General features: G+C 47.2%; 2 protein-coding genes across 2 annotated transcripts in view; both read right to left on the reverse strand.

Annotated features, from left to right (window-relative positions):
- Nucleotides 1-12,667: 12,667 nt before the first annotated feature.
- LOC126540892 (kelch-like protein 10) lies at nucleotides 12,668-48,446 on the reverse strand. Its single transcript, XM_050187715.2, has 8 exons — nucleotides 48,181-48,446; nucleotides 46,098-46,388; nucleotides 44,546-44,827; nucleotides 37,252-37,444; nucleotides 36,737-36,906; nucleotides 36,231-36,339; nucleotides 28,724-29,056; nucleotides 12,668-13,202 (listed from the first exon to the last, which is right to left on the reverse strand). Exons 1-8 carry the CDS (start codon nucleotides 48,351-48,353, stop codon nucleotides 12,924-12,926), a joined length of 1,830 nt encoding a protein of 609 aa, XP_050043672.1. The 5' UTR covers nucleotides 48,354-48,446; the 3' UTR covers nucleotides 12,668-12,923.
- Nucleotides 48,447-62,859: 14,413 nt separating this feature from the next.
- Nucleotides 62,860-69,727, reverse strand: part of LOC126540891 (kelch-like protein 10) — a 30,850-nt gene continuing 23,982 nt past the window's right edge. The window contains exons 7-8 of the mRNA XM_050187714.3: nucleotides 64,790-65,122; nucleotides 62,860-63,436 (exon numbers count right to left, since the gene is read on the reverse strand). Coding sequence (XP_050043671.2) covers nucleotides 63,155-63,436; nucleotides 64,790-65,122 — 615 coding nt within the window. The 3' untranslated portion in view covers nucleotides 62,860-63,154. The remainder of the gene's footprint in view (nucleotides 63,437-64,789; nucleotides 65,123-69,727) is intronic.

The following is a 69,727-nucleotide window of genomic DNA, read 5'->3' on the forward strand; positions in this document are numbered from 1 at the left end:
CATGCTGCGTCGGTCACTGTTGGAGCTCACAAAACCACCACTGGCTGCATTCATCTTGTTTTTGTGACACAAGACACGAAGATCGACACTCACATACACATAAGCATGTTCTAGAGTGTCATCAGCCGGCCATCGTCCCAGTCCCACTTTTACGAGTAATCTTGGAATCCGCATCAGAACAGCGCTTCAGCACAAAACAATCGAACAGCAAATCAACGCCAGAGCAGTGGTGTTGCGCTCTCACGCACAACTTAATTTCATCTGGAGAGTGACTGACGAACTATCCTGACCGAAATTCTGTGAACTTTTGTGTGTGGGCTATTCTTGAAGAGTAGTCCCGCACCAATCAGCCCACCAGTATGGTGTCCCTGAAAGCATCGCTGGAGCGAGAACGGAGAAAACATTCCCTGGGGATACCTCGGCGACCACGATTTAAACGTACCCAGCACGTTTCGAAGTCATGCTCAAGGCCAAGAGCAGAGACTAAATAAAACCTTTTATGTTACATTCCTAATATGCCAGGGTAAATGCCCTACAAAACATCTCCTAATATTGTTTTATTACTAACGAAAATATTAGGCGCAAACCTTGCGACAGCAGTTATTGCGCACCCTGTATAAGCCATAACACGGGTACTTCATATAACCTTTCTGTATATATGTCCACAAATATATCTACTGACACAGTGACCGACCTGACCCCACCCAATAGCGAGGCAGCCATGCTCAATCCCGCACATTAGATAAAGAAAGCATGGCTTTAGAAGGCTAATATCAAATTACCGCAGCATCTTTTTCATCTTGCAAAATTAATCATACATCGCCTGGAAAAACAACAACAGTGTTTTTATAAGCGAAGCTTAAGGAATTCTTTTTTTAACAATACCAAAAGGTTTCGAATAAAGTTTGTAATGAAAAAACATTGCTGGCTCTCCCGTAATCCAGAGTATATGCAAGCATGCAATACCAACCGGCATAGCAGATTGGTTGGAGATGATACTAGCCACAACCTTGAATTGGGGGTAGTGCATGTTGGCAATGGCACACCCCACTACACCACCCCGCACCATGTCATACTGTGCACAGGTTCGTATGGACGCTAGCCAGCTAGAAGGAAAGCGGCTAAAGTCCACAGGACAGGCAGCGAAAGACGCCGGGGATACAGGGCGCACTGCCTAGCTAGAAGAAGTATGAATTGAATTGTGGGGTTTTACATGCAAAAAGAACAAACACGACTTGATTATGGGACACCCCGTAGTGGGGGATTCCGCAATCATTTTGACCACCAGAATATCTTTAAAGGGCCGCCAATTCACGGGACCCGGTCGTTATTGCATATCGCCTCCATCAAAATGCGGCCACCGTGGCCAGGATTTGATCACGCGACCTTGTGCTTAGCAGCGCCGCACCGCAACCGCTCGGCCACCGTGGCGGATGATATTTGGTAGATTGACAAGCCCGAAAAGACGGTGACGTAAACAGAGCAGAACAAAGATATGAAGAGTATATGGAGGACTGCCTCAATGAAAACGATATTAGCAAGATATTTAGCATAGTAACATAACGTGTAATCCTTTCTTCGTAATCGCTCTATGGCGTCGCATTGACAAACATGAAGCATAACTTGCTTGAAGCATATGCGGACGATTCCAATTTAACTGTTTCATAGTAACTAAGATGACAGGGCGCATACGTTCCGTTCGTGACTATAAATCCTGGGTTGAGACTTTTCGTATTTTGACTTTGCTCGTCTCACAACCTTGCACTGTCTTTCTTTTTTTCTAATTGAGATTTTTCACATCAGACGCTGTGAATTTTATGCAGTTGAGTCTAAATGGAGTACTTAATCAATAGCAGTGCAGCTGGTGGATCCTTCCGACACTGGCATTATAAAAATATCAGTTGGTGTTCCACAAGGGGTGTTATAAGCATGCAGAGACAACCATTTTTCGTTGTAAGTCACCGGACGCCTTTGTACCTAAAATTTGCAAACATTAGCTCAAAAGAGGGAAAAAGAAAGAAATGCAAATAATTATTTTCGCTCATGCTGAGACAATGCGCTTGAGATGTTTTACTATCGCGGTTATGCGGACAATCTTTTGTTTTGTTGTATACACAGGGTGTTTGATGCAACTCGAACCAAGGATTTAAAAGAAGGGTTAATCACAACTTCGTGAAACCAACTACATCTAGTTTGCCATCATGTGACACTCCTCAAAATAGTTTCATATTACACTTAATTAGTTAACTGAGATCCGTTATTCAATATTGTTAATATTTACTTTAAGACCATAAGCGCTAAGCGAACGCGGCGAGTAGAAGCGCCTGAAGGAGGTGCCCCGCCGTGTGGCGCCCTCTCTCCAGGAGACACAATGGCTGCTCTTCTTTTGGGGTGGGGGGGGGGGGGACGCTTAGTTGAGAGGAAATTACTACGGAGGATGTACGTACGCTTCGCTACCTCTTCTTCCCATACACCAATACGTGGGCGTATAACGAATGAATTATTAGCCTAGGCTTCGCGTGGCATTCGTGATCTTTCAGATCATTCTTCTCATCCTTGAACAACCGGCACTTCGTCTCCTCGCACGTCCCGTCGTCAATGTATCCTTCGTGACCCAATGCATACCAGTCGAGCTGATTGTCCGTAAAGATGCTTCACAAGAGGGGAGGGAGGGAGGGGCAGGTGAAAAAAAATTATATTTCTAAGACTTGCCATTCTTTTGCGTCGCACCATTATTCCACGTCGCTTTTCACACAGCCCAAGGCGAGATCGCGCACCTAATTCTCATATTTTCTCTGCTTTTTTTTTTTCTTCATGGATTCAAGTACCGTTCACTACTGAAGGGATCCCTAGATCGCAGCTCCGTGTGTATGCCATGTAAAGCGCCGCGCCATCAGACATGTCGGTCATAAATCGCAGTGCCTGCGTCTGTTCCCAAAGCGTAGCAATCATTGCGCGATGACGAAGTGTTCCTTCGATATCACGTTTGGAGAAGCTAGGGGCAGGAACAGGGCAGCTTTCGCTCGGGCGTTTCGTTGGTTTTATTATGATTCTGCAATTGGTGTTGCGTTTTTATTTAGTGCTGCTAGATTAAATCATTTACGCTAAGCAACTACGCTTCTCTGGACTCCGTGCTATAAAGACAGCGAACGTGTGGTAACTTCACAAAACGAGAACTCTGAAATGAGCGGAGAGATTGAATTATAGCGCATATTTAAACTGCATACAACAGCGGATGTGTCCCTGCATGAAGGGGTTGAAGGGAAGCGTACGTTAGGATTCCAAGTCAGTGTTATTGAATGAGCTGAGACTATGCGAGCGTCGGTACGCCCAAACAGGATTACAGAACTACGTGGCCGCTTGTATGATGACGATGATGATGGTGATTAAATCTTGGGTCAATGACGCTTAATTAGGTAGAGGCAGCTTCCGCCACATTATGGTAGTTCGTGAACGCGCGGTGAGGAACAGTTCGTACGATGCAGCGATTCGAATTAGGAGGCGCCGGAAAATTGTCATAACGAATAAAGCAAAGGGTTACGGTAGATCTCATAAACGAAAATCTTTGCAAGTTCAGCTCCGCCACTCTGCCCACTCGTCCACTGCGAGCCCTAAATGTACATCGCACATCGACGTTACGGGTTAGAATATCCATACACCTGCAGAGATTCCTGATCAAAGTTACCAGTTCACACTTGTGGAACGACACATAAGGACGATTATCGTCCTCAGGCGTCTCCATGATGGACACTCAACGAATATGGTTTTCCTTGTCTCTCTATGGAACTTACCTGTATAGCACTTTATTTTCATTATTACTCATTCCTCTCTCCAGAGCCCCAAATTTTCGCAAGTGGGCGTCTCTCGGATCTAACCTTTTCTTGAAACAACCCTTTTCAGTAGACGCTTGATTTCTCGCCAAGTATACTCAACCTCGCTCTTTAAAGATAAAAAAAAACTCACCTACGATTACGATACTCCCTAAGGCGAAATTTTAGTGCAGCTCCATCCATATTTTCATCGCGTGATTTATCGGCTGGCGCGGACAATCTGTCTCATGCGGCACGTTGCAAACGGAGCGAAGTGTGGTGTCACTGCCTCGCTAGTTGGGAGATCGCGAGAGGCAGCGCGCGTAAATGGCGCGTACGCGCAATGCACAACAGCCACCACCAACAAACCTTCGCTCATGCAGCGCGTTCACGACCTACTGGAACTCCAGACCTGCACAGATATCCGGCTTCTATGGGAGCCGCTTGCGCCCAGTTTCGGTCAACCGTTGCCCGTTTGGTGCCACTTTTATAACCTCTTCGTCTGCTACTCTACAGTTGACGGGTGCGGCGTTGTAATTAGTACGGCGGCTGTTGTGTTGTGACGAACTGCTTGCCTAGTTTATGATTTTTGCGAACACATCGACAGTGATGTAACAAGGCTTTGATCAGTCAATTGGCTCCATACGTTGACTGCCCGAACCTGAAAAATGTCGGTGCGTGCACTCCGCTCCTCTCTAAAATAGCGTTAAATAGCCGCTCCCATTGCCTTTTTCAAGCGGTAGCAAGCCGCACAGATCTTGTACACTAAGTCACATTGTTTATAGAGTTCGTAAAGCATACAACAGTTTCATTATACACGTTGTAAAGTTAGCTTCTGCGCTCTTTAGACACTACAAACCACCGTAACGTTCGACGACAGAACAATTACCACTCATTTTAACTCTTAAAAGTTCTCCGTGAATGCGTCGTGAGTTCAAAAAGAGAATTACGCATACAGCTTCACTGCGTACGTATCTTTCGTACCATCGTTATGCTGCCGCTGTGCCACGCAAGAAAGCTAGGTTTGGAGTTTGAAAAGAGTACCGTGACACAAGGCCTGCAGTGCAGCACGTTTTAAAGCACTGAGGTCGCTTTTGTAAGCATTCTACTGATCTCGACATCAAACAACATTAAAAACAAGCTATGCTCAGCTTTCCTTGAAACAGACTCGACCAATTTATTGCACATGTCGAACGCAGAACTTCCTTGTGAATACTTTTACCAGATTCTCTGCATTTCACTACGGCACTCAGCAGTAATTGCTAATGTCGTAGATGACATTAGGCTATCTGTGATCAACTCAAGAAAGCTAGATTATCCTATGCATATTTTAAAACGATTTTTCCAGTCTCTTACTAGAAAAGGGAAATTTATGCCGTCTAGCATTGCAGCTGCCACCTAGGCTCATTGTTTAGCTTCCTTGCAATGCTACTCTTCCTCTAATTTCCCGGTTCAAACGCAAACCATTCGCAATTTTTTTGTTTTCACTTTATATTTGTGAATGTGTTCATTTACCACCAATACACGTGCTTTGTGCCTGCCGAAATGGCAGCACGAGCGCTGAACAGATCGCAGAAGCAGACGACAGCGAACAGGCTATAACTAGCGCCACTCTGCCTGTACGTTCTGTCCCTAGTAGGAAAAGGGGCGAAAAAGGGGCGAACTAGACCAGGCGTGCTGGAGCAGGGAGATCTGTGCAGGTCTGGAGTTAAGTAGGTCGTGAGCGCGTTACGATATGTCTGACACACGCTACTCTGGCGCCATCTTGTAGCGATCGCCACCTCAAAGCCCTTCTTCCGCGGCCATACGATTTTCTTCTCACGCTTTCGCCATAACCTCCTCAGCCTCTTCTCGTCTCGCGCTCTCTTCGCTATCGCCGTCTTTCATCCGCCGCTGCACTCCCCGTTCGCTGTTTCATCCTTCGCGGTGCTCGTTCGCTCCGTTACGAAGTATTCCGAGGGACGCGGAGGCACGCCAACGCTCTACGCAGGGAAAGGCGCCTAAGGAGCAAACTACATGCACGCTTGCAGGTGCACGAAATCTCGCGCTCCGCGCATGCGGAGATTTGGCAGGACAGGATGGATGTATGCGTTGACGTGCGCCCAGATATCTTCTCCAGACAAATGTCGGTGCTCGGGCTGCTTCACAAAAATACGAAACGACAGCCACCAAGGCGAAAATACGGAGCCAAGTGGGCGCGTGCTCGCGCGTCTCTTGCAGGTGCGAACCACCGTTACTCGCGTGGCGCGGCAAGCCCAAGGCGCGTGGGCGCAAGCCTCCGCGCGCTCGTGTAGTTTGGCCTCAAGAGCTGCGTTCTAAAAGAAAAATGCACCACCGTTCGGCGGTGGGATGTGAACATCGGCCCACTACTTCAGCAGCCGGATGGTCTCACTATTAGGCTACATGAACGTATGTATATTTCAATAGTGCAAACACCAACTGGCTCTTTCAGATAGTCGCCACGTGTTGATTATGATGATGATGGTGATGATTGCCATACTACGGCACACACACATCACTGCAGATCGGACAAGATGCATGTCTGCATGGTGATAATGATAATGATGATTTCCATACTGTGGCACATAAAGCGAAGGATCGGCAAAAAAAGTGTGTTCGCGTGTTTATTACGATCACGATTTCCCTACTGCGGTATATAACGACAACGCTCGATTTGCCAAGCCAGAACCAAGCGGTACATATCGTGCCACAAAATATGATCACCGCGTTTTGTTGACGATTATAATTTTCATACTGTGGCACATGCCCCACAACGGGCGACCTGTAAATGAGAGAGAGAAAGAGAGAAATAAACTTGCGTTGCACGGCTGCGTAAGAGCGCGTGTGCACGCCAGTTTCCCTTGCGCGAAAGACGCCGGAACGAAATGGGCCAAATTTATAGCATTTCAATACGCCCTTCACGAAAGCTTCTCTTCACAGAGATTCCACCATGCGCGTTGCATCTTCATACCTTTCTCTTTTTCTTCCTTTCTTTTCTGTGGACGCAGGAGATACGACATCCTCACGAAATTGCATACATGCTTTCTAAATGCAGATCGAACGACCCATGGTTACTCCCTTATTAATGTTTCATTATCATTTTTTGTTCATACGACCCCCGTTGCCGTAGAAGTAAGAAACGCCACGTAAGTGGTCATAACATTCCGCAAGTTTTGTTTAATTGAACTACACGAGTTCACAGGTTTTTTTTATTTAATTATATCTTGATTTTGTAGAAGACGGCGCTGCGATCGCCGTGGAGTGCGGACCTGCTCACAACGGCTTCTTCTTGAAATGTTTTCGCCGCGATTTCCTGTGAATACCAGCCCGAATACCACCAGGACTTTGTAGATACCAAGTTATCAGGTGGCTCATTTATTTTTCCGGGACAGCGACCACTTTTGTGTTACGACCACGCCGTCGCCCCGATAAGACTAAGCGTGCGCGCCAGGTGCTCGGGCTCCTAGGTGCTCGGCCTACCACGCTACGCAGTTTCCGCGCGTGCCCGTGCGAGCTCTGCTACGACGCACAAGCCTCTGGCCACATCAGCGAAGCATGGAATTCCAAGTATGTCGCAAAGATATTTCCCCAGAAGAGTTAACTGCCGAGATGGGCTGGTGTACCACCCGTTCGCGTCGCCCCGACGAGAAATGGGGCGGAAAATTATTCCAAGATGAACCACCTAAGACGGCAAGACTCTCGCGCTCGCTGTAGACCCAGGCAACAAGTTAAGGCTCAGGTTCTCAAGGCCGGGTGCATGCTCCCACTACCAGCAAATGAGATCAAGATCATCGTCAGACCCAAAGGAGCACTCAATATTTCCAAGGTCGGCAGCCCTACAGTGACTGCAGCTATTCTTCAAGCAACGCAACATAGCTCCGAAGACAGTCAAAACGACACAATCTGCTCGAACAACCAGAAAACATCATGGTGATCAGCACGCCCAGCCCGCGAAAAGAATCAAGTCCATCCAAGTCAACGGGGTAACCCACGAGGTCAGCGCGTACGAAGCCTCCCATATAGTACTACCAAAGGAGTCATCAGAGGCATCCCTCTCACCGATAACACCAGACAAGTCGACGCTAACATCATAAATGATCGTAATCCTCTAGCCCTGGCCACCAAACGAATCGGTTCCACCACGACCATCGTCATTGCCTTCGACGGTCCTGATGTACCATACATGGTTCCGTATGGCGCAACACTAATCCCATGCTCCCTGTACCACAAGCAGATCGATATCTGTTACCACTGCGGCCGTCTCGGGCACCCCATGGACATTTCCCTAATTTCCCGTTCCCTAATAACAAGATCTGCCGGGGCTGTGGAGCTCACAATGCCGATCAATATCAGTGTACACCCAACTGCACTTTGTGTGGTGGACCCCACCCCACAGCGGACAACGCTTGTACTGCCAGATACAAAACGTCGTACGTTATACGAAGACGCCTCGGAGAACGCCGAGCAGCACAGCAATCAGCCCTTTAATCAGAAGATTTCTCGTCCATGGAGACCAAGCACCGGTCCCGATCCCGCTCCCTCTCCAGACCAAGGGTGGGCCGTTCCAGATCAAGTTAACCGAAACATAACAAGAAACATACCTCAGAAAAGGTGAGCTTCGCAGAGGCCCTGACGGGCGTCTCGCGAGAGAGTCACGTAAAATACCCCCATTGCCTAAACCCAACACAGATATCGAACACCTTAAGAAGGAAAACGCGCCTATGCGTGATTTAATCCAAAAGCTTAGCCAGGAGGTTCACAGCTTCAAACAACCCAAGACCCAACCCCCACCCAAAACCCCACAACCCGCTAGCAACAGCAAACCCGAAGAGCTCTCAAGACCAGCCCCAAAAAAGCGAGCCCTCCAAGAAGTAGCTCAGGGCCAAGTACGCTCCGAAGTCAAGGACATGCTCGTAACACTCCAAAGCATGGTAGGAACTTTACACAATTCTCTAATCACTCTTATGCACAGAGTCACCGCCATGGAAGCTAATATTGAAACCCTTTTCACACAAACCGCTTCCACCGCTCAAGCCGTAGCCATGGACACAACAGGAACCGTCGCAGCCACCGTGCCACTTGTGGTATCCCCTATCCTTCATCATGGCCCACACTAACACTGACACAACGTTCTGGCAGTGGAACTGCCGAGGCTGCCTCCACAAACAACCCGTTCTCCGTCCACACCTCCGTTCTACTTCATGTCAACCAGGCGTAATCTTACTCCAGGAAACGCACGACACTCCGGTCAACCTTCAAGGATATCAACATTTAACCGCGAACAACGCTCCACGTGGAGTCTCCACACCCGTTCGAAAAAGAATTACCGCAATCGAACGCGATCTCCACGATCGGCGCATTGAACACCTCTTTATTGAGCTCATCCCGCACATAACACGAAAGGAAGGAATCTTTTATTCTCAATATCTACAATACTCCATCTCAACGCCATACCCAATTTCTAACCCTCTTCAAAAAGGCCCTGAACATCGCAGGCAGCAGTCCCCTCACCATCGGAGGCGACTTCAATCTCCCGCACACAGGATGAGATTACAGACACAGCTCTGCTGCAGGTCGTAACTGATGACAAGACTCCCATGATCTCGGGCTTACACTCATTACTTACCCAGCTTTCTCCACTCGCCTCTGCACTTCCACTGAACGAGGCACAACACCAGACCTCCCTTTCACCAAAAACGGAGACAATGCCCATTGGCGCAACACCCAACACGACCTCGGGAGACATCACTCTATCATCAAAATTACTCCCCCACACCTAACAGCGGTTACGTTAAGAACAAGGGACTTTACTTGGACAGACCGGGATGCGTTCCGCAAATGCCGTGTAACAACAACAAAGGACACTCCCATTACCGACATAGAATCGTGGTCATGCGATATACAGTTCTGATACTAAATCGGCCACCCACACTATCACAACAGATGCCCCGACTGAGCACATGGACAGCAGACGCGCCCACCTTATCGAGGCCACAACACCCATCCTCTCTACATGGAAGGGCCAACGGCTCAATAGAAGACTCAGACGCAAGGTCACACTTCTCAACAAGGAAATTGAAGCACACTGCCACGTTCTCAGTTAACAGCAATGGACAGAGCTCTATAACTTTCTAGACGGGCGACTCCACCAACCCGCTCGTGGAAAATCCTCAAACATTTGCTTGATAGCAGCACCATCCGCTCATATCAACAAGATCGCCTCACGAAGCTTTTAATCACAGAAGGCAAGACGCATGACAAGGACTATGTTAAGAATACCTTATTTCAAAAGTACATTCCATCTGGGCCCACTCAACCTCACAGGCCATACACGGGCACCTCCAACCCTGCCCTTGATGAAGATTTCAGCGTGGCAGAGATTCATGCTGCCCTGCACAAGCTGTGCAGTCGTTCGGCTCCAGGCCCAGATGGTGTTACGAATAAAACACAAAGAAATCTAGATGGCCCCTCGGTGAAACAACTCACCGAATACATCAACTGCTGGTGCCAAAGATTCATTCCTCCGACATGGAAAACGGCCAAAGTAATTCTCATCCCCATACCCGGTAAGCCATCTAGCCTTTCCTTGGCTATCTCCGGCCCATCTCGCTAACTTCATGTGTAGGCAAGTTCATGGAGCACACACTCCTAACCCATGTAAACACTCACCTCGAAGACACATCTGGTTACCCCTGCTCGATAATTTGCTTTAGAGAGCATCTTTCCACCCAAGACGCTATGCTCCAACTTCAGCATCAAATCCTAGATGGCAAAGCCCGTGACACGAATGCAATCTCTGCCCTCGACCTCGAGCGCGCCTTCGATAACATCAGGCACTCCACCATCCTCGAACGCATCTCCTTGCTCAATCTTGTAGAACGCACTTAGAACTACGTAAGCGACTTCCTATCCAATCGGAAGGTCTTCCTCTCGGTCGGAGACATTCGATCTGAGGAACTCTCCCTCGGCAGCACGGCCACACTGCAAGGCTCTGTCATTTGCCCATTAATGTTTAATATGGTTATGCTCGGATTAGCACAAGAACTACAAAAACTCGATGGCAGTGAACACACCATATACGCCGACGATATTGCAATCTGGGCTGCAGAGGGCAGTGACAGTCAAATCAAAGGTGCCCTACCAGACGAAATTGGCGTCGTGGAAAATTGACTTCAAGGCACGGGACTCCGCTGTTCTCCTGAAAAGTCGGAGCTTCTACAGCACCCCACACTCCGTGGACGCCCCCCATGGGCTCTACGAATACACGCCAATAGGAGGAAATCGAACTCCACCTGAGGGATGGCAGACCCATACCCGTGGTCCCTAGCATCCGCGTTCTTCGTATGACCATAGAAGTCAATGGTGCCAACTCTACGGCTATATCTAAGATCCTTCGACAGACCGCTATTACATCCAGACTGCTGAAACAAGTGACCAACCAACGAGGGTATATGAAGGAAGAAAGCCTCATTCACCTTGTCCAATCTTTTATCATCTCTCACATTACTTACGTTGCGCCTTTTCTCAACTGGTACAAAGCTGAAAAGACTAAACTGGACATCATCATCAAAGGAGCCTGTAAGCAGGCCTTAGGAGTACCCAACCACGCCAGCACAAACTTCTACAATTAGCTATCCACAACATGCTAGACGAGTTCTCCGAAGCGCAACGTCGATCCCAACTGGAGCGGCTTATCCTCACGGAAACGGGCCGCTACATTCTAACCAAGCTTGATATCACCTACCACCGCCAACATGGAGACGAACACCCAATACCATGCGACATTCAGCAATGGAGACACGCCGACCCTATTCCCAAAAACATGCACCCAGACCACAACAAACAACGCAGGAAGGCACGAGCTACCTCCCTCATCAAAGTTTATGCCAAGACCGCGGTCGTCACCTTCGTTGACGCAGCTGAATAGCAAGATGGACGTCGCTTTGCGGCACTTACCACAGCAAGCGGCTTGCTCTGATGTGCGGCCAGCATCGTTACCCAAAATGCCGAGACGGTCGAGGAAGCAGCCATTGTCCTGGCCACTCTTGACACAGCCTGTCACACCATACTGAGCTATTCTCGCACAGCAATCAACAACTACATCAAGGGTAGTATTTCTCAACCATCACTACGTATCTTACAAAAAGCCCCGCATTCGTCTAAAAATCGTATCACTCTCGTCTGGATCGCAGCACACGCCGACGATGTCCACCCGCACCTCACCAACCTCAACAAGGTTACACACTCCATAGCACGAGGACTAGTCAAGCGTGCCGGAGACGCTGCAGGTGCACCCGCAGGACGCGACCGCCTTACAAGATGCAATGACCTTGTGAAGTCATTTCACCTCAAAAGAGCCACTTTCCCCACCCCTCACCGCGAGTTAAACAGAGCACAGGCAACCACCCTTCGCCTGTTTGACTAATGCATACCCCTCGCTCACACGTTATCACATCATATACCCGACATCTACCCAAGCCACACGTGCAAAATCTGTAAACCTCAATCAGCAACACTCCTCCACATGCATTGGGAGTGCAAACATCAATATCCAGATCTTAATCCCGTGACACTGTCGTCGAGATGGCACGCAGCCCTGCGCAGCTCCCATCTCGACGACCAACACTGGGCTACCCAGCAGGCCTACGAAGCAGCGAAGAGGCACGACCTCGACGTCCCATCGTAGGAGGACTAGGCCCAGCCGACTAAACTGCTGGTACTCAATAATTTTCTCTCTCTCTCTCTCTCTCTCTATTTTGTAGCAGCACTGACAGCAACTCTCAGAATCCACTAGGCGCACAGAGCGTCAAAACACTTTAATTTCATCACCAAGAAATCGCTACGGAAGTTGACGCCTATCTTTCGTCAAATATAATTGGAATAAATCCTTTGCGTACCGTACACCGGTGGAACCTATAAGTGCCATTTTGAATCGGCGTCCAAGTTTTCGGATCCACCGGAGAAGTTGCGTCATCAAATTACTTCACTAAACGCAAAGCGTAATTAACGGGCAAGTGTCGTCGCACCAACGGAACAGAGTCGTGGCTACTACGAGCGGTGCGGCGGGCGTCGGCTCTCAACCGCCGTCCGTCCCTGAACTTTTTTTTTTAGCTTCTACGCGTTCTTGTCGTCATGGTTCACGTGACGCGTTCGGTGCTTGAGGATGTCGAGCATCTTCTGTCGCTTCTCTTCCATTAGTTTGTCGCGGCTCTGGTAGACGTACTCGGGGATGTCTGGCAGGCCGGAAATGCCGCAAGCTGCAAACCCCACGCGGCTCTCGCTCATGTCAGTGGCCTCGTACCACTGGTCCGTGGTCGGGTCGTAGCACTCAGTGAGATTGGTGGCACTCTCGCCGTTGAAGCCGCCGATGGCGAACACCAGGTTGTCGATTATCTAGTGAAAGCCACGCGATAAGCGAAAAAGAAAAAAAATTAAGTTAGCGTTCTCCATAACCACAGGTCGTCAGTTCATCAGCACCTTCTGAAGTGCAACAAAACGATGCAGCAAACAATTCCTTGTACGTTGGCTTAACGTCAGCTCGTTCACATTAGTACTGGCATGGAATCTTCGACTTTGTTTTTATTTATTTATTTATTTATTTGTTTGTTTGTTTGTTTGTTTGTTTGTTTGTTTGTTTGTTTGTTTGTTTGTTTGTTTGTTTGTTTGTTTGTTTGTTTGTTTGTTTGTTTGTTTGTTTGTTTAGATAAAGCTCCAATCCCTCTTGACCCATAAAAAATTACTGGCAAGTGTCAGAGCACCCGATTCCTCTACGCACCAGTTTCGGCTTCCGTAGGTTTACCTTTCAGCTGTCACATCTTTACAACCAGCTTTATACTACACGACGTGAGCAAGCTTCCCAAATATCGACGACAACAAAGTGGCTCTCGAAGACCTGTGTCCTATAGGTCTTTTCCATCCTTCGTAATTGCAACGTGCCATCGTTTTGGGCGCGAGAAGCGTGTGGTGTACTGCTTCTACAGCTTGAAAGATATGTGCCAGCCCTCCGCCACACAACACCGCTGCACAGCGCGTCATTCTTTTTCGTTGGCCAGCCAAATCTACTGCAGAGCGATAGACAATGAACGGAGAGAAAGAGACCACTCCTAACATAAGCAACCAGATCGAACACGGGCTGTTGAATTGCTCCTTTACAAACAATAGGTTGGCCATATTCGCGACCAGGAGGTCTTGCATATGTTACTAGGCCCGCATATTTTCCCTGAAAGAGATCACTAGAAGGAACTCTGGCGCTTCAATCGTTCTGCTATACTAGGGGAATGATAGTAGAGATATTAGTTGATAACGTCTTCCCTTCTGTCTTCAAACGTTCTTCCAACGTCATTTATTACGCTTCATCTTGCAAGTTGAACCGCCATTGTTTTCAGCATGACCCTCGGTGGACAGAACACATCCCATTTGCATCGAAGGTCATCACAAGGTAGAAATCCCGTCATGCAACACAAAAAAAAAAACATTTTCATCATCACTTTTTGCCTCCTGCCTCTCAGTAGCGGAACCGCCTTCCAGCTGATGCTGTCAATATTAATGATGACTTACGGGTATGCTGCGATTTCTGCTTATTTCTTTCATAGATAAACCACTCTACTCAGCAACGTTAATAGACAATCAGGGTAAAAGAAACGTAAATAAATTTCTAAGCACTCATACTTCTTTAAGCACAGCAAGTCAGTCGCTTTTAACCAGCATGCGTAATGAATGCGAAATGCTGCATTGTCTAAAATGTTTTATTTGCTGCATTACATAGCCGTTTCAAGCTAGAAGGACAAAGCTTAGGAAAATTCACACGATGCCCGTCATTCCCGTGCTGGCTGAACCAGCATATATTTACCACTCCTGTAGAAACTAGCACGAATGTTTCCTAGAGCAATCTTTGTAGCGAAGACTATGTCACGTCCCAAACGTTCGCCATGTTAAGCTTACTGGCGGCAAACGCTACGGATCATGTTAGGCGGACGTGGAAAGCAACGGCAAAAGGTACTTGGCGCTTCACGGCAAGTTTTCAAATCTAGTCGCATTTTCATGACACTAGTCTTATGTGAATGAATTGAAAGCTTTAGCCCGATTATAGCCTTTCGGTAACAGCTTCGTTCGAGAAGTATTGCAGTTAGTAACATGGTTCGTACTGTGTGCGGTGTGCTTCTATCTAATCTTTTTCGCTAATGTAAAGAGCCCATAGGAACCCTAGCAAATATGAACGTTATGGCCCAGATTAAGCTCGGCCCATCGTACGTTTACGCTTTTTGTGGATCGCTAGTACTCATTCCAAGAGTGCACACAATAAAACAGCATAAGTACACATCGATGACTGTAGTGCCAGACCTAGTGAAACAATGAGTAAGTTATTGTCGCATCAGTCATCATCCATCATCAGTTTTCATCCTTTCTAAAATAATGTTTTTTTTTTCTGGACTGCAGGAGTTCCAACATCCTTGCAACAGTTCCCAAGAGCATTCGTATCATGTTATGCATTGTTTTTATCCCATAGACGGAAATTTAGCAGCTTTTGGTAAGCTCGAAAGTAACGTTAGCAGAGAGTTTATGCCACTCGTTGAAATTTTACGGTTTGCGGAATAACGAAGCACTAAAATCGTAGAGTTACAGTAGCAGCCCCTTGGATACCGGGTGCTCGTCTGGTTGACCTCCCTGCGTTTCCTGTGCTTGCTCCCTCTCTCTCTTATTCGGTCACAACGCGTTAAATATACCACTCGCGTCAGTTCGTGCTTCATTGTGCGCAGAAGGGTCAAAGTGAGACAGAATCGGGGGAGTTGTAAGCCGCACAGTCAGGGTAGAGAAGGCTTTCTCTTGCATTGGTCCCCAAGAGAAAGGGACATCTTTCTTAAGAAGGTCAGTGAGAAAGTGAAGATGTCGGCAAAGTTTCTCACAAATCGCTGGAAATAAGAGCTTAAGCCCAGAAAACTACGGGCATCGTTTGTTGAACAAGGTACAGGAAGATTTCACACGGCGTGAACTTTCTGTGGATCAGGTTGGATTCCGGCGGCGTTTACGAGAGGGCCAAGCATGTTCATTTCACGGGGACCGAAATGGCACTTGGAGGAGTTTAGCTGAAGGCCAGCCCTGCGAAACACGCAGAGTGTGGTCGTGAGGCGCCGCAGGTGGCTCTCAAAGTTCGGCGAAAGCACAATCACATCATCGAGGCAACCGAGACACGTAGACCACTTCAAGCCGCACAAGAGAGAGTCGATCATGCACTCGAATGTAGCTGGCACATTGCATAATCCAAAGTGCATGACTTTAAATTGGTATAGACCATCCGGTGTGACGAAGGCGGTTTTCTAGCGGTCCATCTCATCGACACTAATCTGCAAATAGGCGGAGCGCAGGTCAAATGATGAAAAGTATTGGGATCCGCGAAGGCAGTCAAAAGCGTCATCAATGCGAGGCAGGGGATAAACGTCCTTCTTTGTTATGCTGTTGAGGTGACGGTAGTCAACGCAGAAGCTCCACGAGTTGTCTGTTTTCTTTATTAAGACAACCGGTGATGCCCACGGGCTACTGGAAAGTTCAATGATGTGCTTGTTCATCATCCTGTCTACCTCTTTCTGTGTGATGGCCCTTTCTGTTACGGAGACACGATATGTTACGGTGTCGCCTTTGAATGGGGCCGGCGTCACCGGTGTTGATGCAATGCGCGACAACAGATGTCTGGCCCAGTGGACGGTCGTCCAAATCAGATATCGCGATAAGTTGACAGGAGGCGACGAAGAGCTGTTGTTTGCTTGGAAGGAAGGTCAGGGGCAATCATCTTACAAACATAGTCCGCAGAAGTCGAGTACGAAGGAGTGGGTGACAAAGGTCCGTGGGTAATAAGGAAGGATTCAGAGGCCAAAGAAGCCTCAAATTCTTCCAGAGGAATGACATGTGCTATGGCGATACCGTGTGGCAGCACATGCAACGAAAATCCAAAATTGAGGATTGGCACACCTGCGCAGTTTTCGCGGATCCGGGTTAAGGTGCTCCGTAGCGCAATATTGCACGACAAAACCACGTCAGTAAGCGGCGACACGACGTACTCGCCATCAGGTACGGGAGGACAGGGCGTCCGGGGGACATTTGTAGCCGCCTTTGGAGGCAGCCTTGCAAACTCAGCAGAGCATAAGTGGTGTGAAGCACAAGTTGTTGCGTCGGCAGGAAGCGGCAGATCCGAATGTACAACACCTGCGGAGCTGTCAATTTTGGCAGAGCGTTTCGCAAGGAAGTCGAGGCCGAGAATTAGGTCGTGCGGACAGTGCTCAAGGACGACAAATAAAACAACAATGTAATGTTCCCCGGTGGTCACATGTACTGTGCAACGTTTCAAGAACAGGTGAAGCACTCCCATAGGCGACTCGCACAGTGCACGGTACGGCGGGCTCAGAACCTTCTTGGTCCTTCGGCGGAGAGCAGCGCTCATAAGTGAAAGCTGCGCTCCTGTGTCATCGATAGCTGTAACAGGAACGCCATCAACTTCAATGTCCAGTAGGTTTCCACGTGTAGGCAGGGTCAACAGAGGATTTGTGGGCTGGGTCGGAGTTGCAGCTTCACCTTCGGGAGCTGAACCGCCTAGTTTCCCGAAGTGAAGCGATCGATTGCAGACGGGGACGAAAAGCGGTGAACGAGAGACGAGCCGGACTTACGACCTTGCGGAGACGGAGAGCGGCTGGGTCTTGGTGGAGCACTGTCGGCGTTGATGTTCCTTGTCGGCGTATAGGGCGAGAAAGTACGATTGTCTGGCACTTGGCGGTAGTGACTCGGAGACCACCACCGAGAAGGCGACGACCAGTGGTGCGGCAATGACGGGCGATGTGTCCAATACCAGAACAATTAAAACAGATGGGTCTATCATCCGCTGCGCGCCAGTCAACTGAGTTGCGACGGAGTGGCGGAAAGCTTTACGTCTGGGAGCGAGTGGCCGGAGAAATTTGGTAGGTGTTTGCATGGTGGACCGAGCAGAGAGATGGAATGCCCGAACTTGCTATTACCTCGCGAACGACTACTTGTATAAGGGAGATAGCGGGCGCGCTTTGCCGACAATCGGAATGAACTGGAGCAGATCCATGGCCTCAAGCTCACGGCGAACGATGCGCGTTATATCTTCCGCTCCTGTCGGCTGAACCGCGGCGGGTCTTCGCAAGATGTCGCGGTGGTATTAGCCAATCCGTAGAAACGTTGAGGGACGCGGCAGCCCTGCGCTTGATCAATGAGCCGGCACCCTTTTATAATTGCATCCTGTTACAATCGCACCGCTGGCACGAGTTGTTGGAATCTCAGTGCTGACGCCCGTTGTTGCAAATGGGTCGCAAGCCCCAAGGGTAGCGTTGGCCTGGCGGCCTGGGGCACAACTGGAAGCATCCGAAGGTCCCGGCAAAGCATGAGTCGACTGGTAACAGAACAACTTGTTTATTCTAACATCGCAAAAGAGCGGCCGGTCAGGTCGACCGAAGTGGAGAGACGGGAGTGCACGTTACTCAACAGAAGAAATCAGAGCCTCTCTCTTGGCGTCCGGGGGCAGCTGCTCTTATACTCTCGGAGTTGAGGGCAAGAGGGAACGCCTCGTCACTGGCGCACGTGACGGCGCCACGGACACGCTGAGAGACACGTTGAGACGAGTGTAGTGACGCATCCGCCAAGCCGGCGCCGGACAGACCTCCTCGCTTCACACTTGGGGAGCTCCTCTCCCCGGCTGCCGCGCTTTGACAAGCGTGGGCACACACACACACACGCACACACGAAGACACGTGGCACTGATACACGCCTGGACGCGCTTGGCGGGGAGGCTTTGCGGCAGCTCCGAACGGGCCAAAATGTCCGCCGCCTTGAACGAAGCCCCGGCGTCCGTTGCATCCGCGCCGGCTATACCGCGCGTCGTAGGCGAAACGTAACAATCCACAGTGGCACAATCCTTACACATCAGGAGATTGAAAGCATCGTCTGCAATATCTTTCAGTTTGTGAGCAATCTTGTCTGCCTCGGTCATGTTGTTATCAGCCTTGCGACAGAGGGGCAGCACATCCTGTATATACACGCCATAGGATTCTGTGGACGTGTGAGTGCGGCACTCAAGTTCTTTTTCTGCTGCCAGCTGACGACCGAGCAGTCTGTACAGGTCTCGCATTTTGTCTTTGCAGACACCCTAGCTAGTTAGGTCAGTTTCATATGTATCGTATCATTGATTTCCAGTTCTTCTAAGATAAAATATCAGGTTTGCTAGCATCATTGTTCGATCCCACCTGTTGCTGTCGCACACTCGCTCGTACATCGTAAGCCAGTCCTCGACGTCGGCATTGTCCGTGCCACAATATTTCCCCGGGTACCGCGGATGAGTGAGGATGACCGTTGCACGGGTTGCTGAGGCGTTGCCGCTTCAGTCGGTTGATTTGCCATTGTCGCGGCTGGTAGATGACGTCCGCTGCGAAGTTCCGTGATTGTACCCCGTACCTCCACCAAAATGTTGCAGGAAGAAAGCAGGTCCACGAGTGTAAAATAATGTATATTTACAACTGGAACATATGGCGTTCAGGCAACGGCCAGTCTTCGTCTTCCTCTAGTTCATGTTACCTTCTTCTTTCCCTTCACCGTAACATCATTCCTGTTAGGCAAACGCGCTCATGTGAACAAGAAAAGATAGAGGACACAATGCACATAACGGTCATTTAGACTTGCACATTTTTACGCCAACAAATGATGATGATATGTGGTGTTTAATGGCGCAAGGGCCAGGTTTGGCCAAAGAGCGCCATACGCCAACAAATAAAACGCATATGTATATGTGATGTTACTTGTGATTTAATGTGATTAAACCCAAGGCAAATGTAATGTAATTCATTGGTAATGGCGTTCGATACATCAAATGACCATACTTTTCTTCGGTCATTTGATGTATCGAACGCCATACTTCTCTCAATGACCATACTTTTCTGCGGGGAATCTTTTAATCCCATTCCCCATCCCTATTCAGAGTAGCATGCCAGCGGTTATATACGCGCCGGCAAAATTCTCTGTTTTTCTAATAAAGAGCCCTCTCTCTCTCTTTTCTGCGGTGCCAGGTACAGAGCAAAAGTTATAATTGCTTGCGAAACATGTTAATGACTGAGTGAAATGTGACAAAACTGTCAAGTGGATGGGGAAACCATTTTATTGCGGCAGTATTCTTACAATAAACTACTTCATATAGTTGTGTTAGCCATCTAAAATTTCACGGTCATGTACGCACAAATGACCGAGCAATATTTATCCATATAAATTCACAATTTCGGAGCCGGGCACGAATCCATTCATTTGTCTACAAGCAAAACGCACACAGTAAAGGATCACGAATAGCACTTGCAATTGCTTATCTGTCGTTTATCAGGTAAAGCCCATAGAATCTTCGTATTTAAACAATAAACGTCCGCTGCCAAGGAGACACAACCTCTCCAATGCTATTTAGTACGTGCTTCGAAGAAGTATTCAAGCTATTAATTTGGGAAGGTTTAAGAGCAAGGATTGACGGCGAATACCTCAGCAACCTTCGGTTTGCCAATGACATCGTTCTATACAGCAACACTGCAGACGAGTTACAGCAAATCATTGAAGACCTTAACCGGGAGAGTGTAAGAGTGGGGTTGAAGATTAATATGGAGAAGACAAATATATTGATGAACAACCGGGCAAGGGAACAAGAGTTCAGGATCGCAAGTCAGCCTCTAGAGTCTGTGAAGGAGTCTGTGAAAATGACTATTACTTACTGCAATATTGTATAAAGTTTGTAAACTGGGATAAGGTGCCTCAGAAAGGCTGGCCAACGTTTCGATATGAGGACCTATCTTCGCCACAGGCGGCCTCGTCATCCTCGGCATGTTAGTTTCAAAGGGTTAGCGCAGTGACGTCACGTGCGGGTGTTATCGCTGGCGGCTGGTTCTAAAGGGAGAGACTTCAGAGGTAACGTCCGACGTCTGCGAGCTTCGTTCGCAAGGCGAGGGGACAAGAGCGGGAGAATGGGAATGCGGGGAGAAAAGAAAAAGAAAGAAAAGCAGAGGGAAAAAAAGGCAGGGCGACACCAAGACAACAAAAAAGGAGAGAGAAAGAACAAGAAAGAGAAAAAAAATTTAGGAAAGATGGGGGCCTCGGAGCGCGCTGGGGAGGCGAGAGGTTTGGAAGCATTCAGGGGTGTCATTGGCGGCATGTTCTTGTGGCATTAGAAGAGCCGGTCAGGCGGTCAGTGCGCGAATAACACAAAAAAAAAACATGAGTTGAAAGAGTGACTTGAGTAGCATAGCAGCAATACGTCGAGTAATTTTGAAGTAGTTGAGATGGTGACGAGTAGTCTGGGGCTCAATGTATGGGGTGACTGAAAGGCAGCGGTATGGTCTTTAAGGGGCATTGCCCCAGTGCCCCAGTCCCTCAACGTAGGTGTCGTTACGGCGGCATACAGAAATGGCTATACCCTGGGTTGCGGCGCCGGAAAAGGCATATTGACTTCGGAATGTGTTGATGAGGGTGTTTCAAAAAATATATAAAAAAAGGGAAAAGAGAGGGGGGGACCGAAACCGGAATAACAAAATAGGAGGGCGCTATAATTATCAGTTGGTATAAATAGATTCATGGTTGTTTTAGTTATCATGTAGTAACAATTAGCATGATTAGGCAAGTCGCCAAATAATTATTACGCAATTTTAAACTGTAGGATCCTAAACACAGCAACCTTGTGTCAGCTGTTGAAATGACTGCGAGCAAGGTGCCATGCGCTAGGCCCACGTGACCTCGTTCGACCTCTGCGGTGCCTCCAAAACTGACAAGCAAGTTAGTTTGTGCAAAATAAAAAGTACTGACTTTGCCTCATGTGCTGCCAGATGCAGCGTTCTACACAGGGCCGGATTAAGAAAAGCGGGGGCCCTGGGCTAATCCGCATGCAGGCCCCCTTTCCCTATACTTACACCCCCCCCCCCCCTGTCGCCTGCTACGCTACTGGAAATATGCCATGTTTCATTTTAATTCCACCAAATTAAAAAGAACGAAGTGCGATCAACGGGATTATTATTGTTGTTATTATTATAAGGAAAACAACAAAACTTGCTTGAAAGGGTTGCTCTTGCAAACACCAACAGATATATTCACTTTCTGGTTATTTTGCATTCTGCTTTCAGCAAAAGCAAGGCTTTAAGGAAAGTTTCGTGCACTCAAGACGAACAAGAACATAGAAAAGACAACACAGCTCAGATGTCGATCCTTCTGAAGCTAAGCTTTGTTTGCATCACTAAGTTTAATTCCGTGAGGAGACGCATGGTTGTATCCAAAACATCCTCTATTAAAATTCAAGCATCACACTGCAGTAATTGTTATACACGTTACTCTATGAATATGCAATAGATATATACAATAGTTAAGGCAATACAAACACCATAAAAATGCACTAGAATACAGACGAAAATTACCGACTGTAATTGCAAAACCTTATTTGAAAATATTTTCGTTAAAGGTAAGACAATCAAGGACGACCCGAAATAAACGTGGCACTATCAAAAACAACAAAAATACAGTTATTTATAAGCACGCTAAATATGACAAGAACAAACAAGAGACAAACAACGAAGATTTGCATATCTTGAATTACACTGCCCAGAGTTTCATTGGCAACATGGAGGCTGGGAGGAAATACAACGAACTTTTTGGGGCTATTCATGTAGAGCGCAAACAGTCCTCTTTTAAAATGGCATCTTTCGCGCCTTCGCTTTGGCGAAATCAGATATAGTCTGTTCGGAGGATAGATCGCGGAGGAGGTCACTTTTAATGGACATGATAGCAAGCGAGTTCCCCTTGTCGTCAAGGAGGCTCGAATTAAGGTGATTTTTTATCAGCTACAACTTGGAAAACGATCGTTCGGTCTCACAGTTTGCCACGGGTATGCTTAAGTACATTCGCAAAACAATAGAAAGGTTCGGAAACACATCAATAAGCTTTCTTTCGTACAGCAACTTCATTATTCCCAGGGGCTCGTGTCCTGGCACGCAGAGTTGTGTAGAAAGTTCGCAAACTGAACGATTTCAGCGGGAAATGCTGGCCCCATATCATTTTTGTAGGTTTTCACCAACTTCTCAGCCTGCTGTGCCAGAGAGGCCTCGCTCCCAGCTTCTGTCAGCAATTTTAAGAATTCGCGCCTTTCGCACAGTTTAGTAAAGGCAGCCTTTCGCACTCGCTAAGCAACGCCTATACTGTCAAGTACAACATTGTAGGTCTCTACGATAAACTTTTTTACCTTGTATCACACTATCGCTTTTTCCTATCGGGTGCTTACTCAAAAGGATGCGTTTGCTCTCATCCTGATAACATTGACTGGTACCTTAGCGTGCGTGCTCTCTCTTCGGAGGTATCAAAGAGAGGTCGCAAAGAAATAACAAAGCCTTGTAGAGAGCTCAACAGGTCTGCAGCAGTTGAAATGCCTAGGCCTGGTTTCTGAAGTGCTATGCTCGTTTTGTCAAAGCGCTCCAAAATTTCACTCCAGAAAATCGCCATGAATGCAGTCTTTAGTTTTGTCAATTTCTTGAAGAGAGAGTGCGCTTCGTTCCTAGTGTCATCGTTTTCTTCCTCGTTCTTTGATATAGCTTCAAGGCAACACAAGAATGCATTGAAATTTTTCAGAATGGCCTTACATGATTCAGCATGTCTTGACCGCCTGGTCTCAGAGAGACTTTTCAAAACAAGCTGCTGGCCAGTTCCGCCCATGCTGTCCAAAAGATACCTTCATCGCTTAGGTGAGGCAGCAAAGAACACATAAAGTCTCTGAATTACAGTGACAAATTTTACTGCCTCAAGGCAACCGTCAACGCTACACGCGCAGCGAATGACCAGCACACGTGACGTAACTCCCAATTTGTTCAGGTTCTTGATTTTAGCTTGCAGTCCTTTGTATTTTTCTGACATATTACTCGCATTATCATAAGCTTGACCCCTACAATCATCGATTCAGATGCCATTGGTCGTCAAGAGGGACATCACGGTATCGAAAAGATGCAAGCCGGTATGCGATTCAATTGGAACAAATCCAAGAAAGCGTTCGTACACTTTCCCATTTAAATAGTATCGTAAAACAACTGACAGCTGGTCAACGTTAGTAAGGTCTGGAGTCGAACCAACAAAAAGAGAAGTATTTTGCGCGTTTCACTTCGTCAACGAGACGTTCCTTGACAGCCCTTGGCACATGCTCGATAAATTCATCACAAATTATTTTCACAGATACGATGGGTGACCTTTTCCTTTGTTTCCGTAGCGTTTGATGTTCTCCTCTAGAACGGGATCGAACTCGGCAATGGCCTCAAGCACTCCCATATAATTGCCATTTCTCGGTGAACCAAAAATCTCCTCACTGCCCCTAAACGCTAGGTTGCGCTCAGCTAGAAGCTTAACTACGACTACGCGCTTCAACACCTCTGTCCAGTAAGCGGTCTCAGTGCCAAGATGGTTAACCAGCTTCCGGTAAATTGTGCTGCTCGAATTAGAGCGGGTAAGCCATGCTACCACGTAGTTCCGGTCCTCGACGCCATTTTCATGTGCGCAAACCTTTTCTTCTGCTCTTTTCCAATCAGAAAAGCTGTGCGTGGTGAAAGCACTGGGGTTGCTTTAAGTCGAAAATAGTTTGCACATGAAACAGTAAACGGAACCTTTGGACTCCCACTACATTACCAGTGTCGCTCGTACGCCTCCCCACTTACAGCCTTTCCCACGAAAACATTAATAGCGTTTCTGAGTTTTGTATGCCCTTTCGGAAGACGGAAAATTTTCGGCCCGATTTTCTATATCTCTTGGTCAGGAAGCGGTCAGGAATAACGTCCGGCCCCTTAGCAGGGTCACTTCGGAGAATCTCGCAACGTACCTTTTGCTGCGGGGGTGTGTGTACTTCTCTGTTGCCGCAACGAGAAGCTGTCTCATTCGTCCTCTTGAGGCACACTTTGTGGGTGGGAACATGATTATTTAAAGCCAAACTAACAGTAAACAAGTGAGTCGGTTCTTGGAGTGTTGTTTCCTGGCGCTCGTCAGTAGAAGGAGGCTCATCGGGGAGGTTTGTCACCTGTTGATCAGCAGTAGTAGAAACCGGGCGTGGCGGACCGGACACCTGGAGCTCTGTGGCAGGGGCCCGGTCGAGTAGCATAGACGTTGCTGACTGAGGAACAGGACAGGGCTCAGTTAGCGTTGATTGCTCAGAAATATGGACGACCGAGGTTGGCACCGTTTTCACAGGATCCAGACAACCAAGATCAGTCAAACCTTGCTTCTAGCCAGAAAACCGTGGTGATGGAGTTGGCTAGTCCTCCACAGAAGCACAGTCGGTACTATTGGGAGTTTGACACAGACTCTGGATAGAGCGATCATACTGCTCGGCGGAAGCTGCATTCAGTAGGTACTTTGTCATCTTTGGTAGCTTCTTTTCACGCTCTTCATTTTCTAACTTCGCCTTTCGTTTATACGCCCCACTTTGATGATTCCGACCCAGCATTTTCGCATGAATGGATGCTAATTGTTCACCGGGCACTTCGTCAGTCCGACGCGACCGCAGGTGTCCAATGGTGGCCGTCCCAATGACTGGCGCACGCTGCCTGGATGGTACGTGGCTGGCCGAGAGTGGTGCGTCCCCCGGGAGCTCCTCAGCGGGCGGGCTTACGCAAGCTTAACTGGCGGCTCGGGGCTTAATCGCAGCGTGCGATCAGCTTCCTTTTATAGACGCGCGCGGCGTCTGTCTCTTAGTAGCGTCAAAGCAGGCGTTCACATACGCAGAGAGTTCCTTGTACAGATTCCCTCCTTCTCGGTACAAACTCACTCCTTCTCCCGTTCCGGTCTCGTCTTCCTATTGGTTAGGAGCAATTGTCCGTTCCGTGAGATTCTCGATTTTTCTTTCGCCCCGTCGACGCCGAGTGCGAAAACGAATGGGAGAGGGTGACTCCTAGCGCGGGCGAAGTTGCGCTCCCGCCGTCGCCTCTGAGTGATCTTTTTCCACTTCTTTCTGGAAAGTTCGGCGGCCAGTCTGACCTTTTTTTCCGTCGAGCGCATGCGAGGGTGCGCAGCATTAGGCTGAAATGGGCCCTGGAGACAAGCCTTTGTGTCCAGCTCTCCAACTTCCCCCTTCACTCTTCCACAACCCTAGCCCGAACAGGGAACATTCCATGCCTCACGGCACGCGGACAAAAGCAAGTGTGACGTCTTCTTTCCTTTCCTGCCTAGACCCTGCCATCAGACTCATCATCATCTGCTATCGGACTCATCCTCCCCCGCCAAAATTACCATCACGGTAAAGAAAAGTCCAATGGGAGGTACTGTTGGGTACTGCAGCGCGTCCTTTCTATGAGAAGGACAGCGGCGGAACTATTTGAGAGGTGGAGGGTGGCGCGGTGGTGACGAGGGGCAAGAGAGATTTAGGTCCTCAGCCCACATTACATGTTTTACGTGTTTCTCCCTTGCCCCTCCTCTCCAGAAAGCACTGGACAGACGGACTGACAGGAAACCACGAAAACTCTTCCAAGCAAACGCACCTCACTTCGTAAGAAAGAGGACCCCGCCGGGGTGGCGGGGGATTCCTGTTTTTGTAGTTTGACAAGCTCTCCCCAAATGATCAGGCTAAACGCATGCTGTTAGGTTAGGTGGGGGGCCCCGTCTGCTCGTTGTGGTTTTCTCGCTTCATACATGTCACTAGAAGTTCCGTTGCCCATGGTTCCATATACTAAGCAGGTTAGAATAAATGGGCGCCCTTCTCCTACTGTCCGAGGTGAGGCCCTGGGCTGCAGCCCCCTTAGCACCCCCCCCCCCTCTTAATCCAGCACTGATTCTACATAAGGTAATTGCTTGCTATGAGAGCGCATTTCTACCTTGCGACGCATTATACAGGGCATCAAGGCTCAATTATTCAGGAACGATATTGAAGAACTGGAGTGCTTTGTCACTCAAACAACTGCAATATTCCGAGTTATCGCGTCTCCACCTTCCCGGCGCTTTTAGCGGGCTTAATTGGCCAGAAAATACAGAGCGGGCGATGTCTCTGTCTAAGAACCGGACCATTTTTTTGCCAAATGTGCATATTTACATGAATGGCCAACAGCCAAAGTATTTTCGAAAGCGTTTGCTTGTGGTGTGCCCTTACCACAGACATGCAAGCAATAACGGGTTGCCAGCGGCCCCTGCTGCAATTTGCAGCTGTATAATGTGCGTGGTAAAGCCGCGGTATTTGCGTTTATTTGTGATGCTTATACGGAGACGGGTGACATCTGCGTAAGTGCTGGGAAAATACCTTGCTAGATAAGTGGAGAGTGGGATGATGTTTTGGGGGAGGGGGGGACTATAAGTTATCGTGGGGGACATGACAGAAGCTTAGATCAGTTTTGCCTAATCACAGGGAACCCTGACCATGAGAATGAAACTCACAGAAGGATAAAAATGGGTTGGATCGCATACGGCGAACATCGTGAGCTCCTGACTGGAAGCTTACAGTTATCGTTGAAAAGGAAGGTATACAATCAGTGCATTTTACGTGTGCTGACATATGGGGCAGACACTTGGAGACCGACAAGGAAGCTTGAGAACAAGTTAAGGACCGCGCACTGAGCGATGAAACGAAGAATGCTAGGCATACCTTAAAAGACAGAAAAAGAGCGGCTTGGATCTGAGAGCACACGGCTATAGACGATATTCTAATTGACATCAAGAGAAAAAGATGGGGCTGTGCAGGTCATGTAATGCGCGGATTAGATAACCGTTGGACCTTTAGGGTGACAAAATGGGTACCAAGAGAGGGGAAGTGCAACAGAGGACGTCAGAAGACTAGGTGGTGTGACAAAATTAGGAAATTTGCGGGTGCTAGTTGGAATGGGTTGGCTCAGGACAGGGGTAATCGGAAATCGCAGGATGAGGCCTTCGTCCTGCAGTGGACATAAAGTAGGCTGATGATGATGGTGAAAATTGAAATATATTATTTCAAACGTTCTGCCGTATTCTCTCTTCTTGTGTTTGTGACACCGGGCTCTTCCATACAGATTGTACGCGTTAGGTATTGAAACAAATTCGAATTAATAGCCCTAAATTCTAAATCATTTGATTACAAGAGGTGCTATCGCCTAATGGCTATAATCACCGTGGAGTAGCAAACTACCGATATTGAACGCGAATGTAATTCCGTACAAATGACAATATATTTTTCGTTGTGACCGGTATCACGGCAAAGTATCAAGAAAATATCATTGCTGGTGGTCTTCCAAAAATAGATATTTGGTCACAGTTTTTAAGAGCACGAGAGACTGTTTATTCGCGCACATTGTCATAGAATGGACCGACTACTGTCAAACATCTTTTCCAAACCCGCTGTGGTTGCTTAGTGGCTATGGTGCTGGGCTGCAAAGAACGAGGTCACGGGATCGAATCCCGGCCAAGGCGGTCGCATTTCGATCGGGGCGAAATGCGAAAAAGCCCGTGTACTCAGATTTAGGTGCACGTTAAAGAACCCCAGGCGGTCAAAATTTCCGGAGTCCCCCACTACGGCGTGCCTCATAATCAGATCGTGATTATGGCACGTAAAACACCATAATCGAGTCTAACCCTTTCCTAGTACTGAGCGCCCGTTTGCTTCACTGTTTTCACTTGAACATCTATGCAAATGTATCTTATACTTTTCCTCAAGTTCAAGCGTACGAACACCGCGAACTTTACAAGACCTTATAGGGCTTATAAGAGCGCAGCGTCAAAAAAATGGGCTAGTTCCTTCCGGCATACGCTGCCAATAAAAGCGATGGCATGGTGATAAGAGGCGAGAGCGTAGCCTCTCGCTCTATCTTCATTCGTTCATACTTTTGTTTCCGCCAGCACTACGTTTGAACCATTGCATCTGCCAAATTACCGTAACGCTCGAATATTCTTTGCGAAGCGGTCGTGTCACTACTCACGGCCACGGCGAAGTTGCTTCTTGGCGTGTGCATGTTGGGAACACTGGTCCACATGTTGGTCTCCGGATTGTACTTCTCGGCCGAGGCCAGCCTGGTGGTCCCGTTGAAGCCGCCGATTGCATAGACGCAGTTGCGAAAACCTATACAGCCGACCCCGCTGCGCCGGAACCGCATGCCCGAAATCGTGGTCCACTGGTCGGCCGTCGGGTCGTACCGCTCGGCCGAGCTGAGGCACTCGTTGCCGCTGAAACCGCCAGTCACGTACACGTAGCCGTCGTGCGTGGTAGCGCACGCGTCGCTACGTTGCATGTTCATGGGCGCGATCATCGTCCACTGCGAGTGACCAACAAGTGCAGCGCGATCGCAAAGGGGACCACCGCGATGGTTTGTTGTTGAGAAACGAAAACCCAGTCCGCAGGTAACACGACAAGGGGAAGGCGTTGAAAATTTAAACGACTGCAGCTAACGCTGTCTTTATCGAGGCTAAATCCTCTGAGACTAGCGATCGCGACAGATTTGTATTCGTGGGTCTCTTAGATAAAGCCACCTGGTATCGTATCTGTAAGCCGAGACTACGGGGAACAAATTCGCGAGATGGCATGCCGAACTTCTTTTCATTCTTTATAAAGCAATTCAAACTACCTTCCCTACACAGTTTTTATGGCCTCGTTTGCTTGGGCGTTTGGTGAAATTTGTGCAAGTCCATCTTGAACTTCTTTCTCAATATAAATGATTAATAACTGTCCTCTGTACTGATCTTTTTTTTAATTATGCTCTACTTACATCAGCACAGATATTAACAATTTCTTTTTTATATTCTATTCTTTTACTGCGTAATCCTGACCGCGTTACGGGATCGTGGTTTCACCAGGGATTCGTTGTGTAATATTCCTAGCCCTTCCACTGGGCTCAACCAGAACTAAACTTTCGTTCAGTAGATCCGGTGCACAGTAACCGTCTATACAAAATGCAGCTACTTAAAGAATAGCACTAAAGCCGGAATCATTCCCCGGCTTGCCCTGTACCCTTGTTTCAATTTCTCGTCATCGACAAATCCACGGACGATGGCCTCCAAGATCTCCGGCATGGTCGTTGCCGGTGCTAGCGCACCAAATTTCGAAGGCTCTGCATAGGCACCTTTTTCCCGCCGTTCACTCTCGTGTTTTGTCACCGCGTTAGACAACCTGCTAACCCACCTGGTATACCACGTACTCTGACGAAACGCGAGAGAACAGCCGAGATACACAAAAAATACGCACGAGCGCAAACACCGTGAATCGCTAGGCAAAGAAGACCATGTTTTCGGGCCGGGCTATTTAACCATGCATCGGATCAGAAGGACCAAAGCTCTATCGAGCTCACACCGGAGATGCAAGCGGAATTTTCCCATTTCGGGAGTTTGCATCACATGCCAAACACAGTCAGAGTCGGTGAAATCTTAAACCCTTTCAGAGTAGATTATTTGGTGAGAGCCCTCGCGAGCATTTCTTGTGTTGCACATAAGGACAACAAGTGCACCACTGGTCATACAGGGATGCTTAGGAATGCCCAGCGGCGACTCTTGGACCCCTTAACAGCTGGAAGTCTCAATCGGCATCGACACTGCGAAGAGTGGGGGCTCGTATGGAATACCATGTGAACTGGGCCTTAAGGAAACTAAGATGGTGGTGTTCTCACAAGCCCTAGCAGAGCTTAAGTAGCCGTAAGCTGGCATGTGTCCTTTCGTGTCCGACCGTCAGTTACAGCCCACTCTTAGGCAGGCTGCGCTCTCTAATATTTAATTGCGAAACTCCGATTTATTCGATTCCCGATCGATTGCCTGATACTAGCCTAAATAATAAAGAACCACCAGAGCTAAGATCTGCGACTACTTGACTACTATATCAAGTAAGTTCTACTTCGTTATTCGTCCCGAGTGCAGTAGTGCGTCCGTGCAATCTCCAGCGTAACCATGCCATGAAGTGTGACAAGTACGACCAAAATCTCCCAATCAAAGGTACTCTGAAACGCCGGGTACTTCCGGTAATCAAATACAGAAATGCCATAGAAGAATGCGACTAGTAAAAATAGGTTTGGGGAGAGGGGGAGAGGGGGGGGGGGGTGCTATATAAATCTGTGCCAAATGAATCCACGGTATGCACAGACTCTGACCTGGCGTCTCAATTTACCAAACCAATATTCTAAACACGTCATAAACGATTAGCAAGACTCCACGGCTTTGTATCGCGCATCTGTAGCCCGCAATACGCCGGTTGCAGTGGCGTTAGTTGCCGTAGCAACATCCATCTAGTGATATCTGGCCGCATTTTGCAGTCGGCTGTTAATACGCAGCTTGGACAGTGGCTCTAAACCAAACTAAAGAGAACCCAAACCTCATTTAAATAAAGCTTGGGCCCCTATAAGCTCTGCGTTAAAAAGCATGGCCCCACCAAAAGAAAAGGTGGTTCTCAATTTGCACCAAATCTTCCCTGTACTGAACATTTCAAACTTCAAACTTCAAACTTCAAACTTCAAACTTTATTTCGCATTTTCCTTTGCAGAGAAAAAGAAAATGCAAGGGCAGGAACAAAAAGCTGCACAATCGCAGCTTGACGAGGTTCCTGTCCCCTGTCTTTGACAAACAGTTGCAGAATATTCACAAAGAAAATCAGTTACATATGTGCAAAAACAATTTCATATTATACAGATATGATATTCACAGCAGAACATTTATGACATCTGTATACATATATTCGCATGCGCATCTACACCAACCCAGCATCTATACATATTTGCGTCTGTACATGTAGGCATACATCTGTATACAGAAAAAAGTGGAGGAAAAAAAATCATGCACAAATGACAAGGAACACCTGTACAGAAACGCTTTAAAATACCAAAAAGTCAACTCAATGTAACGGCAATGTTCAGCGGAACAAAAAAAAATAAAAAAATAAAAAAATGCGGAACGATGGAAAAGCGAGGTGTGGAACCATGCTAAAAAATAAAATGAATAAAAAAAAGAAAAATATATAAAGAAAAATGGCAAATGTTATTTATAAAATTTGACCATTATTAATTAAATTAAATTTCAGTGCCTTTCTCGTAATAGCATTTAGTTCGGTATGGGAAGCCTGTATCACATTTAATATTCTCGGCACCTGGTACTGCAATCGCCTGAAACCATAATTTGTTCTTGTGAAAGGTAACGCCCACTGGCTCTGTTTTCGGAAATCATATAACGGTTCCCTTGGTTTGACTAAGTTGCACAAGTTTGTGAAAACGTTGTTGTTACAGCGAAAGTATTTTTTAATTTTTAAGACTAGGTTATAATCATAGAAATATTCAATGGGGAGCACATTAAGAGCACGAAATATCTCGAATGTATGTGCATCAAACGGTGCGTTAACAACATGTCGGACAGTTTTCTTTTGTAATGTTTTTAAGCTTCGTATGTTTGCTTGCGATGTCGTACCCCACACTAAATTGCAATAGCTAACATGTGAAAGGAAGAGACTGTTGTATAACATTAGTTTTACCTTAGAGGGCAGTATGTGTCGTAATCGACAGATTATTCCACATGCTCTCGCCAAAGTGGACATAATACGCTCAACGTGTGCATCCCAAACTAAATGTTTGTGAAAAATTACACCTAACGTTTTGACAGTATCAACTATTTCTATCCTTTCTGTGCCGAGGTAAAGAACAGTATTGCAGTTTACTTGTTTTTGTGGTGGCGTAAACAACACAGCCTTAGTTTTATTTGCATTAATTGCTAATGAGTTTAGATTGCTCCACTTTTGCAATAAGTTTAAAGTTTTATTTGCCATATTTGTAAGTTGCACAATATCGAGTGACCTGAAAAAAAGGCTAGTATCATCCGCATAGACTAAGAACTGTGCATGTTGACTAATATTCGTTATGTCATTAATATAAATGTTAAATAAAATCGGTCCAAGTACACTTCCTTGTGGAACGCCTTGTGTTAATTCCCTTGCTGAAGAAAGTGTTGATCCTATTGCGACGCACTGCCTTCTGTGCTCAAGATATGATTTCAAAAGTTTAAGGGGAGTACCGCGAAAGCCATAATGGTTTAATTTTGAAGATAGAGTATTATAGTTAACCGAATCGAAAGCCTTGGAAAAGTCAACGAATACACCTAGAGTTAACATTTTGTTCTCAAAGTTGTTTAAAATTATTTCTTTTTGCGTCAGCAAGGCAAGCTCTGTAGACATTCCCTGCCGGAAACCAAACTGCGTATCTGTTAGAATGCTATGTTTATCACAAAATGATCTAATTCTTGCGCAAATGATCTTTTCGAGACCCTTCGAAATTACAGGAAGTATAGATATTGGTCTATAATTTGTTAGCTCGTTTTTGTTTCCGGATTTAAATATAACAATCACTTTGGCATGTTGCATTTTCTCAGGGAAGACGCCGTTTAATAAGGAAATGTTAAAAATGTGAGTAAGCACATGTAACAAAAGATCGAGCACAAATTTAATGGGTTTAATCTGCAATCCATCTATATCGCGCGATGTGCTGTTTTTTAAGGACATAAAGGTCGCGTATACTTCTTCTGGTGTAGTAGGTTCAAAAAAAGCTGTGTAAGCATTGGGACTACCCAGAAAGGAAGTTGCATTTATGTTATGCGTGCTTGGGGTTAAAGACGTAAAGTGTTCGTTAAATTTGTTAGCTAATTCTTCAGCACTAATGGCTTTGTTATCAATTGTCAGCTCAATTTCCTGCTTATTATGCGATTCCGGCAGTAGAAGTTTATTTACTTCACGCCAAACGACATCACTTCTAGTTCCCGCTCTATTAAAAACGTTTTCAAAATGCCTGTTCTTGGCATTTCTCAAGAATTTATTTAAGCTGTTTCTGTATTTTTTAAAGGAAGTGAAGTCCGCAGGATCCCGTGTCTTAAGAAACTTTGCATACAAAGAATTTTTTTCTCGGATCATTCTGAGGCATTCATCAGTAAGCCACGGTTTCCTAATCTTTCTCGAGTTTTTAAGTTTTTTGTACGGGAAAGAAACTTCGTAAACTTTTAAAAGTGTATGGATAAATATATTATACGCTTCATTTGCGTCTGTGCAGTCAAGTACAGAGCTGAAATTAATTTTTTTCATTTCCGTTCTAAAAGTTTCTAGAGTTTTCTTATTAATTGCTTGAATCTGAAGTGGCTCAGAACGATGATACTTCCAAAATGCGCGATTAACCTTATATATCATGTACACAGGCGAGTGATCTCCTATGTTTCCTTCAATTACACCAGACTGTACATAGCCTTCCGAGCCATTTGTGATGAACAAATCAAGCAAGCTTTCGGAATTGGTACAAATTCGTGTGGGTGCCGTAATTACGTTTCTGCAGCAGAAAGAATCAAGAATAATCTGCAATCTTCGAGACTTCGGCGTATTTACTAGAAGATTAATATTAAAATCCCCGCCAATGACAAGTTGCAGGTGATTTGTGCTGATGTAGCACAACAATCTTTCAAGAAACACAAAAAAATTGTCAATGTCGCCGCTAGGGGGACGATACACAACAGTGAAAACACACTTGTGTGATTCTAGACTTAACACTTCGTAATCTGTTGTCGATGCAGAGTAAGCTGGAAGCACGCTACATGATATTTGATCAGATACTAGCTGTAATACGCCCCCGCCACACCTATCAGAACGGTTCAAATAAAAGGTTTGGAAACCAGGCATTCGAAACACTTCTTCCTCTGATCTGTACCATGTTTCCGTTATCATTACATTGTCAAATTGAAACGGGAAGTCACCGAGAAGCGCGATCAACTCGTCATGCTTGTGCCTAGCTGATTGTGCGTTACAGTGAAGAAATGAAAGGCAATCGCGCGAATTCGGCTTTATGACGTCTTTTGGTAAAACTGTTCCCATGGTGCAAATAAGATATGAAACAGATCAATGAAATCTATGTAGGCGCGTCTACTCGCACATCTTTTGCACATCTGCCTCGCTACCAATTCGAATAACATTAGATGTTTCCGTTTTCCGAGCTAAAATTTTACCGCCCTTCACCCAAACAAATCGCCAGTTCAGTTCCCGTTTCTTAGCGGTGGCCATGCCCAGAAGCTTCTTTAGCTGCGGACAAAGATGCTCGTTTACATATATTGCTTGCCGCTTGTCAAATCCTAGGTCACAGGAATTAATTCTAGCCTTCCGTGCTTTCTCAAGCACTTTTTCACACTTTGCACGGCGGTTGAAAACAACCACAATGCTCTGCTCCATGTCCGCCCTTCGTGACGCGACTCGATGACAAATGTCAATGTCTTCCTTCTTAATTGGTTCACCCACTGCGTCGCCTACTTTGCCTAGCACATTCAGTAGATTTTCAGCTTTCTCATACGGAATTCCCTTAATTTCGATGTTCTTGTTCCGAGAGTATTGGTCTTGAACAGTGACCTTGAGCGATGTTTCATGCAATTGTTTTCTGAGTCCCTCGACTTCCTGCGTGAGTGCTAGTTGCGATGTTTTGAGAGCTACATTTTCCGCTTTCACTTTTGCGCAATCCTGCTTGAGTGTTTCGAACTCTTTGTTGATAAACTCAAGACTATTTTTGAGCTCCCTTATGTCCTTGCGCAGTTCCCGCGCTAGATTTGACACTTCGGTTGACATCATGAAAAGCAGTCAAAGACAACAGTGGTTTGGCAACAGAGGCAGCAACCTAACAAACAAATAAGTTTCACTATATGGTAAAAGTCTCAAACCTGGGAAATCAAACAGGGAAATGTGAGACGTCCTTCCTTCGCGCTGCCTCTGTTGCCAAATGTCGCTTCTTCGATGCGAGCGTGCTTTTATCCCAGGCTCCGGTGACGACAAGGTCCACGTGATCCAGCAGGTTCAGCAGGATCAGCTGATACCGGACGGTCTGGCCGCACCCACTTGAGCTGTGGCCACGCTGCGCTTGTCTAGTATTCTTATGTGTCGGTTTGCACTCGATAAACCTGGGAAATCAAACAGGGAAATGTGAGACGTCCTTCCTTCGCGCTGCCTCTGTTGCCAAAATCGCACTGCCTCTGTTGCCAAATTATACGAAACAAACGGCGATTCACATATTCTCACATAAATGGAGAATATCCAACCTCAACTCGCCACTATTTTCGACGCGGCTTGTCCATGCTCGTACTACTAATGTGGAAACATTTCTTCTGGCGTGCCCTAATCTGGATTGTCTCGACTGCAAACATCTCGGCGAAAGTTATCTCTCATTGTCAATTACCACCTTTCAGTTAGTGGTTTCAATGTGTAACTAGTTTAACGTAGAGTCACAATTGATGATTTTAGCCCTGAGTTACTGTTCCTAAAGTTTTCTTTTAAAACTCGAGGCGCGCTGCAAGCGCTCGACAGTAACGGAAGCCAGGAACTGAAGGACGTCCACTACGCGGTATTTCGGGAACGTGAACTGGTGGCTGGTCGGGGCCAGCGCCACGTTTTCAAGAATGCCTCTTACTCAAATGCTGGCTAGAGCCTGTAAAAAAAGATCGAGGACGTGTTACCTGGTTTGTGCGGTGGTCGAACTTCTCTGCTGTGTTTTGCCTGTGACGACCGTCGTATCCGCCCATGGCGTAGATTATCTCATTGAGCACTGCCACGCTCACATAACACCTGGGAAATTGGAGCGGTTGTTTTGGCCTTTCAGTATTTAGCACAGATTCGATTAACGCAGCATTTCTCACAAATTTTTGCATTTCCACTCTTCGAAGTTACTGAATAGCTGCTTTCCGTCCACGCTTTGCACCCACCTCAACTGATGGGGGTGGAAGGCAAACATCCTTGTAGAAACATATTTACGTTCTCCTGGAGAAATTGAAATGCTCTGCTTATTTGAAACCCTTCTCTTATGCGTCCCTTCATAAACCACAGTGCATATCTATGGTATTAAACTTTATATAGCGTCTATTTCAGCCTGATTTGAGGTTTATCTACTTTCATTTCACTCATTTTAAAGAAGTCTTAACATTTCAGTCGCTTTTCTTTCAGATGTCTCTACGCGAATGCGCACCTCTTTTCGTGCATCGGTGCGACAGAGCGCCATTTCTTTGTGTGCGCGTTGAAGCATCGCACGCTGCTGAAGTAGTTCTCGCCGTTGAAGCCCCCGATGACGTAGATGTCGTTGCCAATGGCCGCGCACTTGTGGTACGCCCGGGGACCCTCGGGATCCACGGCCTCGACCTGGGCGCCCAGAACAATAGCAACGACTCCTTTTGGGATTCCTGTGGTGCTTTAAGGCTCCACGTTGGCCTGAGCGCAATGAATTAACGGTCTGGCACACGCGAGAAAGCAGCAAAATGCCAGCGCCAGTGTCACAGCATTTGTATCCCGCCTTCCCTGCTCAGATTTCTACCGTCGCAGCCGTCTTCGGTAGCTGATCTATCGCGAGCGTCTTATTTGCCAGAGTAAAGCTGACCTGGAGTATACCACGAAGGAAAACAGTTGACGATGGCCTCCTGCATGGATGCGATGTGTCTCCTGCTCCTCGAACCATCGCGCATAGAAAGCCGCGATGCCTTTACCAACCTTGATCCACCTGTCGGCCTTGGTGTCGTAGCGCTCCATGTAGGCAGTGGGTCCTCCCGCCATCAAGCCACCGATGAGGAACATCACCTCGTGCGGTATGCGCGGTCGCGCGAACATGGGCGTTGTCACTTCGCCGTTGTGCACCACCACGTCCAGGTCGTGCAGAAACCGCAGCGGGGCGATTACCAATGGCCTGCGCGAGAGGTAAAGAAAAAAAACGTCGCGCCTCCAAGCCCGCCACCCGAACGTAAGCTCACATACTTGACATTCACCCACATCAGGCGCGGAATACTTTGTAAATGTCGAGAATGGTAGCGCGACGACGACGACACGAACAGTGAACTTCTTGGTTGACATGGCTTGCTCCATTACCAGTTGCTATGCGTCAATTACAATATGTTACATATATATATTGTGAGCATTATTCATACGCTTCATATTCTCACCTGTACATACTCATCATCACCGCTTTGGGGCCTGGTGGTGGGGCTCTCTCTCAAGAGAATAAAGAAGAGACTGGCTGCCTAAACCTCGTCTCACAAGTGGTGGAGTGTGCTGTCCGGTTCCTTCGCCCTCTCACTCCCGGTCTCTCTCCAGCTTCACCTACGCTACATCCCTGGAGCTCCGCTCGGGTCGCCGCCTCTACCAACTGCGCTCAACCATGTCGCAAGACCAGCAGACCAGTACCACGGCATCCACCTTGCCTACTCCTGCAGGAACCCCTTCTTGGACAGTCACCACCCCTCAGAAGGATCCACCGGTATTTGCTGGGCTTCCAGGTGACCACGTTGAAGACTGGTTGGAGCTATACGAGCGCGTGAATGACTTTAACCACTGGAACGAATCAGCAAAACTTGGTCACGTCGCCTTCTACCTAACCGGAGTTGCGAAAACTTGGTTTTACAATCATGAGCTCGATTTGGCCAACTGGAGCATCTTTAAACACCATCTACGCCAGATTTTCGCGAACTCCTCTGTCCGCTCCGATATCGCTAAGAAGAAGCTTGCAGAGCGTGTTCAGCACTCAGGCGAGTCCTACACTTCGTACATAGAGGACATCCTCACCTCTGCCGCCGCGCGAACACCTCGATGGCAGAGAGTGACCGTGTACGCCACCTGCTCAAGGGTATTGGGACTGCGGGATTCAATGCTCTTGTAGTGCTGAATCCCACTACCGTCGCCGACATCATCAGCACGTGTCAGCGTCTCGATGAGCTTCATATGCTCCGCTTACACCCTGACACTTCTGATTTCAAGGCGTCCAACGACAGCGAGCTACGTGCCTTGATTCGCTCCATCATCCGTGAGGAACTGCACGCCCAAGCTTCGTCAAACCCTCCTGAGGTTCATCTGACGCCTCCTGGTGGCGGCCTACGCCATATCGTGAGGGAAGAGATAGCTGCCGTGACCTGCCCGCAAATCACGAGCCCGCACCCTATCCAGACGCCAACGTACGCTCAGGTTGCCTCTATAGTGCCACCCTCCCAGCAGCCACCACAACAGGCACCTGCACCGCACATGTCCCTGAATCCTATCACTGCAAGACCATTGCCTGTTCCGTCTTATAACGCATGGAGCCCACCTCGACTGGTTTGTTACTACTGCGGCATCCGTGGCCACATTTCCAGGTTTTGCCGACGCCGTCAGCAAGATGAAAGACGTGGCTATGACGGCTTTGAAATCGATCAGTTTTCTGGCCCTGTACCACGACGTCGGCATTCTGACTACGATTATTATCCACGACGTACCCCATCTCCACAGGACTTCAACACGGCCGGTTCATTGCATTTCCCGCGTCGTCGCTCTCCATCACCGATGCGGCGCTCTTCTTCCCCTCTACGACCGGCTACTTCGTCCTCCGATCACCGCCCGGAAAACTAAATGGTGCAGCTTCAGGAGGGAAAGCTGCATCTGTTGGACAACGTGAAACTCCTCCGGAGCGCCCGTCAAATGTACTTTTGGTGTCTGTTGAAGGTGTCCGAATCGAAGCCTTGGTTGACACAGGTGCATCGCTTTCCGTTATTAGTGCTCACTTGTGTTCTCGATTGCGAAAAGTGAAGACACCGTACAATGGCCCTCCCCTTCGTTGCGCTAATGCAGTTCTTGTTCAGCCCTCCGGTGTTTGCACTGCGCGCGTTTTCATTGATGGCATCCTCCACCACATTCAGTTCGTCGTGCTGTCTTCGTGCACATACGCGATGATTTTGGGATGGGACTTCCTGTCCTCCGCCTCAGCTTTCATCTCTTGCCGTCAGCGAACCATTCATATGACGGACACTGAATCTTCGTCCGCTGTCAATGCTCATAGCCTGCGTTTTGTCACGTCTACCGACTGTTTCATTCCCGCGGGCAATGAGCATATTCTGACTCTGACTTCCGACACTATTATTAATGGTGATGTGTTCCTTGCACCGAGCGGTTACTGCATTCCTGGTGGGCTTTGTATTACTCCTAGCCTAGTCCGGTTTCAGGACGGTAGAGCGTTAGTCGCTGTTCATAAGCCTACTTCTTCGCCAGTTGTGCTCTCCCAGGGCTCTACTGTGACATGCTTTACTGACACCGAACCTCTTTCGCTGGTACCTCTTCACACCGAATCACCACCTTTGTCTACCACAACTGATTATCACACTGCTGCCGCTGCTTTAACGGCCGCGATAAATCCCGATTTGACCACTGCGCAGAAAGAAGACCTTCTGGCACTCCTGCACAAACACAGAGCCTTATTTGACGTCCACTCCAAGCTTCTGGGGCGCACTTCCATCGCAGTACATCGCATCGAAACCGAAGGCAGTTCGGTTGTACGCCGCCGCCCGTATCGCGTGTCTTCCGCAGAACGGAAAATCATTGCGGATAACGTTGATGACATGCTCAAAAGAGACATCATTCGGCCATCCTCTAGTTCTTGGTCGTCTCCTGTCGTGCTGGTTCGCAAGAAAGACGGCTCTGTACGATTCTGCGTCGATTATCGAGCCCTTAATAAGATCACGCGCAAAGACGTATATCCGATGCCAAGAATTGACGATGCCATTGACTGCCTCCAGGGTGCAGAATATTTCTCTAGTCTAGACCTCCGATCCGGATACTGGCAAATCCTCATGCACGAAGCGGACAAGAACAAGACAGCGTTTGCAACACCAGACGGACTTTACGAGTTCAACGTCATGCCATTCGGTTTATGTAATGCCCCTGCAACATTTGAACGCATGATCGACACAGTTTTACGTGGCCTTAAGTGGAAGACCTGTCTGTGCTATTTAGATGACATCGTTATTTTTTCTACAACTTTTCGTCAGCACCTTGAGCGCTTGGACGAAGTTTTCACGTGCATTTCCGACGCTGGACTCCAACTCAACACAAAGAAATGCCATTTTGCCAGAAAGAACATCAAAGTGTTGGGCCATCTTATCAGCAAAGATGGCGTTCGACCAGATCCCGAAAAGGTTGCTGCCGTGCTTCGCTTCCCTCGCCCTGAAAATCAAAAGCAATTAAGAAGTTTCTTGGGCCTGGCTTCTTGGGCTGACTGACTTCCGCCGCTTCATCAGTCATTTTGCGGCCGTGGCGTCGCCGCTACACAAGTTGCTCACGTCGGGCACTGCTTTCCCTTGGACAGATGACTGCGAACTTTCTTTTCAAGCCCTCAAGCAGGCATTAACCACCGACCCTGTCCTCTGTCACTTCGATGAGAACGCACCAACTTGCTTGCACGCCGACGCTAGTGGCCACGGGATCGGCGCTGTACTATTACAGCGTGATACCACCTCACGAGAGAGAGTTGTTGCCTATGCCAGTCGCGCACTAGCAGCTGCCGAAACGAATTACTCGATCACAGAACAGGAATGTCTCGCAGTAGTTTGGGCGATCCAAAAATTTCAACCATATCTTTACGGACGCCATTTTACGGTCATAACCGACCACCACGCCTTATGCTGGTTGTCGTCAATCAAAAATTTGTCCGGACGACTTGGTCGCTGGGTGCTAAGCTTACAAGAGTACGATTTTGACGTTGTCTACAAGTCTGGGAAAAAGCATCAAGATGCCGACGCTCTCTCTCGCTGCCCGCTGCCACTATCAGCTTCGAGTACATCTATCCATTGCTCGCCACTTGATGGTGAGACTAAGTCGTCACTCCCGTTATTACCGTTATTACCTCTATCTGTTACTGACACGTTATCTTCCAATCGCGTCACTCACCTCGCCTCGTGTCAACGTTCTGACCACTACTGCAACAGCATTATCCAACGCCTGTGCGGAACTACATCTGCACCAAATGCCAGATTATGTCGACAACTGCGACTATTTAAGCTTGACAACAATGTGCTGTACCGCTACATATACAACTCCGACGGACACCGCTGGGTACCTATTCTTCCACGTTCGATGCGCACACAAGTCCTTGAAGCCTTGCACGACGACCCATCTGCTGGCCATTTGGGATTCCACAAAACATACCACCGCGTTAGGAGCCGTTTCTTTTGGCCAGGCATGTCTACCTTTGTGGCCAAGTACGTCGCTTCTTGCGTTCAGTGTCAACGGCGGAAACGACCGACTTCGCCTCCTGCTGGGCTTTTACAGCCCATCCCATGTCCCGAGACACCGTTTGCCATCATTGGGATAGACCTAGTCGGCCCTCTGCCCATTACGCCAGCGGGTCATCGATGGGTCGTGACAGCTGTTGACCAGCTCACACGTTACGCAGAGACCGCTCCTCTACGCTCTAGTTCGGCCTCCGACGTTGCCACCTTCTTTCTAGATGCCATTGTGCTGCGCCATGGTGCACCTCGTGTACTGTTAAGCGACCGCGGCAAGACTTTCATGTCAACAATGCTCACAGAAGTACTCGGAGCTTGTGGCACAGTTCATAAGACGACATCCGCATATCACCCACAAACAAATGGCTTAACCGAGCGATTTCATCGCACACTAATAGAAATGATATCAATGCATATCGGGCCAAACCACGACAATTGGGACAAACTTTTACATTTCGTGACTTTTGCTCACAACACCGCTATCCAACGAACTACGGGATACTCACCTTTCTACCTAGTTTACGGCCGTTCACCGACATTCACCATCGACGCCGCTTTCTTCAATGCCCCAACTAACACCTCGGCCAGTATACCCGAACAGTTCGTCTCTAGACTTGAGGAATGCCGTCAAAGTGCTCGCTTCAACACAGAAGTCAGTCAGCTAGATCGCAAGCAACGTTACGACATCTCTCGTCGCGACGTCTCCTTTCGTCCTGAAGAGGAAGTGCTCCTTTGGACGCCTATTCGTACACCCGGTTTGTGCGAGAAGTTTGAATCCCGCTTCCTTGGACCCTATATTATTAACGAACAAACATCCTCCGTGACCTATCGCGTTACTCCCGTAGACGTTTCTTCCGACCATCGTTGTCGTGGTTCGGAGATCGTTCACGTTTCGCGCCTAAAACGATTCGTTCGGCGTTCCCCTCCTGGCTAAATCGCGGCCTGGCTGGCCGCTTGCGCGTGCGGGGAAGTTAGTGTGAGCATTATTCATACGCTTCATATTCTCACCTGTACATACTCATCATCACCGTTTTGGGGCCTGGTGGTGGGGCTCTCTCTCAAGAGAATAAAGAAGAGACTGGCTGCCTAAACCTCGTCTCACAATATATATATATATATATATATATATATATATATATATATATATATATATATATATATATATATATATATATGTATACGCCTGTGGACGCTTGTGGATTGAGCGCTCCTGCTCAGCAACGGCTCTCGTGTTTCGAAGCTGTGACTGCCCTGCCTGTCGACGTTGCGCTGTTCCGAGCTCTGACAAATAAACACCTGTAGAATTGGTGGAGGTGCGGGGTACCCTCAGACGATCATCCTGGAACTCCGGTCCCGTACCCTACCATCTACCATGCCCCAAGACGCCTCCCAGCAAACGCCTCCTCCTGCACCCACTGCGTGTCCCGGGGTGCCTCGTCATCGCGACCCTCCCATCTACACTGGAGCGGACGACACTGACGTGGGTGAATGGCTCACGGCGTACGACAGGGTAGGCGACCAGAACAAGTGGGACGAAGCGGCCAAACTTAGCCATGTTCTGTTCTACCTCGCTGGAGTGGCCAGCCTGTGGTATAACAACCATCAAGCAGAGTTCCAGACATGGTCGGAATTTAAGACTTCCCTTGCCGATGTATTTGGTCGCCCTGCTGTTCGCAAGCTGCGTGCCGAGGAACGTTTGCGAGAACGAGCTCAACAGCCAGGCGAAACAACTTTAATATATATATATATATATATTGTCTTGAGAAAGACGGGGTCAGGCAGAAACGTCGACATATATTAAACACGTGCTTTGTTAAAGTGCATCTACTTTTCAATCATAACCTTGGGGCCATGGAGCATACGACTTCTATCTTCAAGCTGTATTTATTCATTTATTCTTTTGTTCATTCGTTCATTCCTTTGTTTGTTTGTTTGTTTGTTTGTTTGTTTGTTTGTTTGTTTGTTTGTTTGTTTGTTTGTTTGTTTGTTTGTTTGTTGCATGTAGAGGACTCAAGAACAAAATTCTTTGGCCGCCAAGATGTGCGGCTCAGGTGCCATATTCACGCATAGCTTCTTCATACACTTAAATACCACATTTCAATTTCTTCTTTGCAAGCCCAGCGCCTATGTTGCTATTGCGAAATGTCAGTCGGTCGCTACTCAAGGCATGATAATTTAGTACGAATCCTTAGAATAACCACAGCCTCGGCAAATCTGTCCTCGAAGACAGCGACAGTTTACATTTGTAGAATGGTTTTTTTTTACTGTCTGCTTTTCTTTCTTTTGTTCGGCAGAAAAAAAGAAATCTTCGTGAATTCTTCGTGTAAAGAAGGATGCGTTCAATTCAGAAAGCTTTCGGGACAGGCATCCTAAATGAGGAGCTCATCTCAGGATTTATACTAAATATTAATGTTCTTTTAAGTTGAAATCAATTACCGGCTTTAGCCGTGCTGCCCATAAAGTGCGATGAAGTTAATGATTATGAAATAATTATTGAAGACACGGGCATTTCGCCTATAATCAACTATTGAAAGCCTCCACGAGCAAGATACGGAAAATTGGTGATGAAATTGACCACAAGATTTGCTTGTCATTAGCCCCACACATTAGCAAATATTAGAACGCTCGCTGTTGCTGACGCTCATTTTCACGAAACACATTAGCGTATCAATAATTTCGTGAGTACCAGACACGTATTGCAAGTAAGCCATGTTAGTAGCCCAACGCCGCCTAAGCGTTCCCCCGGTATCGATCGAGGCGCGCACCTGCAGGACTCGTTGTCCGAGACGAACTTGTGCGACTTGATCTTCTCCACGAAGAAGTTCGTGTCCACAAGACCCGTGCGCACGCATCGCAGCAGCCGGGCAATGTGCTGCTGCCGGTTAGCGGGATCGAACTCGATCCAGCGCACGACCGCTTTCCACACGGTCTCCTCCTTGATGACGTTCAGGTTCTCGTCGGAGAGGATGGCCTCCACTTCGTCGATGTCCAGGCTGAGCAGCTCCTCGCTGCGCTTCGACACCTCGATGAAGTGCTGCATCAGGTATCTTCAAGGGAAGCGACAGAGACGAAACGAGACTCCCGTGGTTGACCTTGAGAATGGCCCCGCACTTCGCCGAGAACGTCGTAGTCACATGCTCGGAAACAAGCTGTCCGTGCACGTTTGTTTATTCGTCAGTTCGTGACAATCACCACCTTTGTCACCGCGACGAGGGATCGCGACGCTCAGGTTATTGCTCCGCTTATACAGCGCTCCTCATTACTATACAGGTATACCCTTCTTTCACTGCGTCACAGCACGCTATCAAGTGAGCACGTAAACACAAGTAGTCGGCCGAAATTATATCTTGCTTCGAAGAGTAACAGTCAGTAGTAAACACGTTAAACGATTACTTCCGTTCTCAACGACCGAAACTACCACGCAGGAGCCTTTGACGTCATATGTGGACCTATAGCAGCCAGGGTAACACGACAACCTCTCAGAAAAAAAAAACAGAGAAAAAAGGAACATATGCACCCATAACTTCCATATCTAATCATACCACATGATATTCGGAAGCACTTAAGTTTTTACACAGAAACTCATATGTTATGAATGGGATCATTCAATGCGGTTGTTTGGGAGAATGTGAGTTTTCTCGATAGGGCGGGCTGAGAATGGCGACGCCCAGTAGCCGTAGGAAGGAAAAGTAGCCGGCATAGCAGGTACGAAGTAGCGATTAGATGGCTGCAGTAGCCGGAACGCACGTTTAGAGAACGCTAGGCATAAGCTGGTGCCCTTTCAGGAGCCCTAAAAGAAGCGGCAGTTATGAGCTACATGGAGGACTGCGCGCGTTAGTACTACACAACAGCAGTTTCTTAAAGCTTCCACGTTGTAATAATAACGTCAACAGGCCCTTGCGCGGATTATAAATAAAGTAACAATGCACGCGTCATGTGCCTCTTTTTACAAAATCAAATTGAACCTTTTCAAGAAAATGTCGCTTAACCTTGATTCCCACAAGTGCGCTGGATCGGACGTTATTTATCTTTAACTTGACGATATCTGCACTTAGCGCTGTTCGTGCTCACGTCAGGCATGACGTCACGAATTGTCTGTGCTTTTATGAGCTGTTCTTATGCTGAGTTGTTTGTGGAGTACGTATTACGTCAGATTCCTACACAATGATCCTGCATAATCTTTATCATACACCCAAGCTTTTTAACCTAAGCCAGTAGTATGTTGGCTCTAGAACAAGGGTATAACAGCGCACATCATTCCATGATGCGCCTGACATAGAAAACACTTTCTGGTAGTTACGGGTTGTCTCGACTCACTTGTATGCCTTGGCGGTGAGGTACAAACAGTTGTGCAGCTTGGCCACGTTGTGGATGAAGATGCAGTTTTCTGGCGCCATGATGAAAAACAGGAAATTGCAGCAGTCCTTGACCATTCCCATGACGCAGAGGTAGTCGGCCGCCTCCAGCAGGCTCTCGACGTTGTCGCAGGCCATCCACGTGACACGCTTGTACGCGAACTCCACGATGGCGGCCATTGTCGCCTTGGACACTCCGAGCACCAAGAACTCCGTGCTCGGAACATTGTTCAAGGGGCTCCCGAAAAGCGCCCTGAAAGGCATTCGATTTCTGTGAGAGGCACGAGTTAAGCCAAGCTGCACCTTTGGTCCGCAGGTGTCGGGCACCAATCGCTAGCCCGATTGTGTCTGCAGCCTGCTCCGTAGTGGCATGGCAGTCATCGCGCCCGCAAACGTGGCATATGCTGACCCACGTCAATCACCTGCAAGCTTCAGAAGAATTCTGATAAATCGCCCACGTTTATTACTGTTATTGCAGCAGATCTACAGTAAAACATTTCTGTTGGAGAAGCGTTTATAAAACTGTAGAAAACGGTGTAGGACCAATGAATGGACGATAATATTCGTGGGTGAAAATTCTCGATCTCTCACTACCTTTCATGGCCGTCAAGTCTGAGAATATGAAATCAGCCTTGGTGTACGCTGATGATTTTGGCAATGAAATAGTAAAATTAATATCGAGCATGTTAGGACAACCTAGCATAATGTCACGCTGTTCTTAGTGGTTATGGTGTTGGGCCTTCTAAGCACGAGGTCGTGGGATCGAATCCCGGCCACAGCGGGCGACTTTCGATGGGGCCGAAAACACCCATGTACTTAGATTTAGGTGAACGTGGTCCAAATTTCCGGAGCCTCCGACTACGGCGTGCCTCATAATCATATCGTGGTTATGGCGCGTAAAACCTCATAGTTTAATTAATTTTTAATGCCACATTATTACGTAATACGCAGTATAATTTGATAATTATTCTAGCTGTTTTAGTAACTTCGAATTGAAAGACTGTCCTTTTCTATCTTCGCTATTCGAGCAATCAATGCATTGTTGCTAGTGACAATTGCAAACCAACCTTTTTTTCCACACCACACTTCTACCTAGAATATACCAGGTGCCCCAGCTAACTTTAGCCATACTTTAAGAATATACGAATACCACGTCATTGGACAGCACAAATGTAATGTTTGTTGCCTTCACTTTAAGATACTCAAATTATTTATTTCATTCCGGCTAATTAGGTAATTACTGGTAATTAAATATTCAACTTCTCAAATATTAGAGCTAGATAAAAACTGTCAGTGAGAAAATTCTAGAACGACATGAAAAACTTCTGATACAGCTTTCTGTTGCTCAATATGTACTACATTCAGGTGTTCTTGCGAGCGTGAAAGAAGCGGGCAACCGCGCGCAATATTGCCGCGCGAATGGCCGCTCGAGGCACTTTGCATTCTATCCCACCGTCAGGCAATTCACTTCTTTGACCATTGAATAGGTATCAAATGATGCGAAATTAGAACCTACATACCACGAGGTGGTAGAGTACTGCGTTTTATAAAAGCAGTCAGGCTTCTGGTGAAAGCGTGAAATGTACTCTCCACTCCTATATAAGAGAAGGTAGGAAAGGAACGTCGCTTACGTCAGCTAGTTGAAGTAATGGGCGAGGGAGCCTCTGTAGCGGCAAGGATAGCTTGCCTCATAAATTGCTTCGGTACAATGTCCACTGAGTTGTTGCCTTAGAACTTGGATCAGAAAGACTTCCGATGAGACCTCAGGCGGACACCTAATAAAATTTGGTCAGCACACTAAGGCAGTCAGCGACTATAGCTCAGTGCCTAAGCCAGCAATTCAAGGGCCCACAGCAGCTGTCACTATACAATTCACAAATGTTTAACGTTTATTACGCATCGGTTCATACACAGTGAAACCGCTCACATGTCCAGACCCTTATTTCGCATTAGAGTGCATTTGCTACCAGCGATAAAGATTGTCACCAACGCTTTTCCGCTAAACAAAAAAGTTAGCGCGCGCGGCCGCAGGTATCGCACCGCACCTGAAATACTCGCTGCAGCTGGCCATGACCACTCTGTGCACGGGGAACTCCCCGCCGTCCGAGGTCTTGAGCAGGCCGTCGCAGAGCAGACCCACACCGCGCATGTCCCACAGTGCCTCCAGGGTCTCCTGGCTCAGCGTCTCGTCGGGCCCGTCCCCGCAGCTGCCCGCCATCGTGACGGGTCGCGCTGCCGCTGCCCACCAGCCCGGCCTGGCGTCGTTGCAGCCGTGCGTCAGCGGCCGCGCAGAGGGCTCGCAGCCGCTTCCTCCTCGCGCTTCCCTTCGGTGACGACGACGACGGCGGCGGCGGCGACGACGATGACCATGATGATGATGATGGTGGTGGTGGTGGTGGTGGTGGTGGTGGTGATAGATCGTTGTCAAGAATGGAATCTAGCTGTCAGAGCAACGGTCCCCTCTCGCACGCTGGTGTTCGGATCGGAACAGTGAGCTTTTGGGATTCTGGCTAAATGTCGGGCGGATTTAGTCCAGTTTTGTAGGTACCAAGCAGGGTTTTAAGATAAATTTATATTGTGTGATACAGAGATAGTGCCACAAATGTCGAAAATTTCTCCAGGCGACGCCCCGGGGTGATCTCCGCCTTGGTGGCCTCAATCCACCTGATCAAATGCCTCTTGAAGCTTTTTTTCGTAGTGGGGCGTGCCGCATTCATGCGGGGCTGGTGCCTTTGCATGGAGGATCCATCCGGCTCAACAACCCGAAGGCAGTGCAGGCGGAACTTCAGGCGGCAACGCATCACTACTTGCACATCACTGATATACGACAGTTTGGCAGAGGTGGCATTGTTTGCCGTTCGCCATGCCAGGCGTCTGTGTACGCCTTGAGTGCTCCTCATTTGGATCGATGCAAGTGAGTGCCTTCATTCCCCCGCATCTTGCCTGCACTAAAGGAATAGTTTCTGGTGTAGCCTCCACTTTAAGTCCGGCAGAGACTCTAGAAAATCTCTCCGCGGCTGGGGTAATTGTTGTTTGCCGGTGCAACAGAATGGTGGAGAATACACGTGTCCCTACTGAGTCAGTAATTGCCACGTTTGCGGCAGGTACATCTTGCCCTACTGATATAAAAGCTTGCCCTCTAATATTCGGAGTGAACCCGCTTGCCTCGCGTCCATTACAATGCCGCAATTGTTGGCGCTGTGGTCATAGCATGGGTGGTTGTAAATCCAGCCTTCGTTGTTGCGTCTACGGCGGGAGCCATTCCGCTCGTGATTGCTCGGCCGAGTCGGACTCTCGCTGCCTCTGCGGTGGAACCCATGATGCTGATTGCCCAAACTGCCCAGTCAGAACTCAAGTGCACATACTGGAAGTTATGGACAAAAAGCGCTGCTCACGCTAAGATGCCATTGCGGCAAGTAAAGATCCCATGATTATGCCAATGTGACAGCATGACACCAGGCTGTCATTGATGGAAGCTTGTTAGAGGCGATTGCACAAGCTATTGAGAATTATATGACTAAAATTATGGAGCGCATTGTAGAAATCGTCCTGGAATGCTTTAATGTACTGGTATTCTCAAAGTTAGAACAATTATTAGCGAGTGCTACTGCTCTGCCATCAAGCTCTGACATGAATGCTTGTTTAGCCTACTCTCAGGAAGATGGGGCAATTGCGTCCACAACCCGTATAGAGCAAGTCAGGCCTGTTCCAGGTTCCTCAAACAAGGCCACTACTAGCCCAGACAACTCTGATTATCAAGATATCTCAGACATGGAAATTGACATGGAGGGCACACAAAAAGAGGTGTTCTCCCCTTGACGCTGCCACCTCGCGCTCAATTAGTAAATCCACGAAAATCCTCCATGAAGTCAACCCGAAATGTAATATTTTGGAGGAGGCTGTGGCCGCTGCGGTGCTCTCATTGCTGTGAGGTAGACGAGGGTGCTGCAGTGGAACTGCAGGTCAATATTAGCTGCTTCTACTGATTTAAACGTTATATTTCCTCAAGTTTCTCCAGATGTAATTTTAGTGCAAGAAACTTGGTTATCCCCGGAAAAACTACTTTCTCTGCGCAGTTTTTGGTCTTTTCGCCTAGATCGCCCATATAGAAGTGTGGGACTGTTAATTATGGTCTCAAGTAAGTTTTGCCACAGGGCAAATATATCATTCCAGCGGATGTCTCCAGAATGTGAAATTCTAGCAGTAGAAATTAGTCTCCCTGGCAGTAGGCCTTTCTCGTTTGTCAATATATATTTCCCTCGGGTGTACAGGATACAAGCCCACTAGACTCGGTTATGGCAATATGCGGTAAAGATATAGTTTTAGCTGGCGACTTCAACTCTCATCATGTGTCATGGGGATCCAGGACTGACCAGTGCGGAAAGCGTCTATGGGACTGGGCAATAACAAATAACTTTTCGTGTCAAAATTCGGGATCAGTTACATTTCTCCGCGGACAGTTTAGATCTGTGCTGGATCTTACATTTTCGGGCCCAGATCTTTCCACATCCGCGTGGGAAATGGTGAATGTCGGGACAACCAGCGATCACTTTCCAGTTGTGTTTGAAGTGGTAGGTCCGTAGTCCACCATGGAGACTCAAATCCACTCCTTTGTGTATTACCGTACATTTAAAGAATGCTTGCAGACCACTTTCAAATCAATGGAAAATTATCCATTGAAAGCTGAGGATATTTGCCGAATTATAGATACTTCGCGCAAAAGATCAGACTTCCAGTTAAAGGCACGCAATGACACTGATTCTACAAATTGATGGAATGACGGTTGCTCGCGGGACTACAAGCGACGTAAGGCTGCATGGAAAGACCTCATGCATAACCAGTTCCCGAAAAACTGGAGCAACTATAAATTTATTCCTGGAACATTTAAAAGAACGGTGTCTAAGGCAAACGACGATTACAGTGTCCGACATTTTGAATTCCTTTCAAAAACAAATAATACGCATGCATGATTTCCATTTTTAAGATCCCAAAAAATGATTCCACGCCTCATGAACTGGGATTCGGTAGTTTTAACGACCAGTAAAAAAGCTGACTCTCTAAATGTAACCGCAAGATGGTTGGAGACCCGATTCGCCACTTCTTTTCCCTTCTCTCCTCAAGGACAGGGAACTTCAGAAGATTTGGAAGAGTTTTCTATGTCAGAATTGTCCCAAGCTGTTTCCTGTTGCAGCCCCAGGTCCCGATGGACTCACTACGAAGATGAATAAACTTCTCTTTGAATTCGCTCCTAACGATTTGTTAGATGGCGTAAATTACTCAATACAATATGCATGGACCTCTCCTGTGTTGAGAATTGCGAAGGTGATTCCTCTGCTGAAAGACCAAACAAGAGGGTGTGTTCTAGACAATATTCGGCCTATTTCTCTAACATCAAATTTTGTAAAACTAATAGAATGATTATGAAACGCACGTATGATTAAGTTTGTGACTACAAGAGAATTATTGGGCCCCTGCCAAATTGGATTTATACCAGGGATGTCAATTTGGAGCCCACATGTCGACCTAGAGCGCCGAATTCAATTGGCACGTTACCAAAAACAATATGCAGCTCTAGTTACATTAGACATTTCTAAAGCATACGATAGTGTGGAATACCCTTTATTAATAAAGTAGATGCAGGATATTGGATTGCCTGAGTAGTTCGTGACGTGGACTGCCGAGTTCTTGCAGGGCAGGGAGTTTTACTGTGCACAAAGTGGAATTTTATTGGGAAAACTCAGACACACACACGCGGGGTTCCTGAAGGCGCAGTTTTATCCCCGTTGTTATTTAACATCATACTCAGCTCCATTCCTTACCATCAGAATGTAAGCACGTACGTGTACGCTGATGATATAGCATTTTTCGCTTCAGCAAGTGATATTCAGTTAATATACGAGTGCTTACAGGAATGCTTATGCGAGCTAGAAGCATGGCTGAACAGTATTCGCTTGTCTCTTAATGTAAATAATGTCATTCTTGTCTTTCCTCTACAAGATCCAGTTATAATATTCATTTGATACCGCCACTCCACTATCCCACAAGTGGAAAAAGTCAAGTACCTTGGAATTATTTATGATGGAAATCTTAATTTGCGTCATCATATTGAACATACAACATCAAAAGCTTCCTGTGCAATGGGTATATTAAGAAGGATAAACAATAATCGATGGGGCATGCGCAGAGACACACTCATAATGATTTACTGCATGTATATCCTACCTATACAAGAGTTCAGATGTGTGTTATTCTCCAGCGCCACGGCTTACAAGCTACGTCCACTAGTTTTGCTTGAATGCGAAGCGCTTCGCTTATGTCTGGGGCTACCAAAGTTTGTAGCCAGCACTGTGCTCTACAAGGAATGACGATTACCTTTCCTTGAAATGACATTTAAAATACTCATCGTTCAAACATTCATAATGTTTTATGAATCCCCACTAAAATGGTCCCAGTCCATCTTCATCAAGCAACGAGCCCAATTTTTTGGAGTCAAATGGCCTCTGTTTCACATGCCACAAGTCAATATATCATAATAGTTATTGAATCGGTTAGATGTAAATATAAATGATGCAATGATGAAAAAAAGCATCTCAAACTTGTTGGTTATTACTTATGATGACTTGTACCCAAATAATGCAAAGCAGCTTCCATCCCATAATCTTAATGACTTACTCCAGTATCATTTGAACCAGCTCCACACTAAGGTAATTATAGCAACAGATGCTTCGCAGAATAAAGAAAATGCAATATAGCCTAAACATAGCATAAATTTGAAAAATAAGCTATACGGTCATCTGTCAACTTACTGTCAGGAATGCGGCTGTGTGCCGGTGTATGGATCCTGCCGGGTTGTTGCGAAGCACACAGATAAAGATGTGCGAGAGATTATTGAGGCTCAGGCTATCTGGCTGAATAGTGATCCGTGTGTTAGTGCCCCTTCGGTCAACTTGTTAGATAAGGAGACGGCTTTTTTGATGGTTAAGATTTGGATGAGGTGGCGCCACTGTGTATGGGTTAAATAGGTGTATTTCCTGAAAATCAAGTAGTTGAAGTTAGCGCATTGTGGCGTCGTCTCCCTTCCGTCCTTGTTTCCTGGCGCTAAATATGCTTTCCAAGTCAGTTTACCAACGCGCCCAACAAATGGCAATGCTGAAAATGCAATAGTTGCAATTTTTTCATCATCACTGGATTGGTCTTTTTCTATTCGGCTTCCCGACTTCACTCCAATATATCTAGCGGAATTCCTAGCTATTGTCCTAGCTTTACGAAAGCTACAATCTTCCAGGACAACCACGATAATAATCACAGATTCTTTGTCGCTGGGCACCTCACTTACTGTTCCCGGCGAGCCGCATATATTAAAAACTTTGTACTCACAGGCTCCAAGTCATTTGCGGTCTTTGCGATTAATAAGAGTACCTGGGCACTAAGGCATATTTCTGAATGAAGTGGCAGACAGCTTGGCCAAGGCTTCGATGTGTTTTATCACGATGGGTTTTACCACATCTGTCAAGTTCAAAAGATACATCCTTTTAACATGAAAATAAAATCTTTAATCGTCCTCGGAACTGCACCACTTACAATTCTCTTGGAGCAGGAAATTTCGCAAAACAAGACAAACGGAAGTGACATTAACGAGACTGCGTTGTCGAGTCCCATCCCTAAATTTTTACACGCACCGATCTGGTCTGGCAATATCCCCTTTGTGCCATTTGTGTAACTCATTAGAGACGATCGAGCACTACTTACTAGAATGCCGGCGTTTCTCCTCCCTGAGAAAAATGACATTGGAAATTACGGTGCGACAGCTCGGCCTGCCATTGAACACTCCGGTACAGCTGTCTTTCGAAGCGTCTGTGCTTGGGCACTCACACAGGAATCTGTGCATCGCCTTAGAAAAATTCATTACTGAATCAAACCGATTTCATCGGTGACCCTGATCTTCTTTTCATTCCTCCTTTATTGTCTCGTTTATATTATACATAATTTTTTTCTCTTGATTGAATGACAGTCTACTGAACCGTTCTGAATTTTCCTAGCTTAAATTTATGCGACAAAATTATAGATTTCTAAGTTCATTACTTGAACACATAAGCAAAGTCTGCCCAGCTCTTGGCCAATCCCCGTGAGTAGGTATGCGCCAAACTCATCAAGGGCATCATCATCATCATCATCGTCAACGCGGCCACAGTTCTTTGAAGCGGATGACCACACGCGTTGATCAAGATCTAAAATGAGCCAAAGAAAAAGTTACAGTTCTTCAAGCACCTGATTTAACCACCCGATTCATGGCCAATCCCCACTTTGGGTATGTGTCACGGCCACTCAGGACACATAGTCGGATAGTCACACATAGTCGGATAATCATCATGATCATCATCATCAAGAACAACAACAACAACAAACAGCCTATCGCTCCATCATTACGGCTGCCATTGGCTTGTCATCGTCTATGCTACTGTTGCTGTTGTTGTTCTTGATGATGATGATCATGATGATTATCCGACTATGTGTGAGGCATACCTATGGCGGAGTAATTAAGAAGCATGTTCTACATTTAAAATGAAATAAAATAAAAATGAATAAATGAATATAGGGCAAGAAATAAAGTTTTAAAAAAGGAGCCATTATGCAAGATGGATTGCTGATGAATGAAACAAAACTCAAAATTTGCACGATTACTCGTAATAAAAAAAGCAAACGTCCAATAGACATGTTGGAATCTATTTAATGCGAAGCATACGTAAATGTTTCACGACTAACCACGAGGCATATAATTTCGTTTACTTTCATGGTATGCAATGTGTAATTTCATGAAATGATTGCGCTTATCCCCAACAAAGGCCACAACATTATTGTCATGCGTATAAAACTATATTTACGGATTCTGCACCTCTTGTGTGTCGGTGGGACCATACTCGTCCTGCACGTTTGGCCAAGAACGAGCGCAGTGGCAGTGGCACAAACTGGGTAGCTAAATCAAACAAAATGAATTGAATCAAGGCATCCGGTAAATACAATTCAAGATTACATTAACAGATGGGGGTGCCTTTAAGATGCTTCTTAGTTATTAATAAATGTTAATGTTTTTGTAGGAAGATATCATTTTAATTTCTTTGTTCGTAGTTTGTTTGTTTGTTTGTTTGTTTGTTTGTTTGTTTGTTTGTTTGTTTGTTTGTTTGTTTGTTTGTTTGCACAGAACAGGAGCCAGAAATAATTGGTCAGCATACACGTGTTATACAAGGTGCGCCGTAGTTACTGTCAGGCAATTTGTTTTATAATTGTTCCTCATATTTTGGACATTCTGTCGCATAATTTATTGAAACACTTATTCAATATTCCTTCTCTCTTTCGACCACGTTTCATGATGGTTTGTTTAAATCTAGAAAAATCGCGGGCCCTATATCACATCAGCTCACAGTCTTGTCACCGACAGAGGCCGACACTCCACTTCTGAGGTCGCCAAAATTCTAAAAATTCAGCTCAAGCTTCTTCACTGGGCTCTAAAAAGCGGAACACATAAAGACATTTACCGTAGTCGTAGTACAGTGTGGCCACTTCTCACTTTTAAGACAATTGTGAGGAAGAGAATCCCATTGCAGTCCTGAAGAACCACCAGAACGCTGGCCTTTGCTCTTATTGTGTAGGCGACAACAGTGACAAGAGCCGTGCGAAGGGACCTTAAGGTGTTCCTCTACAAGTTCCAGAGAAGACGTGAACTGGCGGACGCGTGCAGTAAAAGGCAAGATGGCACTAATACGGACTGCGGTTCACGTGGGCCGCGAATGGGGAACACGTGGGTACTCTCTTCGCCGATGAGAATATTTTCATGATACAGACCCATGACGGAATTCTCTGCGCTTGCTCCGACATCAGTGCTTGCAGCGGGTACAACCAGATGGATACATTTTGGGAACTCCCATGCTGCGACGGTCATGGTTTGAGCTCAGAAAACCACTACTGGCTGCGTTCATCTTCTTTTTGTGACAAAAGGCACAAAGATCGACACTCACATACACATAAGCATATTCTAGAGTGTCATCAGCCGGCCATCGTCCCAGTCTCACTTTTACGAGTAATCTTGGAATTCGCAGCAGGACAGCGCTTCAGCACAAAACAATTGAAGAGAAAATCAACGCCACAGCAGCGGTGTTGCATTCTCGCGCACGACTTAATTTCATCGGGAGAGGGAGTGACGAACTATCATCCTAACCGAAACTCTTAAGAAATTTTGTGTATCGGCTCTTCTTGAAGAGTAGGCCCGCGCCCATCAGCAGACCAGCAAGGTGGGCCTGAAATCATCGCTGAAGCGACAACGGAGAAAATATTCCCTCGTGATACCTTGGCGCCTGCGATTGAAACGTACCCAGTGTGTTTCAAAGCCATGTTCAAGGCCAAGAGGGGCGACATTGAGTAAAATGTTTTATGCTGCATTCCTAATATGCCAGGGAAAATGGCCTACAAAAGACCTCCTAAATGTTTTTTATTCCTAACGAAAATATTCGGCACAAACCTTGTGACAGCACTTCTTGCGCACCCTGTATAAGCCATATGCGGGTACCTTCATATAACCTTCCTGTATCGTCATCATCATCATCATCATCATCATCAGCCTGCTTACGCCCACTGCAGGTCATAGGCCTATCCCATACTTCTCCAACTACTCCGGTCATATACTAATTGTGGCCGTGTCGTCCCTGCAAACTTCGTGATCTCATTCGCCCACCTAACTTTCTGCCGCCCCCTTCTACGCTTCCCTTCCCTTGGAATCCATTCCGTAACCCTTAATCACCATCGGTTAGCTTCCGTCCTCCTTACATGTCCTGCCCATGCCCATTTCTTTTTCTGGATTTGAACTAAGATGTCATTAACTCGCGTTTGTTCCCTCATCCAATCCATTGTGTATATATGTCCGCAAATATATCCGCTGAAAGAGTGACCAACCTGACACCGCCCAACAGCCAGGCACCCTTGCTAAATCCCGGAAATTAGGCAAAGTAAGCTTGGCTTTAGAAGGCTAACGCCAAATTACCACAGCATCTTTTTGATGTTGCAAATTTAATCACGCATCGCTTGGAAAAACAAGAAGGGCGTTTTTACAAGCAAAACGTAAAGAATTAATTTTCGAACAAAAACAAAACGGCTCAGAAAAATGTTTTTAATTAAAAAAATTGCTGGCTCTCCTGTAATTGACAGTAGATGTAAGCATGAAACGGCAACCACCAAAGCAGATTGGTTGGAGGTGATACGAGCCACAACCTTAAAGTTAGTGTAGTGCATGTTCACAACGGCACACCTCACTACTATGGAACAGCTAGGCAGCCATGCTAAATCCCAGAAATTAGGCAAACAAAGTTTGGCTTCAGAAGCCTAGTGTAAAATTACCGCAGCATCTTGTTCATGTCACAAGTTTGATCACACATCGCCTAGGAAAACAACAAGGGTCTTTTTACAACCGAAACTTAAGGAATTCATTTTTGAACAAAAACAAGAAAGCTTAGAATAAAGTTTGTAATGAAAAAAAGTGCTGGCTCTCCTGTAATCGAGAGTAGATATAAGCATGTAATAACCGGCAAAGAAGATTGGTTGGAGATGATACGAGCCGCAATTTTAAATTGGGGGTAGTGCATGCTGGCAACGGCACATCCCGCTACACCACAGCACGTCATACTGTGCATTAGTCCATATGGACGCTGCCCAGCTAGAGGAAGAAAACCGGCTGAAGGCCGCACAACAGGCAGCGAAAGAAGCCAGGGAGACAGAACGCATTGCCTAGCTAGAAGAAGGATGAATTGAATTCTGGGGTTTTACGCGCAAAAACCACGATTTGATCATGAGGCGCCCCGTAGTGGGGGACCACCGGAAGGATTTCGACCACGAGGAGATCTTTACCGTGCGCCCAACGCACAGTACGCGGCCGTTTTTGCATTTTGCCTCCACAGAAATGCGGCCACCGTGGCCGGGATTTGATTCCGCGACCTCGTACTTAGCAGCGCGACACGATAACCGCTAAGCCAACGCGACGGATAGAAGCACCTGCGTGGCGCCATCTCTCGAGGAGACGCAAATGCTACGCCGTGGAACTCGCGGCCCTGTACAAAGTGTTGGAGGCTACAGACCGCATTTTTTAACGTTTTGACCAGTTGCCAGCATGGCCTCGTTTGAGTGGCCGGGTAGCGGCTCTGGATTTTAGTTCAAGGTCACTTGAAGGTCGCCGACAACGTGTGCTAAGAGCATTTCATGCTTGAAAATAGCTTTGGCTAAAGCCGAGAGCCAAGACACCCAGATAAATTAAAATTCTGGATGTCAATGAAAGTGCAAGTTGATGAAATGGTGCTTCGAGAAACCTTACTTAAGGCGAAAGCCTTAAGTGGCTCATGAGTCGCAAAACCTGTTATCCGTTGCTATCGAAAAATTGACAGTCCGGCGTTATCGCACTAAGATTCAATGGCACCAAAATAATGGTGCCACAATTGATGGTCGTACCCACTACCTTTGGTGTTAATTACACTGAAGTTAATAAAGGCTCAGTTAATTCAGGTGGAGTTAATTAAGGCGCTCGAACCCCCGACCTTTGGTGGGAGAAAACAAGTTATAGGAAGTAACAACGCATTCGAACGAGAATATCAAGTAATTTCATTAATAGCTCGTGGGCGCGCTGGATTTCGCCTTCGACCTCTTTAGCGTAGGCTAAAGTTACTGTCAACTTTTTTGTATCGACAATCGACAACAGAACAACATTATGCAGATGCCACGTACTGCGGTAATCTACGTTGTGCCAACCATTTTGCAGGCAGTTGGCTATCAAGCACCGTTTGGGGCTCATCAAGGAGTTAACTGGTGGGCGAGCGTATCTGGGCAAAGTAAACAATTGTGCTTGTTGCGAGCGGCTACATGTGACGACTGAAGCAAGATGACATCATGTCACGTTATTCATGTGATGTCATACGTGCTTGTCAAGTCAGGCATATCCGGATATATATCCAGCTAAAGAAACGGCTATGATGGCATCACGATGGCATAAGGTGCAAGACATGAAGATAGACTCAAAGTTATTAAAGTTGGCAAAGAATGCTTCGCATTAATAGGAATGATCAATTGCCTCAGATTTATTAGGAAAATGACAGAGAGGTTACTGCGTCATACCAGCCCTATGCAGCCAGCCCTATAACCAGCCCTATAACCAACCAGCCCTATCCAATCACTAATCAATCATTGATTAACTTTACTCATCATTATTCATCTCTTTTGCACGGCTGGACATGGTTTGCTTCGTTTCCGGCCTTCCTTAGGTCACGTGATATTTTCTGTACCTCATAAGGCGACGTTGAAACACAGATGCACCTTATACCACCTTAATCCAATCACTATAACTTTACTCATCATTATTCATCTCTTTTACACGGCTGGACATGGTTTGGTTCGCTTCCGGCCTTCCTTAGGTCACGTGATATTTTCTGTACACAGATCTAAGGCTCTCGCCTTAAAAACTGGCAGGAGGAGTCAAATATATGCGTGCCCCCCCCCCCCCCCCCTTGTTTGATGCAGGTGCTGCGACAATAAATTCACGCACTTTTTTTCCGTTACCCAACTACTAGGCTGTATGTTGCTTTAGGTTGACTTTAGGCGCTTTAGGGTGGCTTCCCTAAGCATAATGTCCTCAGTGCCAGAACAGCCACAAGACAGCCACGGTTGTCTGCCGTGGACACAGGTGTCGGGCGCTTAGGAGACGTTGTAGGTTTTGCACTTGCCGTTCCACAGGTGCAGGAATGCTACTTACGTCACGTAGCTCCAGAAAGTTCTAGAGTGGGCTAGTTCGTTGAGCAGCTGCTTGGCGCAAGAACTTTAGCACATAATTCCGGCAATGTGCCTGAGCCAAGCACTACCATGCATATTACGAAGCCGTTCCTTCGACGTGGCGCTGCTTTTATGCCTGTAGAGGGTGCACCGCCGCAACAACGTTTTAAATGTGGCAAAGCAAACGCTCGGTACTTGCAGTAGCATGATTACGGAAAGTAGCCGCTTGCGCTATTTATTCGAGTAGATTGGATTCATGGGAGAAATAAATAGACAAGGATATCTTGCTGTTCAAGGTATCTAATAAAATCAGTATCGCGAGCGTAAACCGTTCAGCACTGTCCCCTATTATTTGTCTGCTCCAGTACGATGGACAGCGATGCGTGAGCAGAACATTGCGCGCGTTCATCCATTGGAATATGTAGCTATCCAAAAGGTGATGAAAGCATAAGAGCGTGACAAATTCACCACACTTGCTTCCCAGTTATGCCGACGCACTTTGTGCACGGCCATAGCCATGTAATTTCACACACGATGAGCCCGAAGTCACTCGTTTAATTCTGGCCGCGGTGACAGCATTTTGGTGGAGGCGGAATGCAAGAACACTCGTGTGCAGTGCTCTGAATGCAAGTTAAAGGATCCCACTTGGTCAATATAATCCCGAGTCCCCGACTACGGTGCATCATACAATAAGATCGCGGTTATCGCACGCAAAACATTTTCTAATGTAATTAAGAAGCGCGAAAATTTTCGGGAAAGTCTCGATGCCCAGTTTGCTTATAGTACGCTCCTGTATTTGCGCCATCTCCTACCAAACAACAACTAGACCAATGAGGTGAGCGAGGGCGCGCCGTCTCTTTTATATTTCTAAGCTGCTCTTTTTTTTTCCTCAAAATGGACATGCGTATCGGTGCGGTGTGCCATCGCACATTGGTGAAGGGAGAGAGGACCCTCAAACACATAGCCGATACGGCAAATTAAAACTTTCATCAAGTGTCACCACTCGTCCAAAGAAACCGTTGCTGCCTTTAGGGTTTCCTCCAATAGTTACTAGAGGGAACCGTGGCGCTAGTGTCTACAGGAGCTGCAATCGGGGCGGTTCCACCAGCACGGGAATTATGGGGAAGTACGTGGATTTGCCTAAACTTGGGCTGTTCTGGCTTCAAACTGCTTCGTGTCTTTGTAAACTCATAATTTTCAACAATGCGCTGTTGTAATAAATAGTTCAAGGAACAGTATTAAAATTGCCCGACGGCAGGATTCGGACACAGGACCTCACGCGCGGAAGCCCAATACTGATACCATGCACCACAGACCAACGCCCCGACAAGAACCATAGAGTACCTTTATGCATTTCTAGCAGGTAACAGCGCGTTGAGACGCATGGTGCGTTTCGATTTGGCCACCTCGACAGGCTCAACCGCTGCAATTAGTAGTGACTGTGTGTTCGCGGAGTCTTCAGCACTTCTACAAGTCTTGATTGCTCTGAAATTCAGAACGATGGTGGCAGATAAAGCGTAATAAACGAAGTCAGAAGATGATTTGAAGCCACAAGCACGAAGATTAGGCAATCTACGTATTTCCCATCATTACAGCGCACTACTACACTGAACCATCATTCCCATGGTGGCTGAACGACGCCAGCACCAGAGTTCCCTCTAGTAATTATTTTATTAAACTCTATGGGTGTTGCCTTACACATGCATACCCGAGCATCCACCGCCAGATGTCACCAACGTACAAGGAGCGGAACGCATGTGCGCTTCACATCAGCAAGCCTATCTGTACGTGCGCCAAGTGCTACTAGAACCGAAGGTATAAGTGTAGATAAAATGGACCGTGGCGATTATCTTTAAAAACTGAACACAATGGTATAACAGCTCCAGTTCCATCGGTTTCTTCAACACACCCGCCGTGGTTGCTCAGTGGCTATGGTGTTGGGCTGCTGAGCACGAGGTCGCGGGATCGAATCCAGGCCACGGCGGCCGCATTTCGATGGGGGCGAAATGCGAAAACACCCGTGTACTTAGATTTAGGTGCACGTTAAAGAACCCCAGATGGTCGAAATTTCCGGAGTCCTCCACTACGGCGTGCCTCATAATCAGAAAGTGTTTTTGGCACGTAAAACCCCGTAATTAATTTTTTTTTCTTCAACACGTGTCCTAAACATTAAGGGGTCTCGTACTAAATTCATACTGACATGTGTACTCATATTTATCTTTATTAGATGACAGCATTTCACCCTCTGGGAAATTTTATCGCTCAGCGCAGGACGCGCCTGCATGTATTGGAAGTTTCTCGCATCTTATCGAGGGTTCTATCCGCTGTCAGTTGTCACTAAACCTTGTGCAATCTGATTGCTTGTATGCATAACGCGAATTGCACACAGCTTTCTGGAAGACATGCGGGCACCAGCGATTATTCTCGAACTTTCGATAACTCATGTATAAAAGCCGACGCGCTTGCCCCGCAGATCAGCTTTCGACGATCGCCGACGGTGTTCACCGCTATCGCTGTGCTTTGAGCGTAACTTGCTTTTGCGGGCACATGTTCGCCCAGTAAAATTTGGTTTCGTCATTTACAGATTTTCCGTTGCATCATTCACCGTCACTACTACGTGACAAAACACACTCATTCGGGAAAAGCCGCGGTAACAAACGCTATGGCACTTTATTTCTCCACTAGGTTGTGAACGCGAATTTATTATAAGGGGTGTACGAACTAAAGTGGCCCTCTCCTGCTGAATTAGAGAGCACTATCACCAAACAGATTTAAGGCGAGGATTTCGCCATTAGGCGCCTGCACACCAGCAACTATACAAGCATCTCACGGGAATAAATTCAAACGCCATCGACAGATGAACGATTTAAAAAGCGAGGCGTTCACTGACCCCACCAAAGAAGCACTGCCGTAATCACAGCTGTAAATGCTGTTGAAGCGAAAATTTTAGTTGCCGTGCATACACAGCACCATGAAGATTACCGCCGACCTGAAAAATTTCCGCAAGAGAAATATTAAGGAAAGCCACACTGTCAACATCCACCCGAGGAATCATGCAGCTTCACGTCCTTCTACTATGGGGGGACTACTCGATGCCCGAAACTCGCGCTGTTCCTGTCACGTATCCAGGCACGTGACTACATGCTGGCTCGTTAGATTTCAGCAATTCTTATCGACCGCACGAATGCGATTTCGATTGAGCGCTTCCGCTTCGTGCCATCGTCACATGAGCGAATCGTCCTCGCCGTTCAGCTGGCGCGAGTGATGTTTGAGGATGTCGAGCATCTTCAGCCGCTTCTCCTCCATCAAGTTGTCGCGGTGCTGGTGGACGTAGTCTCGGATGTTGGGCAGGCCGGAAATGACGCAGGCGGCGAGAGCCGACCGCGTTTCGTTCATGTCCGTGGCCTCGCACCACTGGTCGGTGCTCGGGTCGTAGCACTCGACCAGGTTGGTGGTGCTCTCGCCGTTGAAGCCGCCGATGGCGAACACCAGGTTGTCGATTATCTGCAATGGACAAAAACATGTGCGACGTGATTTGTGAAAGGGCTAGTGCGTGCCCTAATTTAGCCAAAAGAACAAAATGAAACACTCATCACCGAGGAATAAAAGCTATTCAACTAATTAGCGGTTGCTAGAGGTTCATGTAACACTGCAACCAATATCACAAGTTGTTATACTGGGGGTTAACTTATGCTGCTTCTTTTATGGCTCTACTCACATTGGACAGTGAAACGGAGCTCGGCTCTCAGGAGGCAACACAGATTCCGCGTCAGTAAAAACAAACGGCGAGACGTAAAGGCCAACTGCAACAGAATTTCACTTTGGCTAAGCTCGTTATAAATTGGTAGTACTACTACGGAAGCAATTCTGGTAGAACTGCAGGGTTCGTAATCGCCTAAGTTCTTTACTAGCAGCTTTTATATAGGACCGAAGCAGGCGACGCGTGCACCGCATAAAGTCGTCCGCGAACTTTTTCAGCTCACCGCGGAAAGCCGCCAGAAATGGCAAATCTCTGAGGCCCTGCCGAGAAGCCGAGCGCTCTAAGTCATGTGTCATGTGTCATGTGACTTTTGCGAGTCCAACGCAACGCATGCACTCTTATTTCAGAAGTGAAGAAGTGAAACCTTGCATGGCGGCTACTGTGAAGCTACACTACCTGAAACCATAATTTTTTACATCGATAAAAATTTCGCTTCAGTTAGCCTTTAAGTTTGGAAGAAACTCCCCCTCCCGCCCCACTCAAAAAAAAAATTAAAAGCACAGCAGGAACAAGTCAATCTACGTCACAGTGTCATTTTTGAGTTTCATATTTTGCATGCATCGAAAGTGTGCCACTGATGAGGTATACTTGTGCAACATCCTTGTGCAACAATTAAAATTCATGCATTATCGCATAAACAGAAGTGCGCCTATGAGAATATTCATATTTCCAGAGAAAAACATGACAGCCACTCTTCTGCACCATCCGCGATGAAATGGAAAAATCCGTCGTTGGGGTCTGACCCTGCATTGTTAGGCATAACAGTTCTCGAATTCTAAACCACTTTTCACACCCTTTCATTTCCACTCCTCGACGCTACCTTTACGACCGCTAAATAGAGACAAACTTCGAAAATCCCGGATCTATTCAGTCCTCTCGATTCACATTCTACTTAGTTTTCTGTGCGAACAGGCATTCGTGAAAGACCGCCTTTTCACACACAAGCCGAGTCTGCACCGCTTCGATGTCGGCAGAGCTCGTTCGGTGACTCGCTCCCACGCTGCATTCTTTGAAGCCGGAAAGACGAAATTTCTCTCCGCTATTCCACATCTCACTGTTACTCTTGAAAAGCAAGGGCACAGCAATAAGCCACCTACGGCCACGGCGAAGTTGCTCCTGGGCGTGTACATGTTGGGCAGGCTGGTCCACGTGTTGGTGTCCGGGTTGTACTTCTCGGCCGAGAACAGCCTGCTGGTGCCGTTGAAGCCGCCGATCGCGTAGACGCAGTCGCGAAAGCCGACGCAACCGACACCGCTGCGTCGGTAGCGCATGCTCGCGATGGCTGTCCACTGGTCGGTCGTCGGGTCGTACCGCTCGGCCGAGCTGAGGCACTCGTTGCCGCTGAAGCCTCCCGTCACGTACACGTAGCCGTCGTGAGTGGTGGCGCACGCGTCGCTGCGTTGCATGTGCATGGGGGCGATCATCGTCCACTGCGAGGCGGCAATTCGCGGAGGTATATCGGATCGGGCTTAAGAAAAAAACACGTGCCGATAACCTTCCATTAGTTGACGTTGGTCAACAAACGGGGTTAGTCCAGTGGTAGCATGACATCGAGACGAGTTAACTTGTTCAGGGACACTGATAATGCATTGCGAGTTTCGCCCTTAGATGAATACTGCGCCAGTTACAGGTTAGTATTTCCTTTGCAGTCATGCAACCATGGCGACGACGATACGTTTCCTGTTTATTTACGCATTTAGTCACGCTATACTCCCTTTGCCCGTTTTGCGGGTTGAAGTAAAGATGTAGACCATCGTAACGCATAGACGCATAAACACAAGACATTCAGAAAACCATACGCGACAACTAATGCTACCATGGCAAATCTCGGCCGGAAAGCATTCATGGGGTCTCCGGGGGACATGAGTTGGCGCTGTCGGTCCGTGATGTGGTTCACTTGGGCGTTGGTACGCCTTATTCTAAAAACAAGAGAAAAAAACAGTGCGAAGACGCATGGCAAGAAGCAGACACAACGAGGACTTCCGTTTTGTTTTCTGCTCACGCTCGGTGTTCAGTCATCACGCCGATTTGTACATTATTTTTTTTTCAGAAACAGGGTTGTTGGCCATTCGTCGAATACGCGTTTAGCAAGAATTGCACCTTTCACAAGTGACATAATAATATTTTCGATCTCAGACCAAACCTGGGCTAATGCCTCCAGAATAGTAAAGTTGGATGCACCCGCTATTGACGCGAGAAACCTTACCGCTACAGTTAACAGTTTCGCTTCAACTGCAACTCTCCCGCGTCAGATCCTGTCGTTCCTTCCTCGTGCGTGCGATCCATAACTAAAACAAGCTATAAACCAAACTCTCTTGTTTTCAATCGATGCGCCGTAACCTTTCATTTTCTTGGTCTGAAACATTAACCTTAATATCCACAGCCTACGGCTTAGTAAGAAAAAAATATATATTCTTGTACATCATTCAAAATTTGTGCTGTTTCTTTGACGATGCTCTCAATTCAACTCGTCCAGCTTGTCGGTCCTGTAAAAATATTATCTGTTAGTGCGTCTACGGCCAGATAACTTTCTTTAGAGAGGGTGAGTTTACCAAAGAGCCATGGCAGTTGCTACCAGATAAGCCCGTCATGGCGGTTCTTGCTGTGGAGGGGTGTCCTGAGCCAGCAAAAGCACCTTGCAGCAAATACTGCAGCGTTTAGCTTTCATGGGGTCCCAGCGGTAGAAAGGTTATCTAGTTGTGTATAATGATAGACTCTCCTGCTTTTGTAAAACTGCCGCATAGTCACGCAAAAATTTGTGCCCGTAACTCTGTCCTGCAGTCAGAAAATGAGTTGTCATTTCAAGAGACGTTTTTTTTTTTTTCATCAACAATACCATACGTTTGAAAAGTCATTAATAGGCCACTGCCTCGCCGCTTACTGTTTAAGGGTTAGGAAACATTCTGAGATTTTCCTCGAACATGCGTAAATTATTTTTTTTTATTCTTCGTTGCGCGCTAGCATTTGTAAATATACGCGAGCTATATTATGATTCTTTTTGCTACAGTCCTGATAAGTGTCAACTTCCTGACCAGTTTCCTGGCTGTGCTGCGTTCTGAAGAAACAATCTAGATAAATGCTAGATGTCTTCCATGACGCTCAATCCAATATATTTTTTGTTCGCTTACACCTCAGGCATTTTCTACGACACATAAATCGACTCCAAGGTTTCTTGTAGACAATGTCTTCCTTGGTTAGTTACCCCCACCACTTTTCATTATGGGGTACGTACGTTTGCATTAGGCCTGTATGGAGTATATCTGCCAAACCCGAAGATAGTGCAGTCTAAAATGTAGTTCGATCCCGAAGGTAGTGCAGCCTAAAGTCTGACGCTCTTCCTGCTCGCCTCACCCGGTGGGTGACGCGAGAGAGTGCCGTGCGCAATGATTACGCCTTCAGCACGCAGCGGAGCGCTACGTCGCGCTCGCGCCCTGTAAATTTCGATACTTCAAGAGAACGGCATGGAATGAGACGGGGGCTCGCCCGCCTTCGCAGCGCCATGCCGCGCCCCGGAGAAATTATTGAACGAAGTGGATTTGAAAGCGCAGAAGAAAAAAACGTGCAGAGGCTGCCAGATGGATGGACTATGCATGCACTAAAAAAATGGCAAGGCGATTCAAACTAAAGCTTGCGTCAAACAAACGTTATCGCTCCAGCGTGGCTGTCCCAATAAGTTATGCGGTTAATACAACCTATTCTCACCCTCAACTCGCCCAGGGAGTGATTGTCTTTCATAGAAGTTCAATCACCTTACAACTTCACTTCCCCTTTCAGCTATGATGCTGCATTCAATTTGTTTTCCATATACTATGTCATGACAAGCTCTCCCAAAGCTACCAAAATCTGAGGCATGCCTTGCGGTTTATATTCCTCAAAAGCTGCGCTTCATGACCGCAAATGCTTTCTCTTCATATGTTTCAGTTGAAGTTAGCACGTCCGCACCTGTGAATGGCTGTCAGAAATGAACCTAGAAAATTTGAATTTTTCTTATTAGATCGTAAATGAGCCGGACCACTGCATCAACCTGAATTCTGGGCCCTTTCATGTATTTTATTCATTCAACTCCGGCCAATACAGAGGCGGTATTCTGTAACGTTTCGCTTTGGAGCCGGTTTACTTTCACGAACGCCATTGGCCGGAGGTTGGCTGTCGTCATCCCTGGTGGGCATTTGAATGCATATTGTAACCGCGCAAACGACAACGGACGAAGAAGGAAACACACTGGACAAGCGCGGAACTTCAACTCAGGTGCTTCGTCCGCTGTCGTTTGCGCGGTTGCATTATGCATTCAAATATCGACCACCAAGTAGACCGCCTTTCTCTGTTACACATCCTGGTAGGCGAGATCACAAATTTTGTTGTCGTTACGTACACAGGCGGAACTCCCTACTTGACACTCAAGCCGGCTGAAATCAAGAAGCTCAGTATTGTCATTCGAAAGGCAATCAAGGTAGCCTCGGCCCGTGGTACAAACGGAGAAACTGCTCAGGCTCAGCGTCCAGAATGCGAGGGAGAACCTCGCCGAAGTTCATAAAATCAGGCAATTAGAGCGGCTAAAACTTACGCCAACGGAACGTGCAGTTGTGCGTTACCTAAACTACAGTGAAAGCTACAGGGATACAACAGACCAGAAAGGAAGAATCCCACTCGCACCACTCCGGAAGTGTATCGGTGTTGCACATATCCCGCGCAATGTGCACCCGACTTACCATAAGGAGAGTAGGCAAAGCAGAATCCGCGCACTCAGCAAGTAACACGCGAGAGACCCTGATACGCGACAACGATGTTGCCTGCTATGTTAAACGAAACACCTTTGCCATAAGCGTGACTGATCACTAAGGCAAATAACTCGCAGCTGTCACCATCTGGGCAACAGGGGCCGAGACCGAAGAGGAAACTGTAATCGCTCTGGTGAGAACTCGCTTTCAAGTAGCAGTATTCCTCACTGACCCCCAAGCAGCGGCTCATAACTATAAAAAAGGAGGCATATCAGAAACCGCACTCAAGATGCTTTGAGATCCCATCGCGCGCGCCCCGCTCCCCGACAAGCACATCAACTGGATTCCAGGCCATCAGAGCATGACCGGAAATTAGGCGGCACACGCCGCTTTCCACGAGCATACCAGCCGGGCTTTCCTGCTATCTCACAACAGTCTGGCCACAGATGCTGATGACATCGCCCTAAGCTACTTGGAGCTTCTGCAACACCATCTACTCAGCAGGAGAACGTACCCTTCACCACACAGGTACCTGAACAAAGAGGAAATGGTCATTCTCCGCCACTTACAAACAACTACCTATGTACACGGAATGCACGGACTCTATCTTACGCACTACTAGTGCACATGCACCCACTGCTACGACAAGACACCCCGCAACACATGGTCCAGGAGTGCCCCCCTACGTGACAAATACACAACCCCATTCCAAAATAGAATGCCTCATCGAAGCACAAGACGAGCACCCCAACTGAACGCATCTGAACTGAACGCAACTGAACTGAACGCAACTGAACTGAACACTGAAACGTGGAAGGCCAAGCTTTCCTCTGAGGACCTTGACAAGCAACGCAGTCAAGGTCCAGGCCAAGGTCCGGGCCCGGGCCAAGGAGGCAGTGTGTTCCTGAAATAAGGAATCCTCCAACCTAAGAGTCCTGAGTCCGATCACCGTTTCAGATAATAAAAGTTTATTTCTCTCTCGTCACGCAGGTTGTCAATCATATGCAAAGCGAACCCATCGTCTGCAACGAGCGCAACCGCGGAGTAGTGGTTCGTTCGAGGGTAGTGTGCGCTCGCCAGCGTGGTTGCAATGGTTGTTAAGGCAACCCTGGCCGCCTGCTAGTCTCCCGCTGACCGACGAGACAGACATGGCAGTGGCGCCTCCCTCGGTTGCGTTGCTGGCGAATGCCGGTAAAAGACAAGTACCTGCTGAGAGAGAGAGACCCTTTATTGGGGGGTGAAACGTGGAGCTAAGTGCAGCGTGGTAACTGTTTCTCAATAGAGGACACCTCAACCGCACTGCACAAGGAGGAAGGG

This window comes from Dermacentor andersoni, chromosome 2 (assembly GCF_023375885.2).
Source record: "Dermacentor andersoni chromosome 2, qqDerAnde1_hic_scaffold, whole genome shotgun sequence".
Lineage (NCBI taxonomy): Eukaryota > Metazoa > Arthropoda > Arachnida > Ixodida > Ixodidae > Dermacentor > Dermacentor andersoni.

Coding starts and splice junctions, on each gene's coding strand:
- LOC126540892 (XM_050187715.2), bottom strand. CDS start 48,353: ATGGCGGGCAGCTGCGGGGACGGGCCCGACGAGACGCTGAGCCAGGAG. Junction 46,389..48,180: donor AGCTGCAGCGAGTATTTCAG/GTGCGGTGCGAT, acceptor AATGCCTTTCAG/GGCGCTTTTCGGGAGCCCCT. Junction 36,907..37,251: donor AGGCCGACAGGTGGATCAAG/GTTGGTAAAGGC, acceptor CTGGGCGCCCAG/GTCGAGGCCGTGGATCCCGA.